The sequence below is a fragment of the Peromyscus leucopus genome, chromosome 9 (genome assembly GCF_004664715.2).
Source record: "Peromyscus leucopus breed LL Stock chromosome 9, UCI_PerLeu_2.1, whole genome shotgun sequence".
NCBI classification, from domain to species: domain Eukaryota; kingdom Metazoa; phylum Chordata; class Mammalia; order Rodentia; family Cricetidae; genus Peromyscus; species Peromyscus leucopus.
The window spans coordinates 61701122-61762069 of NC_051070.1; the positions used below are offsets into that span (position 1 = coordinate 61701122).

Sequence of the window (60948 nt, forward strand, 5' to 3'; positions counted from 1 at the left end):
GATTATTTTTTTTTCTTAATTAAATCATTTGAAGTAAGATGATTTCTAAGCCACTTCTAATCCAGATCTTTGAGGTGGGAAGATCCACCTCTAATCTGGGCCACACCTGTTGGGAGCCTGTAAAGAGGACATGGAAGAAGGAAGCTTGCTTTCTCTTTGCCAGCTTCCTCTCCCTCGCCCTAGCAAGTCAATTCCTTCACTGGCACTAGACCAGCTGAGCCATCCAGCCTCATGGACTGAACAACTACTGGATTTGTGGACCTTCTGTTGGTAAACAGCCATTGTTGGCCCTGCTGGACCACGGCCTGTAAGCCATTCTCTATATACATATATAGAGATTCATTTTGTAAGTTCTGCTCCTCTAGAGAACCCTGACTAACCAGATTTTGGTACCAGAAGTGGTTCTAGAGCAACAGAAGTATAAGATGAATTTGTTTTAAATATCTGGATTAGGCTTTGCAGTTTGCCAACACCTACAGCTACAGAAACCTCTCGTGGAAGCTTGGAGAATGTTGAAAGCGCTTGGCGTGAACTCTGTACAAACTTAAGGAGACAGATGCATTTGATTATCCTGATCCACTGTTTGTGAAAGGCAACCGATTTGGTGAGTCTGTGCACAAAACTTGTGGAAAATAAACAATTTGTGGAAAAATAAGAAAAATGATGATGCTGGTTGGTTGATCATAGCATCTCTGGATAAATTGACAAAGGAAAAGAATGAGCTCTGTGATTAAAAACTAACCATCTTCTAGCTTTCAGAAAATAAGGACAACAATGAACTCAGCAATAAAACCTGACCACACTGGCTAATAGCAACAATATTCTAGCTACTAATAATTAAGAGCTGAGTATGTTCTAACTGTTCATTAAATAGAGTAATGCAAACTCCTTATGTTATTTTTCTTTTACCTTTCTGTGAGTTCAAAATACAATTTGGAGTGTTGGTGGTAGGTGCCTGTGTGTGCCCATGTATGTGGGTGTGGCTCTCAAGAGAATGTTGGGTGTCTTCTGTTGCTCTCTACCTTGATTTGTGAGACAGTCTCTCACTGAACTCGAAGCTGGCCTTTTTGGCAAGGTTGGCTGGCCAGCGAGTTCCCAGACTCTGCTGTCTCCATGTATCAACACGAGGGTTGAGTGGGTTGAGGTGGTGGTGGTGTTAGAGGCAGTGTGCTCACAGCCAGTTTTGACATGGGTCTGGATATTCAGACTCAAGTCCTCTCGCTTGGAGAGCAAACTGAGCCATCTCCCCAGGTCCTACAGTTTGTTTTTTAAAGGAATATTTTTCAGAAATATATATTTCCTCATCATGTGGACAGGGCCTTATGTTAAACATAAGCCTTGATGTGTCCTTTATAAATATGACCAAAAATTCATGGGTAGGGATTTGAAGAGAAACTGAAAGAAATTGCTGAGCATTTAGGAAAATATTTCTGTGCCACAAATGACCTTAGTTGCTACATATTGAAAGTTTTTTTTTTTTTAAAAAAAAAAAGCTGTTATCTGCATGTTTCAAAATTAGAATCACCTTCATGAAAATATCATGTATGATTACAAGATATTTTATCATGTTTGGTTCTTTTCTGTAATTTTAATTTCATTGGTCGTTTGGCTTTGATCTATATTTAAAATTTTGATGTTCTCAACAAATCTTAGCTCCCATATCCTGCTTCCTGAGTACATCACTTCATTTCTGAACTTTATTGACTACTTTTTTCCCAACATAGGCTCACAGGTGCTGTATTTACGGTGTGTGTGTGTGTTTTGCATTTTTTTTTTTTTTTTTGGTTTTTTGAGACAGGGTTTCTCTGTGTAGCTTTGCGCCTTTCCTGGGACTCACTTGGTAGCCCAGGCTGGCCTCGAACTCACAGAGATCCACCTGGCTCTGGCATTTTCTTTTTTATGACATTTTATTTACATGTGTGTTTGTGTGTGCATGTGTTTATGTGTATGTGTTTGCATGTGTGTGTTTTGCATTTTCTTTTTTATGACATTTGCATGTGTGTTTGTGTCTGTGCATGTGTTTATGTATATGTGTTTGCATGTGTTTGTATGTGTGTGTTTTGCATTTTCTTTTTTATGACATTTTATTTGCATGTGTGTTTGTGTCTGTGCGTGTGTGCGCGTGCACACACGCGTGCACGCACTGTGGTGTGCACATGGAGGTCAGAGGACAGCTTGCGGAGGAGTCATTTTTTCTTCCTCCCACCACTCGGGTCCTGGGGATCAACCTGAGATGTCAGGCTTGGCAGCAAGCACCTTTCCTCACAAAACCGTTTCATTAACTCTTGGATGGCAGTTACTGAGATGTGACAGTTTAAGGTTGTACTACCTTTGTAGAAAACTGCAGTTTTGTTTCGGTTTTTTGGTTGGTTTTTTGTTTTGTTTTTTTTTTTTAAACTTTTTGATGACTGTTGCTTAGAGGAAGGGTAAGGTCAGCACGATGTCCTCCTTGGTCATATTGTATGTTCAGCCTGGAGATCTGAAAAGGTTTTTCTCCATGTCTTAGGATCATCTGCTTATCCACAGCTGGGTATGGGAGCACATACCTAGAATCCCCAAATGTACAGGCAGGAGGATCAAGAGATCAAGGTCAACCTCAGCCCGGACCTTATCTCACTCTAACAACAGAAACAGCTTAACCAGGATATGCCTCCAAATTGAAGATTACATGCTCATTTTCCTTGAACATTTTCTGCAGATCTAGTTCTCTCACTAGTTATGCAAAATTCTCTTCTAGCACATCTTAAAGTACAGGTTTTTTTTATTTCATGTATTGCTGTATGTGCTAGGTGAGCAAAACTGTGTTGTGTCGCTTTTTGCGTCACGTGTGTTGTGTCTTCTTGGCAGTTGCTCTGGTCTGTTTGCTTCTTTATGTGTCACAATTCCTGCAGTTCCTGAACGGTACCTGTTTCCTGGGGCTTATGGAGGGCCTGCTCGCTGTGCCAGGCAGCTTTGCCTCGGTAAAGTTCATACTGCCGTGACAAGACAGATGAGTGTGAGGAGGAGTGGCGGGGAGAAGAACCCAGATCAAAAGCTAGAAGGCAGGAGATGCTTCCAGTGGTTCTCAACCTGTGGGTTGTGACCCCCACAGGGTGTGTGTGTGTGTGTGTGTGTGTGTGTGTGTGTGTGTGTGTCCTATATCAGCTGTTTACATTACAGTTCATAACAGTCACAGAATTACAGTTATGAAGGAGTAACAAAATAGTGTTATGGTTGGGGGTCCGCACAACATGGGGAACTGTATTAAAGGGTTGTAGCATTAGGAAGGTTGAGAATGGGTGCTTTAGATAGAGTTGTTAGAAGGCTATAAATAAGAATTTGAGAAGAGAACTGAGTAAAGAGAGGTAGTGAACAAGGCAAAGACGCAGGCAACTTAGATACTGAGAAAAGCGCCCGCAAAGGCCGGAGGGAAAGCCTGGTGTTCAAGATGGGAGGAGGCCAGCGGTAGGGGTAGAGTGCTTGCTTCGCATGTATAAATAAGGTCCTGGGTCCAGTCCTCGTAACAACAGTAATAATTTTTTTAAAAAAGTCAAATGAGTTACAAGGGAAAAGCTGGGAGATGAGACTAGAGAAAGAGGTTTAATCACAAAAATTGTAGGCCATGGAAAAGTTTGAATTTTGCTTCAAAGTGTGAGAAACATGCAGCTGGCTGCTGCTAAATATTTCGAGAGCAGCCACAGAATAGAAAGACTGTGTCTTGCCAGGGGATATTGGCACACGTCTTTAATCCCAGCACCCGGGAAGCAGGGCAGAGGCAGGAGACTATGAAGTCAATCTGGTCTACATAGTGAGTTCCAGGGCCGCATAGTGAGACCCTGTCACAGGGCAGGGAATGGAGGAAGGAGAAGGATTTGGTCCAACAGGTATAGGACTGAAAAAGAAAAACATTTACCAAAGTAATGGAGCAAGCTCTGTTAGCAGTTACTGCCCTTGCTACTGAGAAAATGGGGAGGGAAGGTCACTGGGGAGCTGGGAGGGGCAAGTGCTGACCACTTGCTGCCCCTGGACTTTGGGGAACTGGAAGTGAAGCGGTGCTTATAGGTTCTTTCTCCTCTCCCTGACCCCCCACAGAACCAGAATCTCAAAGGGTTTGTGGCTCAGAGGCCACAGTAAACCAGCACAAAAAGGAATTAATGGTAATTTCAAGTCTGATTGTTTTTTTTTTAAATCTAACCAGTTGATTAAAATTGTGTAACTTATTGACATCTGACATGATACAGAGAAAAATGAATTATAGAAGACACAAGATGTGTTTTTAAATGTCTAGTTCAGAAGTCTTTATTAAATTAGAAGTGGAGTTGTTGGCCAAACCAATGAATTAGAATCCAGAACTCAACAGAAGTATCAGTAACAGGACACAGATTCTAAGACTCCTAAAAGAACATAAACGTGGCAAATGTGGGTGAGATGACCTTGCGGCGAGGATGGATCTCCACAGATAGGAAAAAAGATCTGGATTATGTACCTGGGGTGGGGAGTGAGATCCCAAACATGTGTGAAGAGGAAAATTATTTAGAAAAGAGTTTGTAATGGTTACTTTTCTGTTGCTATGACAAACACTATGACCAAGGCAACTTATAAAACTGTTTAGTTGGGCTTACAGTTCCAGAGGGCCCCTGGAACACACATGGTGCATGAACATCTAAGCAGGCAGAACACCTAAATGTAAAAAAAAAAAAAAAAAAAAAATTCTCCTATTAGCACTTAAGTAACTATTATTGGGCCAGCCAGATGGCTCATGGGGTAAAAACACTTCATTCACCATGCAAGCCTGGTGGATGACCTAAGCTCAGAACCCAAGACAAAAGGAAAGTACCAACTCTTAAAAACTGTGTTCTGACTTCCACACCCAGGCATTAGCGTGTGCTAGCACATAGGTTCTCTCAAACACAATGTTTCTAAATCTTGCAGTTGCTGCCAGGCACCTCCTTAGTGCCAGTTTGGAATCGGAAGGAACATTCAAGTTAAAAATGACTTCCGGCACTGTATGGCTTCCGCCAAGACATCGCAGTCAGCACTCCAGAATGCTAGTGAAGAAAGGGGACTCTGGGGCCACACAATCCAACTGGTTAGAATAGTTGAGAAAAAGAGCCTTATAATTGAGAACAGTGTGCTCCAATTGATCTACCTAGCTATTTGAGTAGAGGAGATCTTAACAATTTCTTGTTATAGACACAAAACCAGTGATGGTCACATAGTAAGCAAATCTAAGAAAAAGACCTGATTTGGGACTTCATTTTACCTTCCTCTTAGAATTTTTTTTAAGACTTAATTTTGTTTTTAAATGGCATTTTATTTTTTTTAAATTGTTTTTATTTAAGTGTATGTGTGGGTGTATTTGGGTACCTGTGGAGGCCAGAAGATGGTGTTAGATTCTCTGAGACTGAAATCACAGGCAATTGTGAGCTGCTCAGTGTGAGTGCTGGGAACAGAATTCTAGTCCTCTGGAAGAACAGTGAGTGTTTAACCACTGAGCCACCTCTCCAGCCTTCCTTTTAGGGTGTTTAGTGAATATCGTTTCACTGTTGTGTTACTGCAAACACACAGTGCCTTTACACCTCTTGGTGTTCGTCCACAATAAAAACCCGTGAACAACGGGAGTCGGTTTGGCTTAGTCGCATCTCACCACTCCTGGAAGGAATGTTTACACATAACCACAGCCTCTAAACTGTGGAAATACATTCACATATGTTACCATCTAAAATGGTACCCACCAAAATTGTGCACATAAGGACACTGCATATGTTTTATATATTAAATTAGGGTAGACTAATCACTGTAATAGATCAACTCAAAAATAAAAAATGCCTCAAATTTGTTTCTTCCTGAAGTAAATGAATAGTTCAGTAGGAGTTTTGGAGGCCTTTCTTCACTTAGATTTTTAGAAATGATTGCTGCAAGACTTCCTTGGGATCTTCTGTTTTCGTATGTTGGAAAGAGAGTTTTGGAGGTTGTTTTGTTGTTTTTTGAGACAGGGCCTCACGTAGCCCAGGCTGGCCTAGAATTTGGTATAAAAAAAATTTTAAGCTGGGTGGTGGTGGCGCAGGCCTTTAATCCCAGCACTTGGGAAGCAGAGCCAGGTGGATCTCTGTGAGTTTGAGGCCATCCTGGGCTATAGAGTGAGTCCCAGGAAAGGCACAAAGCTACACAGAGAAACCCTGTCTCAAAAAAATTTTTTTTTAGATATATTGACTGCCTGCTTAGTATGTGTTCAATGCACTAGACATAGCAATGAACAAAACTGCAGAGGAGGAAGAAGGCAGTTATTTCCCAAGCATTTTGATGGCGCAGATACTAGAAGGAAGGCAGGCACGGCAGCTCACATCTGTAATCCCGACACTCAGAAGACTAATGGAGGCGGAACAAGAGTTCGAGGCTAGCCTGGGCTCTATAATGAGTTGGAGGCCAGCTGGCTGTGTGGCTAGATCCTACCAAAGGCGAAGGAGAGAAGGGGATGGGAAGGGGGAGGGTAATGGACTTATATTTAAAGGCTTGAAGTGTCAGGAAAGGCGTTTGGTAAGTCGAGCTAAGCTGTCGGCTACAGCAGCATGGCTTTCTTCTCCTGGGTGCTTTCCCTTGTCCTAGGAACTTTAAGACTCCCCCCTGCAATACGAAATAAATACTGCCCATGTCAAGAATCCCAGCTGAGGTATGGGGTCAGCAAAAACTTCAATCTTCTGTCTCCTTTTATCACCCCAGTGGCTGAAAGCTTACTGTGTGTGACCGCCCTAGGACCAGCCTCGTGTTCAGCACGTGTCTGTGCTATACCTTAGTGCCCGGAGGGTCTGTGCTTCTGCCTTCCTTCCTGGTGTAGTCACTGAAGGAAAAAGACACTGTCAACCTGCTCACTTTGTCCAGTGACGCAAGTTTTCCTTCTTCGCCCAGTGTCTACAGTCCCCTCGAGTGCCTGGCCAAAGTCCTTTCTGCCTGTACAGGTTGGTGCAGAAAGAGGTATGGGAAGGTAAGGCTCGAGGGTTGGTACTGAGAAGCGAGAGACCGTTAGGAAGCAGTGATCAAAAGAAGGAACAAGTTTAGCAATAGCTTGTCTTTAGCCACGGGAAGGAAAGAAAATAAGGAAACGAACAAAGATTGTAACCTTGAAGGTGTAAAATCTTGTCACCAACAGCTGAAAAATTGGAAGAGATATCTTGATGTAGAGGGAGGAGAGAGAGAGAGAGAGAGAGAGAGAGAGAGAGAGAGAGAGAGAGAACCAGTGAGGGTAAGCTATCAGACCTTTTGATAAATGTGAATTGAAAGTTACTGTGATAGAGAAACTGAAATTCTAGGGATTGAAGAGGGGATGGAATGAACATAAAACGGCTCCATATGAACTTGGATTATAAGGATGAATTATCAGTTTCAGACTAATCGCATGCATACCACACGATTCCCCAATTAAAGAGTTCTAAAACATGCAAAATGACCTATAGTCATAGCTAACCAGTGATTCCCCAAGAAGAGGGGTGGGAGGGGGAAGGATCATAAAGAGGTTGGGAATGCTCGGGGATGATGGATTTCATCAGTTCTATTTCTTTTTCTTGACTGATTGCACTGATACAAATGATACAAAGAGTAGATATCTTTATCATTCCTGATCTTAGAGGGGAAGCATCATTATATATAAGGCTATCTCTAGGCCTTTGTAAACAGACTTTGTAGATGGCTTTGTGTCTGGTTGAAGAAGTACCTGTCTGTGTTAGTCAGCTTTACAACACTGTAACAGAATACCCGAAAACTCCAACTTACAAGGCGTAGGTCCTTTATTTGGCTCATGGTCCAGTCAGTGGTAATTTGACCCTGTCCCTCTGGGGCTACGGTAGCACAGTGCACCATGACAGAAGTGTGTAGTGGAGTCCTGTTCACCTCAGGAAGCAAAGAGAGAGTCAAGAAAGGGCCAGAATCCCCTTTCAGGACATGCCTTCAGTGATGTAACTTCCTCTATCTAGGTCCAAACTCTTAGATGCTCTACTACCTCCCAGTAGTTCCACAGGCTTGAGATCATACCTGTATCACATGGGCCTTTGGAGATGCTATGGGTTCAAATTACAGCACTTTCTATTACTAGTCAGCTGAGAGGTAGTGGTGGTTTAAGGTGTCTTTCTTCCTATTGAGGTAATCAGACTTTTTTTTTTTTTACTATGATGAATTTAATTTTTTTACGGTGTGTGTGTGTGTGTGTGTGTGTGTGTGTGTGTGTGTGTGTGTGTGTGCTTTTTTTGGAACTTTTTTGAAGTTGTGGATCTTAGGGATTGAACTCAGGACATCTAGCTTAGCAATAAGCCCCTACCCAGTGAGCCATCTCAATCTCACCAGCCCTGAATTTGTGAAACAAGCCATGTATTCTTAGGACAAATGTCAGCTAGTAATAATACCATTCCTTTGTAGATATTCCTGAATTTGATTTTGTAACATTTTCTTTGGAATTATCATATCTATGTTCATGAAAGAAACCAGCCTGGAATTCTCTTTTGCAGTGTTCTTATGTGGTTGGGTATCAGGATAATGCTAGCCTCAAAAGAATAAATTAGCAAGCAACCTCTCTCTTTGCCAGTTTTCTAGAAGTTTGTGCATAACTGGTACATTTTAGCCTCAATGTTTGGAAAAAAAAAAATCTATGAATGTCTTTGTGGGAATGTTTTAAACTAAGAATTTAGTTTTCATACAGCTCTTCAGGTTATCTTTGTCTTCTTGAATGAACTTCTGAATAACTATTTCAAGGAATCTAATAATTTATCTAAGTTCTATATCTATCCTAAAATTTCTGTAATCTCCCTTGTCATTTAAATTTCCATATAACCTCTCAATCCTTTTTGTTATTTTGAGAAGGGGGTCTCCTGTAGCCAAGGCTGGCCTCCAGGGCCAGTGTGATTAACTTCCCTCAACTTCCCAAGTGTTGGGATTATAGACATGCCCTACCACACTACCACTCATATTGTTAATGTCTTCTGTCTTGTTTTCTCCTCTTTTTCTCTCTTTTTTGTTTTCCTAATCATGCTTGACTAAAGGTTTATCAATTTTATATCAATTTTTATATAAAATTTAATAAAATTTATTAACTTTTATATCAATTGATATAAAAATCAGTTTTTGTTTCATTGATACAATTAACTGATTTTCCTTTTTCTGTCTTTGTGTGTATGTTTAACTTTTCTGCTTTAATAAGGTAAGAACTGAGATCATTGTCTAATATAAGTATTTTATTTTTAAATGTCACACTTTACATAGTACTGCTTTAGTGGAATGCAGGAAATTTGATGTTTTTATTTTCATTCAGTTCAAAATGCAAAATACCCTTTTCCCCCTCTGAGACAGGGTTTCTCTGTGTACCACTGGCTGTCTTGGAGCTTATTCTGTAGACCAGGCTGGCCTTGAACTCAGAGATCCACCTGCCTCTGCCTCCCAAGTGCTGAGATTAAAGGCGTGTGCCACCACTGCTGAGCCAAAATGCCTTCTAATTTTACCCTGGGTTCCTTTTTTAATCAGTAGGTTATCTAGAAGTATTTTAGTTCAAAACACTGAGATTTTCCATATAACTTTCTGTTACTGATTACTAATTTAATTCCATTGTGGTCAGAGAACATATTTCTCATGACTTGAATTCTTTAAAATTTACAAAGACGTGTTTTATGGCTTAGAATATAGGCTGGTAAATTTTTTCTATAAAAGTTCAATTGGTAAATACTTTAAGTTTTATGGGACACATACAGACTCTGGCATATATTTTCTTTCTTTGTAAAAAAAATATTTGAAACTATTAAGACCATTCTTTGTTCACACCCTATACAAAAACAGGCTAAAGTGGTTACAGTGCCATAGTGTGGTGACGTGCTGTGTGTTTCACATGCCACTTTGAAGACAGTATGTTCTACTGTTGTTACTAGTTTCTCCAGAAAAGTGAAAAGTGCAAGCTGGTTGATAGTGTTACCCTTAACATGTTAAGTTTGTACCTGCTCTAGCAATTATTGAAGGAGATGTCAAAATCTGACGGGGGGGGGGGGCCCACAGGGAGACTTGGGCTCTACAGAGGTTCCACTGGCAAAGTGCTTGCTGCAAGGACAAGGAACTAAGTTGGAATCTCCAGAATTCACATAAAAAGCCCAACGTGGGCTGGAGAAATGGCTCAGTAGTTGAGAGCACTTACTGCTCTTGCAGAGGACCTGGGCTCAATTCCTAGACACCCCCACCCCCACCCCAATCAGGCAGCTCCTAACTGCCAGTAGCTCCAGTCCTAGGGGCTCAAAGGCCTTCTGGCTTCCATGAGCACCTGCACCCACATGGTGTACATAAACTCACCCAGGCACACACACATATACACCAAAAAAAAATTTTTTTTAATTAAAAATTGCTGGGCATGGTGGAAGTGGAACAGGTAGATCCCTGAGGCTTACTGGCCACCAAGATCCCCCAATTGGCAAGTTATAGATTCAGTGAGATACTCTGTCTCAAAAAATAAAGTAGAGAGTGACAGAGGAAGGCACTCAACATAGACATCCTGACCTTCACACACACACACACACACACACACACACACACACACACACACGTACATATACCACACCCTTTTTTTCTTTTTCTCCCCCCCTCTTCCCCTCCCTCTCTCCCTCCTTTCTTCCCTCCCTTCCATTCTTTTTTTGACAGGGTCTCACTAGCTCCTGGAACTCACTATGTAGACCAGGTTGGCCTCATACTCACAGAGAGATCTGCCTGTGCTGGGGTTTAAGGCAAGTGCCACAGTGCCTGGCTGTTCTTTGTCTTTGAGACAAGATTTTGCTGTGTTGTCCAGGCTGGCTTCAAATTCCTCAAGGAACTCTTCTTGGTTCAGCCTCCCAAGTAACTAGGCCTACAGCCATGTGATCCTGTGTCTTTCCACTGTTGTTTTTACTTTCATTCAGTTCAAAATGCAAACGTTCGTCTTTCCACGGTTGTTATTTTCTTAGACATTTGTTTATTTGTATGTATGTGGATGTGAGTATTCTACAGTGCACATGCAGAGGTCAGAGGACAACCCTCGGGAGTCAGTTGTCTCCTTCTACCATGTGGATTCTGGTGGTCAAACTCAGATTATCAGGCTTCTCGGTAAGTGCCTTTATCCTTTGAGCCATCTTGCTGACCCCCTTGTTGGTATTTTTGTTTGTGATTATTTGCCTTAAAGGAGAACCAAATACTAAGAACAACTCTAATATGTCTGTGTCTTAGTTAGGGTTTCTGTTGCTGTGATAAATCACCATAACCATAAACAGCTTGTGGAGGAAAGGGTTATTTCATCTTACAGCTTGTAAGTCCATCACCAAGGGAAGCCATAGCAAGAACTCAAGGCAGGAACTGGAGCAGAAGCCGTGAAGGAGTGCTGCTTACCGGCTTGCTCCTCCTGGCTTAGTCAGTTTGTTTTCTTATATACCCAAGACCACCTGTTCAGGGTGGCACCACCCATAATGGGCTGGGCCCTCCCCACATCAATCAAGAAAATGCTCTACTACAACTTGCCTACAGGCCAATCCTGTGGAGGCATTTTCTTAAGATTCTTTCTTCCCAGGTGACCCTACCTTGTGTCAAGTCGAGACAAAAACTAGCCAGCACAGTCTACCAAAGTAGCGACCCCATTTCTGCTCCTTTGTGTACATGTGTGTAGTTCCACACTGTGTCCTCTTCCTTAGTGTCTATGCCTGTGAAGGCTAGAGGTCTTTCTTCACTGTTCCCCACAGATTTTATTCTTCTGAGACAGTATCTCTCACTGACTCAGTTAGGCTTGCTGGCCAGAGAGCTACAAGGAGCATGCTTGCCTATTTCTCTGCCCCTAACTCCAGTGCTTGAGTTACAGATGTGAGCTACCATACTCGGCTACATGCAGGTTCTCGAGATCTGAACTCAGATCTGTCCTTGACCAGCGGGCACTTAACCAACGAAGCCATCTTCCCAGCTCCCATGTTCCTTACGCCTGAAGGACTTGAACGGTTCTTTACTGTGGCCTACAGAGGAGAGTTGTTTTAACTTGAACATTTCTAAACACACCTTTATTTTGTCTTTGTTTTTAAATATTTCTTTGGCTGAGAATTTTTTTCCTAGCTTTTTTCAAGATTTGATCACTGGTTTTGAACAGTATGGTTATATGTGCTTGGGTGTAGTTTTCTTAATTGTTTTTGAGTGTTTTGAATCTGTGCAATAATAGTTTTCGGCAAATTCAAAGGATTGGGCCAATATTTTTTCAAATTTCTTTTCTACCACTGTGTCTCTTCTCCAATTACATGTATAGGAGACTCCTGAAAATTGGTTTCACAGCTCACTGATTCTCTTGCTATTAGAAATTGACGTCTTCACTCTTTCTTTATGTTTTGTTTGTAACTTTTTATTTTTAATTGGTTGTGGGGGGTGTGGTGACCTTTGATATCAGAAGAGAGTGTTAGATCACCTGGAGCTGGAGGTTTTAGCTGTGAACTGTCCCCCCATGTGGATGCTGGGAACTCAGTACTCAGTACTGACTCTGCACTGCTGAACCATGTCTAGCCCTCAGCTCTTTTCACAGTGAATCGTTTCTGTGGCTAGGTCTTCAAGTTTACTTGTCTTGTGCCATGGCTAACTTGCCCTGAATCACATTTAGTTGAATTTTTTTTTATCTCAGATATTATAGTTTTCATCCCCAAATGTTTTTTTGAAAATATAAATATATGTCCTATATCTCTACTATTCAGACACATATGTCATTATTGTAATACTGTCTTATGTCCCTTTCTGCTAATTTGGGCACACATGTCCATATGAGGTCATTTTCATTTGATTGTTCTCCTCATTATGGGCCATTTTTCTTGCTTCATGTACCCAATAATCTTTAATTAGATGCTAGACATGTTGCTAGACATGCTTATATTTTTATAAGCATGTCTAAGTTTTGTTCAAGGATGCAACTACATTACTTAGAAAAGTTTGATCCTTTAGTCTTAATTTTGTCAGAATTCAGTCTACAGCGCACTGTTCAGAGAGTAATATAATGGCTGAATAAATGCAGCAAGGTAATCTTTTAAGGTTAGGATTTAGATAAGAAAAAGGCTTCCTAACTGACCCTAGAACATATTTAATCCCATTTCTGATTTTAAAAATGAAGATAGATATCATTTCATTAAAAATTATACTCTGAACCAAAATGAACCAAAAAAAAAAGACTCTGAAAAATGAAGTGTGAGAAATTGAGGACACTGAACATTCCAGAAATTCTTTGCAAGTGAAGGTGACTTTGGATTAAGAATTGCTGTATAGCAGTGCATAAATTTGTGAATATAGTGTTAAAAATAAAACACGGACATGTCTGGGAAGCAGAGGCAGGCAGATCTTTGTGAATTTGAGGCCAGCCTAGTCTGCAGAGCTAGTTCCAGAACAGTTAGAGCTGTCACACAGAGGAACCCTGTCTTGAGGGGCAGGAGGAACCCATGGACACAGGGAACAGACTTGACCATACATTGCAACTTAATCCATCTAAGCCTATTTTTGCATCTTGGAAATGTCATGGTCATTTACAAAGTAATCTAGAAAAGAGAAAACTGTTAATCCTACCAAACTAAAATATGCAGAAACCAAGAGAATTATACAGCTGCACCGAATATGATTTCTTTTCCTGACTCCTCACAATTTCCAACTGGTTTAAAAATGAATCACCTAAAGGGGGAAGGGGAAAAGGGTAGGTGATATAATTCTATTTTAATTAAAAATGTATAAAAATAAAAAAGGAAGCTGGGCCGGGTGGTGGTGGCGCACGCCTTTAATCCCAGCCCTCGGGAGGCAGAGGCAGGCGGATCTCTGTGAGTTCGAGGCCAGCCTGGACTACCAAGTGAGTCCCAGGAAAGGCGCAAAGCTACACAGAGAAACCCTGTCTTGAAAAACCAAAAAAAAAAAAAAGGAAGCTGGGCATGGTGGAACACGCCTTTAATCCCAGCCCTCAGGAGGCAGAGACGGACAGATCTCTGAGTTTGAGGCCAGCCTGGTTTACAAAGCAAGTTCTAGGACAGCCGGAGTTACACAGAGAAACCCTGTTTCAAAAATAATTAATTAACTAATTAATTAATTAAAAAATGAAAAAGGAAGAAAATGAATCTGATCAGAAACAGTCACAACTTAGGGAGACTATCTTGCTGAATTCCATCTGCATGTGTAAGCTTATTGATACCAGATTCTAGAATTCTGTTGTTTTTAATTAAAGATTAAGAATAATGCTATCCCAAACAGATTCCAGTACTACAATTAAATTCTACCTAACTCTTTCATGTGCACACAAGAGACCATTGGACAGGCACAAGCCAACAAGACTTATTCTTAAACCAATAGCTGACGGCACATCCTAATGTTCTCTAGACAGATCAGGTCTAATCTGCTCCTTTCCTGAAGGCTTAGCTTTTATGGTGCTGTCCTTGTCAAGAAGGGGACACAAACGTTGTATGAAGCTCTTTTGTTTTATTGAATCAAACATTTATCACAGAGGAGCAATCTCTGTTTGACCTACCAGCTGAAACTGAATCTCCCTTACAGAATAAAACAGGGTGATGAGATTTCACCCTTTAACTCTTTAGATTTTCCTTTTAGAAATAATAAAACCCTTGAGTATTTTAGAGTATTCCTAGATATGAATCCTAGGAATCAGAAAAACTCTGATAAATGGTCCTGTGACCTTAGTCTTCGTCTTTCTTCTACCAACGTAAGAGTCATTTAAAAATATTTTTATTCTAGCCTTCACATGTCCAGTACTACGTTTATGCCTCTTATTTTTTTTCTAAAATTATCCTGATAAGAGCTCTATGCCTGGTGTGCTGAGCTTCAAAGACAAGAAAATTCTCATGCTTTGTTTCTTGGGAAGCACCCCATTTTGTCTGTGTGCCTTCCTATAGTAATATGTCCAATGTGAGGGCTACCCTCTTAACAAGCTCTTAAGTATACTGAAATGTTCTTGATGTATTAATTCTGAGAATTGGGGTACTTAAGAGTTATACTCCCCCAAAAAGAAGGAAAAAGAAAGGGAAGCCAAAAGGGAAGGGAAAAGCTGGGAGGGAGAGAGAAGAGCTGGGAGGGGGAAGGAAGAGCTGGGGGAGGGAAGGAAGAGCTGGGGGAGGGAAGGAAGAGCTGGGGGAGGGAAGGAAGAGCTGGGGGAGGGAAGGAAGAGCTGGGGGAGGGAAGGAAGAGCTGGGGGAGGGAAGAGCTGGGGGAGGGAAGAGCCTGGTCACTCATCGGATGGTGTGAGAGGTTTCATGAGGGTACAAAGAGCTCGGTCTCTTATTATACATGGAGCTTGTATCCACACCTTACTTACAGTGTTACCATCATTTGTTGGCATGGGCCACAGTCCCCTGATGTTACAGTTGGACATTACAGCCAGACAGTTTGCAAAGCAAGGCTGAGTGGTACATGCCTGTAATCCCAGCAGTTAGGAAGCTGAGGCAGGGGGTTCATGATTTAGGGGCCAGCCTCAGCTATAGGGTGAGACCCTGTGTCAAAAAATAAAAAGTCCTTATTCATAGCTGGAAAAAAAAAAATCACTACTCGTTGGAAGATGGGGTATTGCCCTAGCTATAAAATTAAATCACTCTATTTGCACTGTAAGACTGTTTTGTGCACTTGTAATGATGACGTGTGAGAAATACAAAGGGATGCTTCTGAACATTCATTCTGAATTCTCAGTTTCTGTGACACACTCATGTTCAAGGGAGATAAGCATCAATTAGTCTATCCATAGCCTTCTATAAATAGCCTTAGCTAAGCCGTAAAGGAAACTAAAAGGGATATGTTATACAAGCACAAAATGGCCTAGAAGCTTGCCTCTAAGAGTCCAGCTTGGAACACTGCAGGGGTGGGGGGTGGGACCATTTCTGTGTGCCTGGAGGATTAAAGGCCACTGGGGTAGAAAACACATGGGGGCTCCTCCTAAAATACCATGTTTACACTCAGACTTTGAAAAACCTGCCTAATCGTTATATTTAAGCCAGTGGAGCATTTGTACTAAATTGAGGTCAAAACATGAAGCTAAAGAAAATCTAGTTTGGAGCCCAGCTTTTAAGGCACTTGTTCATTCTTCTAGTAACCATACGTTTATTTAAAAAAAAAAAAGTAGCCTTAATGACTATTCAAAACTTTGCTAGATGGAGATGGATAGCAATGATGGTTATTCACATTATGAATATATTTAATACCACCAAACTACATTTAAAATACGTTGGACACATTTTATGTTATAACTATTACATAAAGTCTTGTTTCCTGTCAGATTTACCTCATTTTTTAGTTTCTTTAAAATTAGGTGTACCATCTGTATCTATTTTCCTGACTTTACAGGGACTTAAAAGTTAATGGGCGTCAAATAATTAAACTTCAACAGCAAAAATTTAAGGGATAAATTAACATGGGGCTCTTATGACAAAAAGTATTCCCATAAAAGCTACAAACTCACCTGTTTGAATAAGTTTCTTTATAGCTGCCTTTAACAGTGACCTATTCAGCAGTATGCATTCTGATACATTTTATCTTATTCCTCACAGATTGTTCTAACAAACCTTACACGTTGATGATAGAGATGTAGCATTCAACTCAGCTGTCCTAAAGAACTGACCACATATTCTCAGTCACAGAACCCAGAAACCATAATTCCAATTTCATTTCTCTTTATTAAAAATAAATAAGTCAAGCTCACAGACTCCTGATTTCCTGTCCTCTCCAACTTCCAGGACCAGATGCATCCCAAATCACTGAAATCTGTCATCAGATGTAATCTGAAGTTTTCTACTCAACATAAAGTTTTATTCCCCAGATAAATTTTTTTTTACATTCATTTATTTTGTGTACATGTGTGCACAGTATGGGAGAAGGCGTCTGGAGATTAAGCTCAGAGCATCTGGTTTGGCAACAAGCACCTTTATACCGTCCACTTTTTTAAATTTTCTTTTTGCAAAAGTAGCAAGATAACTTTATTCAAAGCAACAGGATAGTACAGATTAAAACAGAGATGTCAACAAGATTGACAGTGGGCCATATGAGTGAGAGTACTCAAGGGCCTCAATTGTTTTTTTAATAAACTGTCAAGAACCGATTCATTTTTATTAATTATGAGTCTCTTTTATCATCAAAATTTACTTTCCAAAATACAGGAATTCGAATAGATGGAACAAAAAGTGAATGCCAACTATTAGTAAATATTTCAGAACATATGAACTTCTGGCTGTCACTGTTTGAGAGGGGTCCTGTCCTGTTAACTTAGTCTAAACAGAAGAAGGCCTAGGCTGTGAAGGGTTAAATCATAAAACTACTCAGGAAGCATTAAAGAGCCCATTAAGGCTGCTTAGCAAGTGGGGACTCAATTGTCATCAAGACTGAAAGTAATAATGGTCATATTTACAGAGCTGTTACAAGTAAGCGGGACAAATTTGTTCTTATAGCTTCAGGGGTATTTGGACAATAGATGCAGTAAGAAAGAGGTAGGTTTTAACTCCGGGATTCTGTGGCTCCAAACCTGAGTGGGCTCAGTTCCTTTTAATAAGTCCTCAAGGAGTTTTCAGTGGAGAGGTTACAGCAGTGTTTCTGAGCACTGTTGACTGCTTCATCCAAAGTCAACATCTTCACATCAACTTTAGGAAGTAGCTGGCTGAAACAAAGGAATTTATCCCCTTTTTAGTTATCTTTATTGGTGGAGAGTAGAAAAGTTAATTAGCCCTCAAATCTTAATTATTAATTGTGAATGAATTTTGCTACAGTCCGTGGTGGTTTGTGGTGAAGAACATGAAGGCAAATGATGCCCACAGGAAGAGAGAAGTAAAAAACTCTTAGCCATGGACACTGAGCAGAGTTGGAAATGTTGTACAAATGAATTTGTGCTTCTAGAAACTGGGGTTATACACAATGCAAGGTTAATTTCCCCAGACAGAAATATACTTCCTGGCACATATGTAAATACCTCTCCACACAACACCATGTAACTGAGTCCCATCCCCTTTAGGAGTCACATGACAAAAGGTAAAGTGTGCGCATTGATCTTTCATGAAACAAATCTATCCAACTTGTACAATAAATCTACACCTAAACAATATGTTCTCTTAATCTGATCATTGATGAGAGCGTATAGTTCTAAGTCTACAGAGATAGCTCAGTTGGTAAAGTACTTGCCTTGAAGGCCTGAGGGCATGAGTTCAAGACCCAGAACCCATATTAAAAATAAATAAATAATGCCAGGCATGGTAGTGTGCAGTTGTAATCCAACACTTGGGAAGTAGGGAGGGATAGGTAGAGATACCTGGGGCTAGTTTCAGGCTCAGAAAACAAAACAAACAAACAAAATGGTGGACAGGGCCCAAAGAATGGCAGCCAGTGTTGCCCTTCGGCCTCCACAGGCCTGTCCACACACTTGCATCTGACCCCAGCACAGGACAAAACATAGAGTCCCCTACCATACTCTCTAAGAAGGATTTCCTTGATGGCTCAGTGGTTAAGAACACTGATGTTCCAGAGGAACTGGGTTCAATTCCCAGGCCATCTGGGGTCCAGTCACTCCAGGATTAAAAAAAAAAGAAGAAGAAACAAGAAGGATTTCTTTCCTAGTATCCATTAGCTACAGAGAAAAAAATATTTAACTTATTTGAACAAAAAAAAAATTAACCTAAAATAAATCTCAGATTTGGGTAGACTACGTAAATGAATTGATTCACAGGAGAAGCTCTCCACATTCCTACTGGCAAATTACTATGTGAGCTCTAGGTATATAATTTCCGTGGTAGGCTAGATGCTCTATTTAATTATGTAGTTGTTCATCTTGAGATCTGATACTTTATAGACCTTGAAAAAAAATTAAAAAATACCCTATGAATTTCTTTAAACAAAGAAATACAGCAAAATACTTAATATTAAAGTATATGTTTTTATTTATTTATTTATATTTTATTTATATTTTAAATACGACCACAGTCACACAGCACATGGAAAATAGTGGTTTGCTGGCCAACAGGGTGGCTTAGTAGGTAAAGACAATTGCTGATGACCAAGGCTGATGACCTTTACTTTGACCCCCAGCACCCACATGCTTTAGGGAGAGAACCAACTTCTCTACCTTGCCTTTTGACCTCCATGAGCATTTGACACACATGAATTCCCCCTTTCCACAACACATATTCACATAGATAAATGTTAAAAAACAAAACAAAACAAAACCAAAAGACAGTGGTTATTTACATGTTTCCTATTGCTGCACGATTGCACAATTATAAAGTTAATGGCTGAAAACAACAAAAATTTAGTACCTTATAGTTCTGAAGGTCTGAAATCCAAAGTGAGTCTCTGTACCACGAAACCAGGATGAAGGCGGGGCTGTGGTCCCTCTGGGGGCTCTTGGAAATCCTTTTCAGCTTCTAGAGCTCTCAAGCTATTCCTTGGCTCCAAGCCTCCCCGTCTTTAAACTAGCAAACCCTGGTTGAGCCTTTCTGACATGTCATCAGTACCACCTCTCTCGGGCTTCCTTCTGCCACACTTAATAGACCCTAGAATGATGGGGGGGGGCAGTCTACAAAGATAATCTAGGATAATCAAGTTTTAGACCTCATAGTGGTCTTAATTGCAATCACAACTTGAATTCCCTCTTGACTTACATTATGTGTTCAGATTCCAGAGGTGAAGACACGGCCACCCTTGGACGTTCTGGTAGGCTGTTATTTAGCTTACCATATGTACAGTTAATATTTCCTATGCTTTTCTTCAGAACCTCCATGGCGGTCATCCATCTCTGAGACTCTGTAGACTGGTACATTCGTCTAGAGACTGTCTGTGTCTTGCAAAGTTTAGGAATCATGGAATCTGCTCCCACAACACCCAGTTTCTTCACCGCATGCTATGGCAATGTCAACAGTGCACAGCTTTAGATTGGCTTTCTAATACATATTTTAAAGTATAACCATACAACCCTTGATTTGAGTTGAAAGTTTTTCTTATAATTTTCTGTTTTTATAAGTAGTTGTAGTCATCTGAATTATATGTCATACTTGGATTTGTAAACACTTTTCAGTAATAACAGACATCGTTTTTGATGATGCTAAAAAAACCCAGTAGATTTTCCTCTCAATTTACTAAAAAACAAAAACCAAAACCAACTTACTATTAGATATTTCATCAACTCCCACCCCCACTTTTGCTAATATATTTAATACTGAATAAAAATACTCCTGGGTGACTTCTGCACAGATCCTTTCCCCTGTACAAGATTTCCAAAATTTGAAATTTTACCAGGAAATGGTACCAGCAGCCACTTGGTTGCCCACACCAAAACCCTAGGAGTCCCTCTTGTGCACTTCCTGCTTCTACTTTCCATATCCAAAGACCCCTAAGCCTCTGTAGTCTTACCCCTTGCTTCCTCACAGATGGACACTAAATCACACCGGTCTTCCTGCTCAGGACAATACACATTTTCTCTTTCTTTGCCTGCAGGGTTCTTCTTCCCTTTTGGCCCAGCTAATTTCTATTTCTCCCTGAAGTCTCTGCTCCATCTTAGGAAGAACTTATTTCGATCTCCACCGTTCAGCCAGAGAGAGAACTCAGTGGGTAAAGTGCCGGGCCAAGCCCAAGTTCACTCCCCCAAACCACATGGTAGAAAAAGAGAACTGAGGTCCTCTGGCCTCCAAAGTTACACTCTCTATGGCACTCTCAGCCCTTCCCCCCAACCCCAATCTCTGGTGCTAGCTCCCCCACCCCATAGTATAAGATTTTCACAGCACCCTGTCCTTTCCTGTACCTGGTGAGAGTTGTAATTTGTAAGATCATTAATACCTGTTTTTTCTCATTCGATTAGAACATGACAACAGGAAAATGTGGTGATTTTGTTCTCCCTTAACATACTCAACAACTAACAAAAACACACAATGCACACAGCACAGAATAAGTGCTAGTTACCTAGGAATATTATTTACCTGTAAACTAACAAGTAATTCCTTTGTCTCTTATGCCTCATTTCCTTCTCATTGTCTTTTCCCCCCATGCTCAAGTGCTGGTTAGTTCTTGCCTGGATACGATTGTCTCGAAAGGGGTTTCTGCAACACGTCTCTAGTATCCTCATTAGGAAAATTCTTTGGTTTTTTTAAAAATTCATTTTCATTTTAAATTATGTGTATGTATTTGTATGTCTATATGAATGTGAATGTAATGCTGAGCTGGAATGATAGGCAGTTGTGAGCTGCCAGCCATGGATACTGGGGGAACTGAACTCAGTTCCTCTTTAAGAGCAGTATGTACTCTTAACCTCTGAGTCACTTCTCCAGCCCTCCCTTAAGTCAATTTCTAAAATACAAATCTCATATTAATTGGTTTAAGATTTTCCAGTTGCATCAATATAAAAGTGGCACATAAAGCCGGGCGGTGGTGGCACACGCCTCTAATCCCAGCACTCGGGCGGCAGCCCAGCCTGGGCTACAGAGCGATATCCAGGACAGGAACCAAAACTACACAGAGAAACCATCTCCAAAACCAAAAACCAAAAACAACAACAAAAAAAGTGGCGCATAAAGCCATTCAGGGTCTAAGTTCTGTCCAGTTGAGCAGGCTGAGCATTCTCATTGTTTTCAAAGATACCCGAGCTACAGATTACAACAAACTATCCAGCGATCTGAAATGCCAGGTTCTTCCCAACTGTTCCACTTTCTTACACTCTAATGATTCTACTCAAAATGCTTTCTATGGCTCATTTCTTCTTTCCCTACACCAGCATAACTCCGTCCAGTCCCAGTCTGGGTAAGTTTCTGCCAAGGTGTCTTGAAACACACAGCATAATTTCCACCTCCTTTAAAAGCTTCCGAGTCATCCTTTCCCATGGATTACATGGTCTTCCTCTCTATATTTTTCATACTATACTTGTTTGGAAATTTTATCTTTCACTCTATATTCAACTGTCTACTAAAATAAATTACTGTTTTTTATCTCTGTCTCAGATTCTAATTTGAATTCTGGTAAATGAAACGTTTGTTTCATTCTGTGTGAGAACATATATTAAAACCCACAATAAGAAGTCACATTTCTACTTCTACAAAATCTTCCAATCAATTGATAAAACATTAAATTAGAAGGGGCATATGTATAAAAATGTTCACTTTAGAATCATAGTAGAAAAAAACTAGAAATAAGCTAAATGTTCAGGAATAGAAAATTCTAATGATATATTTCAGAGCAGTTTAAAAATGAAGATTGTGAAAATTATATAGTAACTCATATGTTCATGATATGTTAAGTGAAAAAGGATTAAGAGACCTGTAATTTTATATATAGACAATAACTCAGAGGGAACATGGAAACTATATGAACTGTTGATGTGGCTATGACTTCTTCTTCTTCTTTTTTTTTTTTTTTTTTTTTTTTGGTTTTTCAAGACAGGGTTTCTTTGTGTAACAGTCCTGCCTGTCCTGGACTTGTAGACCAGGCTGACCTCGAATTTACTAAGATCTGCCTCTGCCTCCCAAGCACTGGGATTAGAGGTGTGCACCACCACCACCACCACCACCACCACCACCACCACCACCACCACCCAGCAACTCCCTTTTTTTTAAATCTAGAACTTTATAAATGTCACTATAGTAGTCTATCTGTTATATTTAAGATAATCTATATCCTCTACACATAAGATTTATGTATAGATATTTGTGATCACACACACACACACACACACATACACACATATATACATGCATATATTTCTCAGCTCTGTCTCCTACAAGCTCCAAGAAGCAGATAATCCAGTAGCAATAAACATACTGAACCTTGGTTCCTAATATCCTTTTCCACTAACATGGAAACAGGCCTTTTAAGAAGGAATTGGGTTCCTTAAAAAAAAAAAAAAAAAGCCTTATTTCAGGGCTCAAGGAAGGTAAGTATGAGATACACATGTACCACCACTTCACTATACAAGTAAGGGAGTACTTGAAGTAATGTTTACAGAGGCCATGAGAGGAAGTGCTTCTACTAGCTACACATAAGACAGTTTGACTGTCAAAATAGTTAAATACATAGTTGAACATTAGAGGTGAAAGGCAATGTGATGTATGTAACTTAACCTAAGTGACTCAGAAAAACAGTACACAAATACACAAACAAAATACAGGGGAGGAACTGGAGAGATGGTACGGCAGTTAAGAACACTTGCTGCCCTTGCGAAGGACCTTGGTGTGGTTTCCAACAACCACAGGGCGACTCACAACCATCTGTAACTCCAGTTCTAGGGGATCTGATGCTATCTTCTGACCTCTAAAGGCACCAGACACACATGGTGTACATACATACACAACATACACATAGGCAAAACACTCATAACAAAAAATCTAAATTTTAAAAATATGTGTTGCACATGCCTTTAATCCAACACTTGGGAGGCAGAAGCGGGTGGAGCTCTGATTTTGAGGCCAGCCTGGTCCACAGAGTGAGTCTCAGGGCAGGTTACACAGAGAAACCCTGTCTCAAAAAAATGTGTGTGTGTGTGTGTGTGTGTGTGTGTGTGTGTGTGTGTGTGTGTGTGTGTATTGTAGAGGGAAGTCATAAATGAGAATAAGCAAATACAGAAATGGGAGGACAGGAATTCAAATCTACTCATGTAGATAATGAATAGGTAAGTAGGGAAGACAGAAGGGCTTTGTTTACAGGAGAATGCTCTGGGCTGGAAATGTGGAGAGGCTGATAGATTTGCTCAGTCATTTCACATCCATCATGTAAAGTGTATCAGCAGTTATGAATGTTGAACATGAAGGAAACTTCTGATGAGTAGGATATAATGTCAAACGGCTCTGCACAAATTGCGTTCTATTTCCAGAAAGGAAAAACAAAAACACAGTAACTACACAGTGGAAAGTTTGGGCCACACACTGACAAGGTGATCAAAGTTTCAACCATCCAGTGAATAGATGGATATAATGTATGTTCTAGATGTGCTACTCTGAGACACAGGCAACAGAATCTGTGTAGTTGTCAGCTAAATATGCAAAATCTCCACCTATTTGTGAGCAAACATCAAACACAGAATGAATCGTCTCCTAAAAAACTGGGGTAGCTCCCTTCAAATACAGCTTGAACCTATATCCTTCAAATACATCAAGGACTTAAAAGACAAAGACTGGAAGTTTTCCGATGCTTAAAAATAGGACAACTAAGTGCATTAACTACTCCAAGACAGGCAGGCCCCTGTAAGGGAGGGAGGAACACTATAAAGGGCCAGCCTCAAAAATTGTAACATGATGGTAAAAATATGTCAAGTGTAAGTTTAGTTTATCAAGCTGTCAGGAAATGCCCTCCCAGGAATACAGAAGTGAAGAGTCAGGACCCATGTTGCCTGAGAAAAGTTCAGGAAAAGGGGAGGGAGATGGCTAAAAATGTGTGTATTTGGGGAAAAAGAGAACGCCTCCTCCCACAAGAGGCACTAAATGGCATGGATGATCTCTTTTTTGTAAATTTGAAATTATTTCTGATTGGATGTCTTTTTTTTCTTTTAGTTTGTTTTAAAGCAACAACAGAAACAAAGGGGTCTTAAAAACTGTTAAATAAACTGGGCACAGTGTGCACCCGGGAGGCAGAAGCAGATAGACCTCTGTGAATTCCAGGCCAGCCTGGTCTACACAGTGAATCCCAGGACAGCCAGAACTACACAGTGAGAGCCTATCTGGGGGCGTGGAGGGGAGGAGATGAAAAGAAAGAAAACTGCAAACTGCTAAATAGTTTTTAAACAATTTGTTTGTGTGTTCTGCTTTCAAGTTACTCTTCAAAATGCTTTCTGATTCTGATGTCTGTTTTTTGAATGATGATGCTTTTACAGTTTTAACTAAATAAGTTAATCTGTTGACGCCAGCATTCCATCAGTTGTAGCTTACTCATTAGAAACAGTATTGGAGGGAGTGGGGGAGGAGGCACTGAGATTTCAAGACCTGTTTCCCAAAATATCCATTTACCATTAATTTGCTGGTAATTGCATTTCAGTTTACAAAAGTAAAAGCCTCAGATTTTAAATATGACTTAGGCTCTCCTCTATGACGAGTATACAGAGCTAAACTGAGTGGGTGGAAGTGCGTAGGACAGAGATGGTAACGCCTTTCTAGAAGACAGCTGGGAATTTACATCCTGGTACCCAAATACTAAGTGCTCCCTAATAGTGGAACTCTTTAGTAAGGTGTAGCATGTTTTGGAGTTGCAAAGTTCAAACTGAATATTCTTCCAAGGTTTTTATTCATGAGTGTGAAGATCTGATATAAAATCACTTTTTTTCCCTTTGAAATTTAGCCCAGGAATTTGCACCCTCTTGTGGTGGAAATACAATTTTTCCCTATTGGCTTTCTGTTCAGGCACAAGAACTCTGACTAGATTTTGGTTTCTCCCATTTTAGTGACTCAGTAAGGATTTATGGTTTGTTAGATAAGATTTTAAACAAGACTTAAATATTCTAAAAGAGATCTTCACATAAATTTTAGTCTGAGCAAAATGCAGATAACGGAGAACTACTTGGCCATGTCACGTCTTGGTCTGATTGCTAAAATCCACTTCTCTTCCAGTTGTAGTCAGTAATGCCAATCATGGTAGCCTTCTCCAATTCCCATACTCCTTAGTACTTAAGGAAGTCTCATCTGCTCTTTTAACACTTATAGTAACACTTCTTCGGAGTGTGTTGGCACCAGCCTGTAATCCCAGCACTCCAGAGACAAGCAGCAGTGTTACAGTGTGGGCTACAAAGTTGAGTTCTAGGCCAGCCTCAACTCCATAAAAAGATATATTTTTTTAAGTTATGATTCATCACAAGTTGTTTTATAATAAAAACTAGAGCAAACATAACTAATATTCCTGGTTTTTAAACAGTTGGGATCTTTTTTAAAACAAATCATTTGATAGGGCCGGAGAGATGGCTCAGCAGTAAGAGCACTTGTTGATTTTGCAGGGAATAGGCTTGGTTTCAACACCCATATTGTGGATCAGAACCATCTCTAACTCCAGTTCCATGGGATACACATACACACGTGTAGGCAAAACACTCATACAAAGAAAGCAAGTTTTAAAAATCCACGAGAATTAAGGAAAATGTAACCAAACATAACCCTAAACTGTAGTTACCTAGGAGCAATGACAGTTTTTCTTTTTAAAAATTTCATCTTATTTAGCCTAGTGACAGGAAGGATGTCTTGCAAGCAAATAATCTTACAAAAAATACTTTTGTAAGAAAAGTGTTAAAATAGTGACTTGTATTTTGTCCTGCCACAGAGCCGTTTTTAAAAGGCAGTTTGCCTGGCTCCTGTGCTCTCTCACCAGCCGTTAAGAAAGGAGAATTTCAAATCTGAACATCAGGTATCATGTGTAAAGCAAAAATAATACCTACTTCCACAGAGGTAGTGTGAGAGTGAAAATGTCTAATCCCCTTGGTACATTAAGCACTACATTATCAGTACCCTGTGGCTGTTAAAAACTTTCTCAGGGCTTCATACAACGGAAACCTATCTTTGTGGATCCATAATTTACTACACCATTAAAAATAATTTTTTTTAAAGCACCGTAATGACGTTCAAAAGATTGTCCATCTCCGCCTCCAAACCAGAACCGAAAGAACCGAAAGCTCGGGTGAAAGGCTCTGGACCGTGGGCGGGTCGCGCGCCTCCGGGTCTGGCGGGAGGAGGGAGGCGGCGGCGGGGTGCTCCGGGGTGTGACAGCTGCGCACTGGTCGTCGGACTGAACCACGAAGTTCCTACTTCGTCCAGTGGTTCGAGGCTTAGATGTGACACAGATCAGTCGGGCGCTGGCTCGACACCCGCGCGCTCAAAAGTTCCCGGGTAGCCCTGCAAAGCCTCCGAGGCACCCGCGGTGGTTAGGAGTCAAGTGAAAGGCGGGGTTTGTGCGTGTTTTGTTTTACGAGACGCTTAAGATGGACCCTAATGTGCTTCCTTCCCAAGGCAGAGAACTTGTGTGTCACCGGGGTGGCGTCTGAAAGGCGAACATCTCCACTACGGCACAAGAGCGACGCTGGCACACACACACGCACACCCGCGAAAGACACCCGGGGACTGGAACCGAGGAAGTGGAGTCCTGCGCCACGACGACTCTGCGCATGTGCTGGAGCGTGGGGGGAGGGGAGAGGTAGAAGTTTTCCGCATGCGCAACAGGGTGCGGGTGTGGGGAGGGCTGAGGGGGGGGACGGCGGAGACAGCTGTGGAGACAGCCCGCGTTCCCGGCATGCCCCGGGGCGGCGGGGTTGGCTCTAACGAATTTGAATGAGGAGCCTCGGCGCTTTCGGCGCCATTTTCGAGTGATGCCTCATCTCATCCATCTAGCGGGACGGAAGGGCTAACCTGTCCGAGCGTGGCGCGACGCGGGGATCGCGCCGGAAAATCCCCCAAAAATCAGCAAAAAAAAAAAATATAGAGATAACGGAAACCACGGGGCAGTCGGCGGAGCTCCGCCGGACTTGGCGCGGACGGTAAGAGCTGGAAGTAGCCAGAGCGGGTCTCCGGAGGTGGCAGCGGTGGGGACCGGCGGACCGTGAGGGGCGCAGGGACGGACCCCTGGAGCTGCCCTCACTTTGGTCGCGGAGACTTTCCTCTCCTTCCCCCCGAGATCGGGCCGGGGTCACTTGGGTGTCCGCGGGTGGGCGGCGTCTGGCTGACTGTGGCGGGAGCGCCGAGCGGCGGCGCTGGGGGAGGGGAGGCGCAGTTTGAGCGGGACGCGGCCCGAGCCGCCGCCGCCGCCGCGGCCGCCGCCCGCCCGCCCGACCTGTCAGCGCGACGGACCGGCCGGCCGGAGCGCTAGGCCCCTGACAGGCGCGCCCCTCCCCAGGGCCGTCGCCCCACGGGGAACTTGGGTCGCGGGAGCGGGGAGGGGGGGGGTTAGCTGCCCGCGGTACCCGGTGTGCACGGCGGAGCGCGGGGTTCGGGAGAGGCGGCCCCGGCCGGCCCGGGGTCGGATGCTGGGCACTGGCGTCTAGCCCGGTCATTTTGTCGTTGCTCTCCCGGCGGTGCCCCCCCTCCTCTCTCTCTTTCGGGAGGGGTGTGGGGGGAAGATGGGGCTTCGAGCTTGCGAGTCCCCCTTCGGTCGCGCTCGCCGAAGACTTTTCCTTCTCCAGCCCTTGAAAATGCGCGACTCAAGGAAAAGTGGTGTGAAAGTTGGTGTTTCCTGCCGACGAGCCCTTGCCCCGGCCACTTCACGGCAGTTTTGCAGTTCTCACCTTTTTTTTTTTTTTTTTTCCTTGGGAACTCTTGACGCTGAGGCGGAAGAAAGCGGGGTTGTCTTTCCCTTTCGGGGTTTCTTTTTTTCCTTAGCTGTTGGCTTCTTGTCAAACCCAGAGACGACCACTCCTGAAGCCCGTGACAGCTTCGACTTTAGGTACTCTCCAGGTCCTAGTCTTTGTGAAGAGTCCACATTAGCCCCCTGTGAGATCTTGAATCCCTTCCCTCCCCCAGAGCACCCCGAGATTAACCCTTTGCTGGTGTGCTAATGTGACGTTCCGCGGGAGGGTCGCACGGATCGGGGTCACGAAGGCTCTGGAGATGCTTCTGCAGTAGCTCCCCAGTTATTCGCAGGGAGGAAGGAGGCTTCCTGGGAACCTCGGTGACCTACTGTTCCGGGCAGGCCCCCTCCAGAGCTTCCTCCCTGTGGAATTTTCTCAAAACCGTGGACTTGGTGTATGTCTGTGAAGACGAGGGACCCGCCCTCATTTAGATCCTTTCCAGGAGAGGAAAAGCGCAATGTGGTGTTTTTCAAATCGTGTTTAACGGAGCTCCCCAGCGCCGGACTTCTTCCCCCCTGATTGGCTGGAAGGAAGCGGGCCTGGGGGGTTTGAATGTTGAACGCCGAGCTGATAATCCTCCACCTACGGGAAAACTGTGTTTAGTCAGAGAACTACTCAAATAGATCCAGAAAAGTCCAAACGGAGATTTTTTTAAAAATTGGATGTCTAATAGAGTTGTTTCTTCTGTAAAAGCCTTGCAGATGCTTCTGAAATGTGTATTGAAAAGTAAAACTAAAGAAGCAATTTTCAGAAAACTGTATTTCTGCTGTTGCAGTTAACAAGACATACTTCTCTCTGTTCTTCATTGGTTGAAAACTGCGTCCAAGGATCTACGCTGTTTTGTTTTTTCCTTTGGTAGAAATTTTTCGTCTTCGCCTTCATGTATTTGTTGGATGCAGATTATGGGAAAAGTGTTTCTTTGATTTTGATGAAAGTAAACTTTAAATTATCTGTTACACATTTTTCATAAAAATTGAATATATTCATAAAACTTTGCAAATCTATTTTAAATGTTTTTTCTAATTCAGCCATTCATTGCAGTGGTTAAAATTTTTAATTTACAAGACATTTATGTTTCTTAGTTGCTAATATAACAGGTAAGTAAGTATACACAGGTGAGCTTATATAATACATTATTACAGTTCTCTGACAAATTCATTATGAAGAAGTGTGTTGTATACAGCAGTGCACATGTGTTGCTTTATTTGATTGGTTTCAGTTAGTTTTTGTTTAGTGTTGCTTGAAACAACCGTCAATATTTATTACCCTGCTTGTCATTCCTTTTAGTTGCATCTTGATAACAGACGGTGTGGTTTGGAAAGAGTAGATGATTTTGAAAGAAATTTTTATATTTTATAAGTAATTGAAACTTTGAGACATGATTTCTAGTTTCACTTTAACACATATATATATGTTAGAAATATCCAAATGAAAACATTTTGATTTCTATTAATAAACACATTCTGTTTTGTATTACTTTCACAATAATTATTACTGAATCCACAGTTTTTTCCTGAATGTGTTTATTTTGGATTTTTCATAAAATTATCTATAAAATTTGATTTAATAAAATTACTGTCGAAGATCTCATTTCTATTCTACTTGTAATTATATCTCAAGTGCCAGTGCTAATGAGTTTTGCTTTTTACTGTTGGTTTGGTTTTGAATTTTAATTTTTATTCAAATTATGTGGCTGGGAGAGAATTACGGGAGTGGGGGAAAGCTTTAAATTCCCTCAAACCATACTTTTTGGCACTTTGGTTTATGGGGTTTGTTTTGTTTTGAGGGTGATGAATGAAGGCCTTTTTTTTTCCTTCTGTTTGTTTGTTTTACCAACTTTTTGAAATAAGTAATGGATCCTTTATTTAAACTAATTCACTTAAAGCTTTAGAATACACTAGCAGCTAAATAAATCCCACAACATTCCAAATATTTCTGTCTTTTATGTAATGCCAGATAGGAGGGAGAATTCTAGTAGGTATATACCCACTTATTTAAATGTTTATATGCAGTTATCTGTTTTACTATAGAAACTGATTTTTCTAATTTTCTATTCTGTTGTGAAGGCTGCAAAAGCCATTTATTACCACAGGAAAACAGCACTGGAGAATTCTGCTGCTGTAATAGTTCTCCTGGCGTTACATTTACATACTGTAGGGGAGAGGGAACAAAAGTACCAGTTTCCCTGGTAGCATTGATTTTCATTTGTTTGTTCTTTAAACTATTTCAAATTAAAAGTCTAATTTTAGATGATTTTAAAAAACTGTTGTCTTCATTGTACATTTACAAAATACAGCCTCGGGTTTCGTATCTGATTAGACTGGTATATGTTTTAATGTTTATCAGGAACCACAGCTAAGGATAAAAATTTCAAAGTAGTGTTCACATTCTGGATTCCATGTTTCCTCTTTTGTGTGCTGTTTTTTAATTTTGATTTCATAAAATCTGTGTACAGTTCTGTTTCTGTTATTCATGTATTTATTTATTTGTATGTAGTAACTATTAAGAATGTTGAAGAAACCTTCGGTATAGAAATACTGGTCAGTTAACTGAGTTTACAGAAAGAAAAAAATTAATATTTCTCAAATAAGCTTTCAACATTTATATTATAAAGTTACAGGTATGGAAATTTCATAAAAATCTCAAATCTTAAAATGTTTCTGACCTTAAAGAGACTTTTGTCTTTTTATTTTCTTTTGTTTAAATGACCCTTAATCCCTACATTGATTTTTTTAACCCCTTTTATGAGAAAGATAATTAGCATATTACAATTAGAACAACACATTTTCAAAGAATTGTAAGACTATACATAGTTTGTCCTTTTTATTTTTTAATTGCACAAATTTAGAAACACTGTATGCTTTGCAATTAATCTTGGCATATAATTAGATTTCAAACTAGGACTTGCTGTAACTTTGTGGTCTTAAATCTCATAAAACCAAAGGAAATCAGTAATAAAATAACACTTTATTTCAACTAAGTGTTGAAAATGAGATTAAGAATTTTAAGAGGTTACACTATTAGAACTTTAAAACTAATAGTTTGTATTAAGCGTGATATCTATTTTAAAATGTTACTAATATATAATACCTGATTGTTAGTGTGTACAAATGCTCACAAATTATATAAATATATACTTTCTGATACGTAACTTTTTTGCTTATTTTTCTTGCCTGAATAAAAAGATGCTTTAAAGGATTTTTCTGTGAGACAGGTTTCAAGTAATGGAGTTAACAGTAAATATGTACGTGTGTGTGTGTGTGTGTGTGTGTGTGTGTGTGTGTGTGTGTGTGTGTTTGAAACTTTTTTTGAAGTTGTGAGCTTTGTGTGCTTTTATTTAAACCCATCTTAGTTCACCAAAGAAAGGTTACACAGGAAAGTATAAAGAGTAAACTGTGATAGATTTGAGTTTTACTTTTGGAGAATTTTCTTTTAGTCATATACATTAGATTTTATATCCAAACTTCTCTTGCATCTTATTTTTACACTGCTTCAAAACATATAATACTATATTAAAATTTAACATTTAATTTTCTATTGTTTTCTTTGTTATTTTAAATTTGTGATCCTATATTTCAAGTCATTCAAGTGTTAAAAAAAAACTTTCTTTTGAAAAATATTAGGCAAAAAATTCTTTAATTTTTCGAGATAAGATATATTTGAATTGGTGTTTCTTAGACATAAGATGATGTGGGGCTTTTATTTTATTTTTCTCATTAAACAACCAAATATTTAGCAACAGAAGAATAAAGGAGCTTTTGGTTTTCATTCTTGATTTCTTTCTTCAGCCATTCTTAAGTAAAAGTAGGAAACTCCTACAAAGCATTCTGGTTCATATGTAGTACATTTATCCCTTTGGTAATTTAATAATTTGCTATTTTAATGTACTTGTCATTTAAGTCTTTCAGATCCAGAAAGGTGAACCCAATGGGGAAAAAAAAAAAAAGAAATGAAGTTGCATTTCACCTCTGTTTGAAAGCATTAAGAGACTAGTCTAGTATGGTCCATTTATTTTAAAAATTTAAAATTGGTTAGAACTGTAATATTAAAATATTTGGAAATGTTCACTCACATATAGCAAGACTGAAGTTGAGAATAATGGTAATTTGTCATCATTGATACATTTGGTAATTTTAGAGCAAAGTTAGTCAAATTTTATCTCTATCCCTGGTATAATTTTTAAACTCTATGGGTTTTAGAAACACAAAGAATATTTTTTATAATCTTCCTTAGTCTTTTCAGAGCTACCTACCTATGCATATTTATCTTTGCTCCTTTGAAAATGAATGTCATAAAGAGAAATGAAAGCAGAAACTTATCTGATTTGTTTGAAGAGGCTTGGGGTGATAATGCATATCACAGGTGTTCTTAACTTATTTTCTGTTCGAAAAATATTTTCATAGTAGAGATTCTTTCTTTAAGCATTGCAATATTTTCAAGATTTGACTGTTCAGAGATCAGCTAGAACTACAAGAGATATATCTGTTGAGTGTCTTTATATAATAATACATGACATTTTTATTGCAGATTTTAACCTTTAGAAGAGAACCAATTCTGGAAAACAGCCTAACTTTCTTTGACTGAATACTGACATCATGAATTGGAACGTGATAGAGGATTAAGGTATACTAGTGTTTTTTTGTTTGTTTTTGTAAGACAAGGTCTTAACTCTACAGCCCAGCCTGAACTTACTGTGTCTCCTAAGCTGGCCTGGAACTTCTGGTTTTCCTGCTCTACCCTCCTCCTTAGTGCAGGAATTGTAACTATGTGTCATTGTTTCTGCTCTGTACTAATGAATTTTCAAAACCTATATGTCTTGGTAATATAATTGGACTTGATAGTAATGCTGAAACGTTTAAGTGATCTAAAATAAATACAGAATAAATAGAAATCTTGTAAATTGGCTGAATCTAAGTGTCTTGCTTGTTAAAATTCCAGATTTTTAAGAATATAATCGATATTTTTATAGTGCTATAGTAGATCCACCTGAATTTATCCCCTCCCCCGCAAAAGCATACGTGATGTTTTATTTTTGTTTTTTGTCTCTTTTTCCTAAGGGTGTTACTACAGTTGCTATGAAAGGTATTTAATTATGTAGTCAACTTTGTTCTTACAAAATGAAGTGTTTTAAGTCAAGTGGAATTTAGTACTTGGCTGTTTGACAAGTGGAGAAATAGGTAGAGCCTAAAAATTAGATAAGATTACTGAAAATATTTTAAGAAAATTTGAAGTATTCCAAGTATTGTTCTAACCAAAAGTCCCAATTTGGTTGAAACTGAAAAACCTACTTTCTTAAGCAGAAACAGATATCTTATCTTACTCATAGATACTCAATACATTGTTAATATCAAAAGTTACACCACTCTAATGATAAAATTATAGAAAGCTTAAACTTCTGGTGACTATTATCTTAACCTCCAAAATACTTATCATAGTCCATTTTTCTAATGTTTATTTTACTTGATTTTTATAGTTTTAGTTGAGCATTTCAGATAGTATTCAGCTTAAACAATTTTTGTTTCCTAGATGGTAATCTAGTATAATAAAAATGAATTTACTGAGCGTTATTAATAAATATTACTTGGTTAGTTTTTTTCTAGTGAAATGTTAACCATAAGTTTTAATAATATTTGCTAAATAAAATAAGAGTTGCTAAAATATAACTGTAATTTTCTTTAGAATCTTTTAACTAAAAATATGTAAGTAACAAATAGAAAATCCCAAAGGCTTGTTTTCACAAGAATGTAATTTAATATTAAGAGTAAATTATAATTTTCCTGCTCATAAAATTACTTTTAACTTTAAACAGTGTAAACATTTTAGAACAAATTTTCAGGTGTGTTTAAGAATGCTAGAATATCGAGATAAATTACTCAAAAGCTAGAATTTGATAGTTTTATATTATGAGATAGAAAATCCAGAAATGCATATCTGTTAATAGTTGAGGTGAAATAGAAATGTTGAAACTAAATAGAAATCAGAGTTTAAATAAGGGTGAATTTCTGGTACTTTGTTACATCGATGTCAAATTATATGGTGATAGTTTCAGATAAATACAGAGTATAGAATGTCTTTATAATTTTGATCTTAAATATTCTGTCAAAACAGTTTTAATGGGTGAAAATTTAATAAAAACTCTTCCCCTCTATCTTAACCAGTTATTCCAGGTTAGAGAGTATTAACATGAAAATGGAGTGTCTGAAAAAAAAAAAATAGGTTTAATTTATCACTTTTAATCCAGATAGTTGACAGAACTTTAATGCGTTAAATGAGGGAGAAAGCAATATATGAGTTTATAGTGTAGATAAAGATAAAATGAACAGTTGTTCCGAATGTAGATTTCAAGATTTATGATAACCTGAGGTTTTCAGAATTTACTATTTGAACACAAATATTTGACATTATCATGTTATTCTCTTTACAGTTATAAAACAAAACTGGCTTATGATCATAGGAATTTAGCTTGTTAAATAATTTAGTATCTAAAAACAGTATAGATATTAAAAGTTTTCTTATGGTTGGTTACTTTTGATAGAGTAAGAACCTTTAACTTGGCTAATTATAAAAGCTGTTACAGTTAAGTATGATTAGGTGTCATTTAACCACCTTTTAAAGGATATATAAATACTTCAAATTTGCTAATCGATCCAATTCTCTCTTAATACATAGTTTATTACAGAAAGAGATTTATTGTGTTGATTTAAATTTTTTAATTAAAATTTTTCCCCAATGTTAGAGTTACATCTCGAGTACAACATTTATACTTTCAGTTAAAGGCATTATCAGGGTTTCAGGAAAAATAATTGCCCTTAAAATACAGTTGTACTATCATTGTGTCTCTCTTACAGAAGTATTTACCTTAGGGTAAAAAAAACAAACAAAAAAAAAATTTTAATAATCTAGAATGGGGCTAATTTAACATCTGTTGAAGGGTCTTAAATTATTAACTATGATTATATAATGCTAGTTTATAAACATGACTTACAGTTAAGCTGTTTGTAAGTGAATTCAAGTTTTCTTTGCTAGAGATTTTAAAGTATTGCAAAGATTTGCTAAATAATAGACACAATTAACTTAAACATTTTAAATGTTTATTTGAAGCAGTTTCCTACATGTATATATTTTATGGTTTTCCAAAAATAACAAATATTACCAATTTATTTGTATTGGTTTTCAAGTAAGGCCTAATGCATCAGAACTGATACTTTCTCATCGACATTTTTCAGTAGGCAATATTCAATTAATTTTAAGGCTTTAAACTTCTTAAAAATATGGTTTTGAAGTAGAATTTCTGTTCTCAGCACTTTGAACCACACTGGATAGATAGTTAATATTACTTTGCTATTTTGATAGAATCATTTGAAAGAATGGCATGTTTCAAATGTGATTTCTGCAGTTGATCAATCTATTACTATTTCTATATGTCTAAGTTTCATAAATTAAATTTTAAATTCCTTTCATATTAAATATATTCAAAATTACCTTGTTAATCCTGTGAGGTTTTTTATATATTTTATTTCTAAATTTCTTCATTGACAACTAAATGGAAAAGTTTTTTTTATTACTTTTGGTAAAAGATTGTAGTTTTTTCTTGTTTGTTCTTGCAAAATACCTAAATTTACTATATTGCTACTATTTCATACTAGTGTTCAAGACTAGGTATTATTTAAATTTAATATCTAGTTCTAATCTGTTACTTTTTTGTTTTTTAATAATAATTCAAACTTTTATGTTTTACTATATTTCTGAAGCAGTGCTTACAGTGGTTGAAAGATGACTTGCACTAAAGTTGTAGATCTGTAGACAGCATTTTATTATAGTTAAAGCATTTTAACAATAAACATTTCTGTTTCTCTTACAAATTGATATTATGGGCTTAACTAAGGCTTTACCTCTGTAATACACATAATATACATTTAAGATAGATTATACTTGACATTTTTTGATTAGTTGTGATTTTTAAAATTTTATTTTATTACTGTGTATATGATGAGGTGGTGTATGCACAGAATTCAGAGAACAGCCTTCTGTCAAGTCTCTTCTTCCACCTCAGTGTGTTCCAGGAATGAAATTCATATATTGTCAGGCCTGCATTGCAGGCACTGCTACCCACTGAGCCATATTGCCAGCCTCAGTTGTGGTTTTTGTTAACTTTTAGGCTAGGTCTAGGAAGTATTATAGCTTGGTGGTAGAGCACTAGGCTAGCATGCCATGGACTCAGAAAAATTCATGAACTACCAAAGGGGGGAAAAATCATTGGCTGAACTCTTAATGCTTTGTTTATTATTTACCATTCTAGAGATTGAACCAAAGGTCTTGTGCTAGCATACTCTCTACCACTGAGCTATTTACCCTTGGATCCTCAGGGGCTAGGGGGCGTTGTTCTTCTTGTTTTTCTAAATAATATCTGAAGTCAGCATATGATAGTGATTCAGTACATGGTGCTTAGGAGGGAACTAGGGATATTTTGTGAGCAAAAGTACAATTTTCTTGATTAGAATTTGTACAACTAACGAAGTTATTCTCAGCGTTCACTCTTGACAAATGGTTAAAACTTTTCAGAGAGTTTTGGTAATTGAATAGTTAAATGTAGCCTTAGAAGCTGAAATTGCTATGTTATTAGCTTTTTTAGAAACATTGTAGGTTCCCTCTCTAACCAAAAATATAAATTTTGTCTTTTTTTTCTCTCCACCTTAACCTTTTTAAATTTCTTCTTAAATAATAATGCAAGTGGACCTGGCAAGTGAATTGTACTGAAGTACTTTTTTTTCTTGGAGTTAGTTTCCTATGCTTTTCTTGAGTGGTGCTTTTTAAACAGTAGGAGCATCAGTGGTGAAGAAGTAAGTGTCACCACCATAGCAGTTGTTCTTGTCCCTTGTAAGAACTGGAGTTAGGGAGTCACTGCTGCTTGTCAGCTGGCTCTTGTGCAGAGTACTGTCAGTGTGTGATAATAGTGGCCAAAGAAGTTTGCACCCAAGTGGAAAGTTTTCCATGTGTGGTTTGCAGAACAGTCTCTTTGAAAGATACTTTCTTCCCAGTGCACCTTTAAGAGGATAGTAAATATTTGTGGTTCTTGGACCTTTTTTTTTTTAACTGTTTATTCAGTGGTGTTGTCTTTAATTTTTATTCAGGAAATTTCATCTGTTAGAGTTGAAAAATTCCTGAAATATGTGTGCCATACTTCTTAATTTTAAGCTAATAGAATAGGAAAACTTATTAAAGTAATTAGGTTGCTGATGCCATAAATTCAGATATATATTTGAGAAAGAAAACTTATGGTCATAGCAGGAGTATTTCTTTCACTTTGAGGACATATTATCTTCCTTTTATAGCCTCATGAAGAAGGCTGAGTTTTTGTTAGTTTCATTATAATAAAACATTCTATATTTCATGTTGTCAGTAATTAGAACCAACATAGACCATAGGTGAAAACCCTTAAACTATTTTATATTCTAGTCATGCTTTGATGAGTTCTTAAAAAGATACTATGTCATATTCTACATCTTTTAGAAATCATTTTGTAATTTCAAGTAATAAAGTTTTGTAGAGTCATATACTTCTATTTGTACAAATTTTGCATAACCCACATATGTTTTTCTCCCTTTGTATAATTACAGTTCTAGATAAGTGAATATTGGATCTCTGTTAAAGTTCTTGTTTCATTTATAAGACTTTGCTAGAAAACTACAAGTGACGTTTAGTTTTGTGTTAGTACCCTAATTTAAAGTCTGATATTTGCAGTTGTATTTCTAAAAGATAATCATTGTTGCTCCTTGGTTATTGTCATTAAAATCACTTTTGATTCATCCCTATGCTTAATGTTTGCTTTACCAGTTAGTAAACTCAGAATATTATTTCTTTGGTATTACTAACAAAAATGGCTTTTGTCATATTGTATGTTTATTTATCTGAATTAATAATTGAGACCACAGTCTATTCTGGCATTGTGAAATTAAGCATATTCAATTGTAAATTGAAATTGCTTTTTTAGGTTGCTACTGTTTTTAATATGTTGATGTAGTTTGACATATAGACATATTGATATTGCGCATGTTTAACCTATAAGTTAGCTGCATAGTCCTCTGTTGAAAATATCCTCCACTCTGATTGACTCCTGCTGAATGTCTGTGGACTGACTACTAGAATGAGCTAAAGTAAAGCATTTTTCCTGATCTGCTTAATCAGAATTTCTTGTCCTAGACATCCACAATGTATACTTTTTACAAACTCTAAAGGATTCCCTCCCTCCCCCTTTCTCTTTTTTTTTTTTTTTCGGGGCAGTGGCAGGGGTGGGAAGGATTGTTCATACCAAACCATTTACATCTGGCCCATCCATCATCTCCGAGCTATTGCTTATCTTGGATCTAACAAAGTTCAGTATCTAATTAGGAATCTTATTTCTACAACACTTCTGAGTGTTGGTATTTCCTCAGTCATATAAAGAACAATCTGTTTTCAGAACTTTTGTTTTTGTGAAACTGTTTTGGGACAAATTTTGTCCCTATGTTAGATACATACTTGAGAGCAGAAGAGATGAATCACTTGAGAACTGTTGGCTGGAGAGATGGCTCAGCTGCTTAGAGAGAGCACTTACTACTCCTGCAGAGAACCCAGGTTCGGTTCCCTGAACTCACATGGCAGCTCACAGCCCTAGTTCTAAGGAATCTGACATCTGGCCTCTGTGGGCACCAGCCATGCAAACCGTGGACAGACATACATGCAGGCAGAGCACCCATACACATAATAGATGTCAAGAATAAGATAAAATAAAAACTCAACATTAAAAGGTGTTCATTTTTACACAGAAGTAGATACTTTTCTTAAATGTATGTTCAAGTGTTGGGGAAAATACAAAAATTTCTGTCTAGTTTGTGGAGCACTTGGTAGTGTCATACTACAGTTGAACTTATAGTAGACTCCCATTATACAATGTGACATAGTCCTATATACTGCATACCCATTAAAATAAGAGTTGTGTATATTATTCTGAATACCTGTATTTAGCAAAAAAATAAACATTTGAGGAAAATATGTATGTGTATAACAGTTAAATTTGTAGTTAGAGTAAAAAGCATGCATGAGAAATAAATACCAAATTCAAGATTGTCATTACATCTTAAGAATGGAATGAGATTAGAAGTTGGCACATCAGGATATTTATGTATAATTGGGATATTGTTTAGAGTTCAGTAGAGCTGCATTTGGGGTGGAGATTCATGTCAGGGATAGATTCATATTGGCATTATTGGAAAGGGGATTGGTGGATTTTGAAATATATTATTTTGAAATAAAAAGAAATGCTGACCCTTTTGCAATAAATATGCACTTAGAATGTGCTAGTAAAAGCATAAAGATTTTATGTATTCTTTGTATGCTATATCATGTAATAAGTACTTGTATATAGTTTGTTGGCATATTCCAGTAATCCTAGCACTTGGGAAGATTAGGCAAAAGGATCCCAAGTTCAAGGCCAGGCTGGGCCATATTAACAAGACTGTCTCAAAAAAATAGAAGCACAGTGTATAATGTTTCACAGAAGTAAAACATTGTGACCAATTGAAGTTACTAGGATGTTTTAAAAGCTAGGCTGTAGTATTTTCCTGCTATGCTTCAAGGGCTCTGAATCCTTTCTCTTAAAAGTAAAGTACAGCCATGAAAACAATTTCTTTATCACTGCTTTCATTTATAGTTTTTCTAATTTTTTCACTTACATTTTACTTCAGACAATTTCTGAACATTATTTTCTTTTGTTGTGGTTATAGCATAATGTTTTATTTCCACTGTTTTTTTTTCAATGCATTTTAAACTCTGTGGTTTGCTACATTGTATTAGAGTTCTTATAATAGGGAAGTGTGTAAACTTTTGTGTGTGTAGTGGGGGTACTGTGAGTGGAGCAAAGAAGCAAGGAAAGTATCTTGGGATGTGATCTTGAATTAATGTAAAATACCTGGAATTTTATGATGTTCTCAGAAGCTCAGCATACTCCAAGTTAGACACTTAAAGCAGCAGTGTTTAGCTACACTTGACATACTTGAGTTTTAAATATTCAGAAGATAGTTTTAGTGGGAAAGCACATTTTACAGACTTAATGACAGTGCACTGGATTGAAATTGAAAACAACTGCTGCTGGCAAGTTCTAATCTGTGATTATTGTGTAATGTATAAGAATCAAAAAACAGAGCCGGCAGTGGTGGCGCACGCCTTTAATCCCACCACTTGGGAGGCAGAGCGAGGCAGATCTCTGTGAGTTCGAGGCCAGCCTGGTCTACAGAGCAAGATCCAGGACAGGCACCAAAACTACACAGAGAAACCCTGTCTTGGGGGGGAAAAAACAACAGGGGAAAAAAAAAAAAGAATCAAAAAACAGTGATTGTTGACATTTGTTGAAAATGTTTTTGCTTATGTAATAAGCTCAAATTTTAAAGTCTAAACTCTTTTTTCCTAGGTTTAACAATGATAAATGAAGATATTACTAAAACAGCCTGCTTAGTAGCTCAACAATTATTTTGTAAGTATTAGCTCCCAGCTCCCTCCTCAGTGACCTACCACCATTACTACAAAAACTGTTTGCTATCATGTTTCCAATCATTTCTGTTTATTTTTCTATCTATCATAGAATAACTTAAATCTCTCCTTAGCTCTCTATTCACTGAAGTTTGATATTAATTTATTTTAGAACAAGAATGGCTTCATTGCCTTAGGCAACTTTACTAGTGTGTGAAGTATTTTATAGAAAGGCCCTGTTATCTCCTAGTCTGAGAATCATAATATTAAATCGTTTCTCTAAAGTTTACAAATAAGTAAAGATCTTTTTTTAAGGCTTAAATATTTTTATTTTATGTGTGTGTTTGGCTGCATGTGTATATATGTACTGTGCCTGGTGCCAATGGAGGCCAGAAAAGGGCATTGGATCCTTTGGAACTAGAATTATAGGATATTGGTTGTGAGCCACCATATGGGTGCTGGGAACCCTGGTATCTACAAGAGCAAGAAGTACTTAACCAAGGAGCCATCTCTCTAGCCCCAGTAATGGTATATTTTATTTTTATCATTATTCAAGTTTATTGATCTTAAAGCTTTATAGCTTGAAAGTAGCCTCTTGAGAAATATTTTTTTTTGCATTAACTTGAGACTTCTTTGTAGATGTAACCAATCGTCTTATTAAAATAAGAAACACAGAACCAATGTAAAAGAGAAAGCCGAGAGGTCAGAGCTCAGAGCTAAAATCTTACCTCCTGCAGTGCTCCTAGCTTCCCTGAGAGAGAGCTTCTTCCTATTTGTCTGTCTTTAAATAGTCTTTCTGTTCTGCCTTCTCATTGGTTGTAAACCCAACCACATGACTGCCTCGTCACTGCCTGTAAGTACCGCCCTCCAGGTCTTAAAGGCGTATGTCTCCAATACTGGCTGTATCCCTGAACACACAGAAATCTATCTAGCTCTTCTAACCACCACGCTCTTGCTATGGCTCTAATAGCTCTGACCCCAGGGCAACTTTATTTATTAACATACAATTAAAATCACATTTCAGTACAAATAAAATATCACCATACTTCTTTGTGAGAAGCTTTTTACATTTAGCTTTTAAAACTTCAGGAGATAGGGAAAACAGCAAAGGCAATCCCTTTTCTGACTGCACACACACACATACACACATTTGCACACATTGAAATTCTTCCTGACTCTTTTTGAAAAGTTTATAAATTACAACAGAATAATTCTAATAATTCAGTTTAGCTGAAATTAATATATCTCTAGAAAAACTGGCATATTAAGTCATGTTAAATGCACACAGATAATTATTTCTGTGGAAGTATTCAAGACTCTAAAATTAACAAAAAATTTATTTCCATCTACTTGAGCTAATTTTGCATCTCTCAAAAAAACTCAGACTCACATTTCTGTTCCTAATGATGCTAAGGGTTAAGTGACCCATTTAGATGAAAGTTAGTGCTTCAGATGCTTCCCTTTCATCCTTTCACACATGGCATTAGTAATCCAAAACCTGTGTATGTTAGATGATCAGCCATTCAACTCAAGTAGTGAGAATGGGTTTTTTCGGGAGGAGGGAGGTACATAGGAGAGGTAAGATAAATAAATACTGTAAACTTTGTTTACTAATAGCAAAATGCCACAGGGTTTTTTTTTCTTGTAAAATTTTCCCTTTCATATTTTTATCAGTATGAAAATATTTGCAAATCCCTAAAGAATCCTATACAACCTGGGCTTGGGTTCCTTAATTGATCCTTTGGAATCCAGCTTCAGCCTCTCTTCCACTTAAGTTACTAAAACAGGTTTTCTAGTTGAACTATACTCCTACTGTAGACTCCTACTGTGACCTACTTTACGTGACATTGTGTGGTTTTGTGTGCCTGTGCCCACCTTTCTCTTTTAGTGTTGGTTTAATACCATGGTTTCTTCTAACATAGTAATTTCTTTTAAGCTATTCCTTTATGGAGTGTGTGTAAGAGAAGGGTGTTTTTTTTGTTGTTGTTGTTGATAGTGATGGTTTCTTTCTTTTCTTTTTTTTTTTTTTTTTTTTTTTTTTTTTCTGTTTTCTTGCAGTGCTAGAGATGGAGCCCAGGGCCTTCCAGGAACCAAGGCAAGCACTTTACCTCCCTAGCTCTTTATCTGTGGAATATGGATGTCCTAGAAGTGGCATAATGGTGTTAATATGTTAGGTGCTCTCAACTGAATAATGGTAGTATTTTGCATTCATTTTTTTAAGTTGCATAAAGAGTTTTCTTTCCAGTTTAAAGTTCTAGTAGAAAATTTTTGTTGCTTAAGAAATTCAAAAAGTCATTGATTTCTCTTTTTCTCATTGCTTTTTCTTTTTGTAAATGCTTTTATTTCCCACATTGCATTTTTAGCTACATAAACTTAAATTATCTATTTATATAATGCAAATTTAAAATATATTATTTGAGGGGCTGGTGAGATCGCTTTGGTTAAGAGGGCCCATGTTTGGTTCCCAGAGCCTACATCAGGCAGCTCATAACAAACTCCAGGGAACCAGCACTCGCTTTTCTGCAGGCACCCACATACTTGTGGCGTACTTCACATACACATTCACATAAAAATTCATTTAAAAATACATATCATTGATAGTTTAAAATCTTGGACTGCATGCTGTCCACATTTAAGAATATTATGCTAGGTGAAGGTGGTGCACACCTTTAATCCCAACACCCAGGAGGCAGAGGCAGATGAATCTCTGTGAGTTCAAGGCCATCCTGGTCTACAAAGCAAGATCCAGGACAACCAGGGCAAACTACAGAAACCCTGTCTTGAAGAACAAAAAACAAACAAAAAGAATATTACAACTATCTTTTTAACATAAAACAGTAGAAATACTAAGATATTGACCTAATAAACAAAATATGAAGAAAAATTCACATTCAGTCCTGTCAGTATTGATAATCTTGTAATCTAAGACAGAAACCAATTACTTCTTAATTCAGGAAACCTCCTCAGTTTGACTACTCTCAGACACTATGCTTGTAAAAATAAAAAGGTAGAACAACTTCCCATGTAGAAAATACGTCAGACTAACAATAAAATAGCAGTGATACACAATCATAATCAGTTTTAAAAGTATTGTCAGTTGTTGAATTAATAATAGAGAGAGAAAATATATATAGAGAGAAAAGGAATATTTTCATTATTGGAATTAGAATCAATGATATGGCAAGTGATGAAATTTTTATTTTCAGTAAAAAATTAATTTTGTAATGATTTATAATAGATGGGCTGAAAATCTTATTATTTTTAATTGTGATGTAAATTTTTTGTATAAACTGCTGTTTGTCATGCCACTTAGGAGGAAATTTTACCTATCTTAAGTAGTTTCTTTAAAAGGAACTGTTTCTTAGGAGTGTATGCCAAAAGTGAAAAACATAGTTGCATATTTTGGAGTTGAATTAGTGGTGAAAGATGGCAGATACTATCATAATTGAGGGTAGAAAAGGATGCCTTATATACCTACTGATAAAATACCTCACTATTAATTTAGTAAGAATGTAAAATCTAGATTCTGGAAGTTATATATTGCTTTAAATTCATGGGCATAGGAAAAATTCACAGTGTTCTCTAATTTTTTTTTAGTTGTTGAAAAGTATTAGTTTTGAGAATTAGAAAAGTTTTAACTCAATGCCAGATATTCTTTGTCCTCCAAGCCTTTAATATTTGATGTATAAGTATTTAAAACAATGATTATTTTAAATCTTGACCTTTTTACTTGATGATATTTCTGTTCTCAACAAAATGGCAACCTTGAAATTTAAGTTTTAATACAAATTATGGGCTCACTTTTTCCCACTCTGAACAACTTTTCAGCTTGTACAAAGTTTCAGATAATAGAATTTATTCATGAGGTTACTTTGGATATTAGAAAGGTTAAAATGGGGTCTGGAAGTGTAGCTCACTTGGTAGAGTACTTACCTAGAGCATGACACTCTGCATTTGATATCTACACCAAGTAAACTGGGTAGAGTGGTGCACACCTATAATCCCAGCAGTAGGTGGAGGAGGGCAGGAGAAACAGAAATTAAGATCATCCTTGACACTTAGTAAAATTGAGGACAGCCTTAGTTACATGATACCTTGTCTGGAGGGAGGGAAGTAGGGGCGTTTAAGATACACCACAGGTTTGAATTTTAGTGGTGTATGTGTTTCCTCCAAGTTCTTACTTAAAAACAACTTCATAGTATGTAGAACCTTATTCTTAGGCCCTCGATCAGTGTCCCAAAACAGTTTTTACATCTTTTCTGAAGGCTGAACATACCCAGGTCTGTTCATGGATTCTTATAGCATCAGTTGTGAGCTATAAATATCATGGGTACTCTACTTTGATCCTGCTCCATTTTATAGCAGCCTTTTAAAACCATTTGTAGAAGTAGAGCCAGTATAGTCAATGTAGCCAAGGTACAAGATCTTTTATAAATATGGTACTTTTAGAGCAGGCAACAACACTAACTCTGTTATTAACTGTGTTAGTGTAACATTGAATTTGTCAGAAGTGCATACCTTACTGAGAATTTAGGTTGAACAGGCATCTAATGAACATCTAGTCACTACTAAATGTGCTCATATAAGTTTAAGGGATACAATTTAAATGAGGTAAGCATTTGCCACATTTTACCCAAGAAGTACCAAAACAGGGTCAGTGTACTGACTAACTTAGCCATGATAAAGACTCCTAAAAGAAAGAATGCCAGGGTTCTGCCCTCACAGTCTGTATTCTGTCATTATGCTCTAAGACATTATGTTGCTTATTATATTAATAATTTTTAAAAAAATTCAATAACTGACCCATTATTCTGGTTCAGTCAACATGCCTAAAATCTCTTAAATATGTTGTGAAGTGCTATGCTTTGTGGAAACGATGAATTAATATTAGAAGTCTTATAAGGTAAAAAAAAGTAAATATTTTTAAACAAAAATATTAATGGAAAATAGAGTTGAAGGGAAAAATTGGACAATTTGTGGTTTGCTCTGTCTTTCTAAATTTTTTTTTTAAATTTATTATGTATATAGTATTCTGCTTGCATATATGCCTGCACACCAGAAGAGGGCACCAGATCTCATTACAGGTGGTTGTGAGCCACCATGTAGTTGCTAGGAATTGAACTCAGGACCTCTGGAAGAGCAGCCAATGCTCTTAACCTCTGAGACATCTCCCCAGACCCTGCTGTTCTTTTTTCTTATAAAAAGAACATTAATTTTGGGTATTTAAAGATTCTCATATATTCATATGTATAGTTAAGTTGGCTTCTTAAGCAGGACATTTAATTTACCTATTTTATCTTACCTTTCAGAGTGACTTAGTTTTTCTTCTAAGAACGTAAGTAAAATGTTGAACTATATCAAAAACCAACAAAATTAGGAGTCCTTAGGCCAGAATATAAACCACTGAATTTGAAATTATAACCATTGAATAAAGGTAAAGAACAAAATCTTTTTTTCAGTAACTTTTACCTTTAACCTAATGTAATAATTTTTATACCTTTTCTTTTAGCTGGCACACTTGAAAACAAAGATTTAAGGACTTAAGGATAGTATGATATTTCAAGTGACCTAAGGTATAGAAATGGAGAAATGGAATGGGACATACTATGATTGCTACCCAGCTAGTCCAGTTTGATGGAAAATTTGGTATGAAATGAAATAGTAAAAATAGTTATTTGTCACGAGATGGAGTAAGATCCTCATTAAAAGGGAAAGACAGCCTTTTAATAGTGTTGGGGAAACTAGGTAATCACACAAAATAGAATGAAGTTAGACCTTATTACCATGCATAAAAATTCATTCCAAATAAGTCAAAGACTAAACAAAAAGTCTAAAATTAAAATTCCCTTAAGATAACTTAATGTTGCTGGCCGGTGTTGGCATAAGCCTTTTATCTCAGAGGCATGAGGAGGCAGAAGTGGGCAGATCTCTGTGAGTTCAAGGCCAGTCTGATCTACAGAGTGAGTTCCAGCACAGCCAGGGCTACACAGAGATCCTGTCTGAAGAATGAATGAATGAATGAATGAATGAATGAATGAATAGAAAAGTAAGAGCACCATCTCCCACAAGACATACTTTAACTTCCATACATGGATATGGTGGTGACATTCACACCCACACACAAATAAATGTAGTTTACACACACACACACATACACACAGGAAACTGAGGCATAGAGAAATATGGTCCCCAGAGATGGTGTCTCATGCATGTAGTGCCAAGTTGCGGGGGCAAGGCTGAGGCAGGAGGATTGCAAGTTTCAGGCCACCCTGGGTTACTGAGTAGGATCCTGTTTCAAAAGAACAAATTAACAAGAAAAATTACATAAAGCTTCAAAATGAGAATAAAATTGGAGACTGAAGAAAGTACTCAGTGTATAAAATGCTTGCTGCGCAGAGGACCTGAGTTTCGATCCCCAGAACCCACATAAGCCAGATGCAGTAGTGCATGCTAACATCAAACAAGAGAGAAGGGGAGGGAGGACAGATACCTGAGGTTGTCTTCTGACTTCCACTTGTCTACAGTGGTGCACACATACATACATCACAAATGACACTTAAAAAAAATTGCTTAGACATTTAGAGCATTTTCTGTACTTGCGGAAGACCCAGCTTTCCTTCCCAAAACACATCAGGTGGCTCACAACCTCCTATAACCATAGTTCCAAAGGATTAGGCATCTTATTCTAACCTCAGGCTCTGCCCCTACATGGCACATAAACAGACAAACATGCACACATATGTAAATAAAGCTGGAGAATAATAAAGCATTTATTGTATAAGCAAGAAGACCTCAGTTCAGTCTCCAGCCCTAGGTAGAGCATGGTAAGTTGGTTATGGTAACATACGTCTTTACACCCAGGAATTATAAAATAAGATTCTAGTACATGCTTTAGAATAAATCTTTTAAAATTTGCATAAGTGAAGCAACTCAAGTATAAATTACTCTTGACATTAATTGTAGGATGTGGCAAATTTAGGAGACAGAAAAGTTAATTTCTTTGGACTAAGACATAGGAATGGACAGTTGGTGTTTAATGAGTAAGGTACATCAGTTGGAGGTGAAAAATTTAATAGGGTTGACAGTGTTTGGAGTATGAATGTACTTAATCCCACAAAACTGAAATCCTTAAAATGTATAAACTGCTAAATTTTGTTATACATATTTGACTAGTTTTTAGAAATAAAGGGCATTTCTTGCTGTGAATTTTTTTAATTTATAAAACATAAGCATGAATGTGAATACTCATATTTTGTTTCAAGTTTGACTGTCTTAGCTTAAAAATAGATTTTACACACAAAAGATGGACTTGACATTGGAATAATCATTTAATGTTTATATGTAATGTACAGGGACAAAGAACAATATATGGAGGGAGGTTGATATATGTTTGTAACAGTGTCTCACATAGCTCAGGATGCCCTCGGGCTTAGTAACCAAGGATGACCTTGACATCTTGATCCTCACTTTTTTTTTTTGTGCTTGTGGCTCGTTATACTTTTGAGACAAGGTCTCACTATGCAGATAAGGCTGGCCTTGAACTCCCGATCCTCCTTGTCTCTACCTACCTGATCCTCACTCTTTTATCTCCCAAGTGTTGGGATTATAAGGATGAGTTACCATGTCTTAAATCAATATATGGCTTTGAACACATTTAGTTCATGATGTTGTCTTATAATTTAGGTCATTCTAAATCTTTTCTAAAGAGAAACTGTGTTTTATACAGTATTGTACCAACTGCAGTGTAACAAATGGGATAGTGGTAACATAGAGTAAGGTGTTCAATAAAATAAGTGAAAAATAGCCATATATGTTTAAAATTTAACAAGATAGTAGGTTTGAGAAGAACCTAAAATTTCTTGGAACTGATTGTGCTGATTAATTTGGCAACTTACAAATAGACATCTAGAAAGGGGGAATCTCAGTTGAGGAATTGCCTTCATCAGATTGTCCTGTGGACATGTCTAGTGAGCGTTTTCTTGATTAATGCTTGATGTTTGAGGACTCAACTCCTGTGGGCAGCATCACCCCTGGGCAGATGGTCCTGGGTGGTATAAGAAAGAAAACAGTGCAAGCCAGTATGTAGCATACCTCTATGGCCTTTGCCTTCATTTCCTGCCTCCTGGTTCCTGATTTGAGTTCTTGCCCTTCATGATGGACATTAGGTTGTAAGATGAAATAATCCCTTTCCTTCCCAAGTTATTTTTGATCGTGGTGGTTTTCACAACAATGAAAAGCAAACTAAGACTGAAAAACTGACGTATGTGTTGATATGTCTTAAGTAGATATTAAAAATTGTGTTAATACTTCAGGCAATAATAGAGAAATGGGTGAAACAATAGTTGCTTATACACAAAATGATCGATCTATATACATTTTAATAGTAGAGGAAATATAAAGTTTAATGGAATATGGCTGTGTGTAGCAGGAATCTTAAAAGTTCTTATTAATAAAATCAAACCCGAGGTGAGTTATTGGGGTCCATGCTGGTAGATCAGAGAGACAGAACAAGCCACAGCTATCTCATCTTGCTGGATCCTCAGCTGGTCTTGTCTCCTCAGACTGGAGGCCTCTGAGTCCTCATCCGGAATGGGTCTCAGCTGAATTACTGCTCAAAAGCCTGAAGCTTAACCAGGCCAAATGCTTAACCAGCCAAATGCTTCTAGTTTCTGGTCCTCACGCCTTATATATCTTTCTGCTTTCTACCACCACTCCCTGGGATTAAAGGCTGGCTTTCTGGGATTAAAGGCATGTGTCACCATGCTTGGCTGTTTCCAATGTGGCCTTGAACTCACAGAGATCCAGAGGGATTTCTATCTCTGGAATGCTAGGATTAAAGGTGTGAGTGCCACCATTTTCTAGCCTTTGTATCTAGTGGCTGTCTGTTCTCTGACCCCCAGATAAATTTATTAGAGTACAAAACATTTTGGGGAACACAATACCACCACAGCTGTGCTTCTAAACAATTAGAATGAATGGAATATTACTTTCCTGTAAACAGAATAGAGATGAAAATTTCATGGTTTGTTTGTACAAATTTGTCCTATAATAGAAAACAGTGTGCCTTGAAAGGAATAGCCATTTTAATGAGAAACAAACAAATGGTCACTTATGCTTGAGCTACAGGATTTCTGTTCTACATTCTTTTAGGAAACCAATTTGATATGCTATCCTAACACGTTATTCTGGGCAATATATATTCAACGACACTGAATTTACAATAACCATTCCAATATGATGACAAATCTTGAGTGTTTGTGTATGGATTGGGGGGCTATATAATATATTTTGAGAATACACACACACACACACACACACACACACACACACACACACACACACACACACACAATTGCATTTAGTATGAAAATACTTCCAAGTCACTTTTAGTCTTTTTCTAAGTATTTGGTTGCTATAAATTTCTTAAAACTGAGTTCTTGTGTGTTTCATGTTTTTCCTTACACATAAAGCCTTATCCTATCTTTGAAAGGTGTGCTGCTCTTAATAAGGTGAAAACCAACTTTTATAACCATTTCATTTGTTAAATACATTCAAAAGTTTGGTTAGTTAATAAATCATATTCTTGTTTTTTTTGTTTTTTGTTTCGAGACAGGGTTTCTCTGTGTAGCTTTGCGCCTTTCCTGGAACTCACTCTGTTCTGGCTGACCTCGAACTCAAAGAGATCCGCCTGGCTCCGCTTCCCGAGTGCTGGTATTAAAGGCGTGCGCCACCACCGCCCGGCATAAATCATATTCTTATGAAGTTGGCGCAGAAAAATGGTTTGCTTTTCTTGTTTTTATTAGTACTATAAATTACAGCACTGTATTAAGTATACAGTAGGCTTTTATGAAATTTATTATATGGACATAAATTTTACTCTACTCAAATCTTATAAAATTATGCATTTACCATTGTTAGGTTTTTCAAACATGGATTTTATGTATTCTGTTTCTTCCTAAAAAGACTTTTTGTAAATTACTATTTAGGTGCTGTTGTGTTTTCAAAAACAAAAACCTTGGAGTAAAGTAGCAGCACATAATGGTTTGTGGATTTTGAAAAGTGCAGGCCATATTGTGCTGCCTCAAAATACAAGGGTCTGATCTTCTGAAGAAAGCACATGTTTTTATTCATAGCGCCTCTGATAGCAATGTCAGCAGTGCCTTAGCAGCACGTAAATATTGGCGTTAAGATTCTGAAATTATCTCCAGTATTAACTGTGCTGCTGAAGTAAGGTTGGCCATACTCTACAGCTGTAATTTAATGCATATTGATGTTACTGGTGTGTTTTCAAGTTTTTCTGATTGCATTTTCTATATTAGTGATTTTGTTTAGTATATTTCTGTAATAATGTTAGTAATAAGCTTTCCACATGTATCTGTTAAAATACTGTGTAATTGGGAGATGGAAATGTAGCTCAGTTGGTAGAGTGCTTCTGCCTAGCATGCACAAAGCCATGGGTTTCAGCCTCACCACTGCATACCAGGTGCACATCTGTAATCCCAGCACTCGGGAAGTAGAAACAGAAGAATCAAAAATTTGAGGTCATCCTCAGCTACCAAGCAAGTCTAAGAACCTACATGAGAATCTGTCTGGGGAAAAAAAAGCATATAATTATTTCTTTGTCCATGAGGAATTGATTCTAGGACTTCTATGGATGCTCAGATTTGCAAATGTTTGACTGCCCAATGTTAAAAAAAAAAAGGTATAATGTCTGCTTGTGACCAATGCATGTCCCCCTATACTGAAACTTATCTCTAATTGCTTTTAATGTATAATGCAATTTTATGTTACACAGATAAGTTGTATTATTTAGCCTATTCTTGTAATGACAAGAAAAAGCTGGACAAATACAGCCCCCACCCCAAAATATTTTGTTTAGTTGGTTTGATGTTTTGAGACAGGGTCTCACTATGTAGACAAGACTGGCTTGGAACTCATAGAGATCCACCTGCCACTCAAATGTTTTGAATCTGTGGTTAGTTGAATCCACAGATGGAACACTGACTATAACTGTGATTTTAATAATGTATGATAATTGTTGAATGCCTTCAAGAGTCTCTTAACTATAGTGGTAGAGTATATACCTAGTACAGATGAGTCCTGGGATCTCACCCCATCATTTCCATTAAAAGTTTCTTGAAAGAATTTAGAAGCACCATAGAATTTATTTTAATTTGTTTTTATATTCTATGTGAATTTGAATTCAGATTATTACTTAAGATAGAAAGAGAAATACCAGTTTTCCTCTTGAAGTTTTATTTATCTTAGATACTAAATATAAAATGTTACAGATTTTGAACAGAATTTAGAAGATAATCTTTAATATAATGTGCCTAAATATTTCATTTAAAAAAGGAGGGGGGCTGGGCGGTGGTGGCGCATGCCTTTAATCCCAGCACTCAGGAGGCGGAGGCAGGTAGATCTCTGTGAGTTCGAGGCCAGCCTGGACTACCAAGTGAGTTTCAGGAAAGGCGCAAAGCTACACAGAGAAACCCTGTCTCAAAAAAAAAAAAAAAAAAAAAAAAAACCAAAAAAAAAAAAAAAGGAAAAACATTAAAATATGTGTTGATCTCTAAGCTTTAAATGTAGGAAAATCCTTAGATGACCAACCAACCTTTCTATTGGGTAACTGAGGAAACAACGTAAAATTTAATTTGCAACAGATGACATATTAGGATCTTAATCCTGTGTCTTCTAACTTTATAATAAAATGTTTTTCTTACTTTTACTAAAATATTTTAAGTTCTTACCAGAAGATTTTTAGCAAGTCAAAGTATAAAGGGCTTCTGTAGCTTATTAATATTTATCTTCTGATTAAGCCAGCTTGTGGTTTAGTTATTAATTTTGTAAATGTAAATATAGTAAGAATATTTTAATTATATCTCAAAGGAAATGTTCTTTTTACTATCCTGTATTCCTTATTTGGAGTGTTTAAGTCATTCTTTAACATGTTATCTGTCATTGCTTCCTACAAGGAGGATCTTACCTTTTCAGATTAAAGGTGATTTTTCGAGACAGGGTTTCTCACTCTGGAGACCAGGACAGCCTCAAACTCACAGAGATCCACCTGCCTCTGCCTCCCGAGATTAAAGGCATGTGCCACCACTGCACAGCAGATTTAATTATAAGACCTATATTTAAGAGCAATCAATTTTTTCTTGTGGGGCTGTCCGTAACTAAAGTAGTAAGAAATCATACATGTTGTGGCTAGAATTTAAATACTACTTTTTACACGCGAATGATGTTTGTTTTTTGTTGTTTGTTTGTTTGTTTGTTTGTTTTTCCAAATCATTGTCGGCCATTGAGATAAGCATTTGCTGCACAAGCATGGCAACTCGTGTTTGATCCTTGGAATTGACATAAAGGCGAAATGAGAGGACCAACTCTACAAAATTATTCTCTGATCTCTGTAGAAATCATAATAAAGTTTTGTTTTAATAACTGAACTCAACTTTTTTTATTTTAACCATTATATGAAAAACAATTATGAAATAATTACCAATACATAATTTGTTCTATTAAAACATGCTTAGAAGTATTTATTGAATGGATTTATAGTTTGTCCAATTTTTTCCACAACAATCCTAAAATTTGATTTCTTTTGTATATGTATAATCCTAAAAGTAGCTGAAGTTAGGGTTTCTTCTAAATGGCAAGAAAAAGAACCCTGCATTTTGCATTTGCCAGTACATGTTTATATCTATATATTTCAGATGTAAAGAATGTACTGTTTGTGGCTAGTATATTTATACTAAATTTTTAATTCTTGTTTTCAGTTCTAAAAATGGTTAAAGAAAATTTCAAATAATATGGCTAGAAAGAAAATAGAGTGACACATCCCTATGACACCAGCACTTGGGAAGTGGAGGTGAGAGGACCATCAGGAATTGAAAGTCATCCTCAGCTCCAACCCAGCCTAAGCAACAAACTACAAGAACCAAATGTTCACATAATCAGACTAGATTGTAACTTGGTGATGAAACGTGCTATTTGATCCTTCATGTGGGGGCGGGGTTTGGAGGGAGACTTGTGGTTTGAATGAGAATGGCCGCCATAGACTCAGGAGTTTGAATATTTGATCGAACTCTTTGGAAGGATGGAAGGTATGGCATAGGAGGAGGTGTGTCACTGGGGGCCTGGCTTTGAAGTTTCAAACAGCACTTACTGGTTAGCCTCCTCTGGCTGCTGCTTGCAGATAAGAATGTAAGTGAGTTCCATGCCTGTTTGCTGCCTTGATGGTCATGAACTCTCTAACCCTCTGAAATTATAAGCCCAAATTAAACACTTGTGGTATAAGTTTGTCTTGGTCATGGTGTCTCTTCATAGCAATAGAAAAGTCACTAAACATTAATTTACATAACTTCTTTTCATAGAGAAAAAATAGCCAGTATATACTGAAATATACATTTAAGTGCATATTTCAAATATATTTTCACTGGCTTGGGAATCGAGTTAATTCTATCTTTGTGACTAATTTTGAAGCTAAATAGCTAGTAGCTATATTAAAGTTATACCTATTTACATTAATAATAATTAATCATCTTTCAGAGAGGAAATGATTACATATGGTTGTTCTTTTGTGTTCTTAAGGTTGTACACATACAAGTTAACATTCTAATTAAAATTGTTTTGTCTGTTTTTTGGGTTGTTTTAGTTTTCTCCCCCTTTAGCAGAGGAATATTCCCCATTCATGAAAAACATTTTTCCCTGAATTTTGTTTCTCATTAAATACTATTGAAAAGGAGAAGAAGTAATGTCCTAATTCTTTAGGTAGATTTGGCTCCAGTAAATATTTAGGCATGCTACTTGTATCTTGGAGAAGAAAGAAAGACCATCATCAATACATTCCATATAATAAAGGGTTAGAGGATAGCTTAGAAAGTGTTTATTTCTAATACCTTGAACCCATTAATACACAGATTGTTTCTCCATCGGAAACCTAAGGAATTGTGTTCTTACCTTGTGTATTTATAAAATATATCCCAGGCATTTCATTTTTCTCTGTTCCTTTTTCACTTACTTTCTTTTTTCCTTTTTTCTTGTTTGTTTGTTTTAGTGCTTGGGAGTTGAACTCAGGACCTCCAAAAGGGCTCTACTACTAAAACATCCTAATACCAAAACCGAAAACTGTTGAAGCCATTTGTGTGCTAAATATTCCTCATTCTTAAATTATTAATGTATCCTGTGGATCATTCTTTAATGAGGTTACTTCCTGCTCTCCCATTTGCCTTTGGTGATTCTATTAAATAATGTGTTTGGAAAATGGCAGTTTTTCTTATTTCTTCATTTAGTCTTATATATAAGAGTGCTTATGTAAAATTTCCATATGCAAAGTTTAAAGTGTCATTTTAGTGTGAATCAATGAAATTAGTATCGTGCTAAAATATAAAGTTTAAATTATTCCTTTAGGGAGTTTGTGAATTTTAATAATTGTAGGTTTTTATATCAATTTTTTATATTTTCATTTCCGGTATGAAAATGTTAAATATTTGTCAAATAGCACTAAAAATATGTTTGAAGCCAGATATCCCCACATGTAATCCCAGCCCTGTCTCGTTAAGCCAGAAAAGAACAAAAATAGCCAGACATTTTGTTACCACACCTTTAATCTTGCCTCTCAAGGCAGAACAAGCAGATCTCTATGAGTTCAAGTACAGTCTATGAGGCAGAGTGAGATTTGTACCATTTATGTACTGAGAGAAGTTTATCCTATTTCAATACTGAAGATCATCACAAAACCAAACAAAGTCCTTTGCTTTCATAGAGTTCACAGTACTGGTGGATAGTTGATGAATATTGGGATGAAGAAAAAAATGGTAGTTTTATGTTCTGTGAAAAAAATGAAGTAGGAAAGATAAAAGTGGTAGAGTTACTGTCATTTGGAAGTATGTTTTCAAATATACTTTTTAAAGTATGTTTGGTGGGTATCTTCTGCAGGTGACATTTGAAGAGTAAAACCATATAAGGTATCTAGGAAAAGAGCCTCGATGAGTAGTTGAAATAGCAAATGTAAAGATTTTGAAATCAACACATTGGTGGTGTGTACAGGAATAGCAGAGTATGTGTATGAGACAAAATGGAGACTATTTAAACATTTTAGAAGTTGGGACTGGTGAGATGGGTCTGCTAGTAAAGGTTCCTGCAAGCCAAGCCTGATGCTCTGAGTGAATTCAGTCCCTAGGACCTACCTACATGGTAGAAAAAGAACAAACAAAAGTTAACTGTGGCCACAGTCAAGCTGTGGCCTGCATGTGCACCCACCACATAAACCCAAAATAAAACTTGTAATATAGTTTAAAGTCTGGTGTCACAGTACCGGGAGTTTTTAGCTTAATGTAAAATTCTGTTTTTAGTACTTTAAGATAACCCAGACAATTGTGTATGTATGTCTCAGCCTACTGCAGGCCGCAGGAATATAACATAAGAACTCAGCTGGTTATGGCAGTCACTACCTGGAGGGATCAGGGAATTCCCCCAGAGGAAGCCAAATTCCAAGGCACTTTTGGTGTATTTGGCTTGTTATATATCAGCTCTATTCTGTTATGAAAGTCATGTGTGCCTTCATAGTTTCCCCAATTGACTTTTCCCTAAGAAGGGCTAACTGTGGACTGGTCACTCTCTGGACACACACATTCCAGGTGTTTGGAGAACTGCCTTAGGAAGGCTTTCTCTGGAATCAGTTATCTCCCTTGGTCACTTTCAAGGACTAGCAGTAATAACAGTTCACATGCAAATCTTCTGATTCAAGGTAAATTCCACAAGGAGATACCACCTAGGTCAGGTGGACATTAAGTAATAGCTTTACACGATTTAGTTCAGACCCTTTCTGTAAGCCTTACTAACTTTATAGACCGCTAATTCCTTACCTAACCACTTCTAGGAATATTTAGATAACCTGCACTGACAGCTATGTTCAGCCAGAACCCCAGTTCAAGCCTCCCTGTAATTATCATCATTGGCAGCATCTGGCCAGGTCCATCCTCAGATGGAGGAAAGTACCTTATCAGATAGCTCTGTACTCTCTAAGAACAGACTTAACCATCCAGGCTACCTGTTTGAGAAGGCCTGGCGGATGTGCCAGTTAAGCTTTACTTCCTCCTTTCCCAAAACTTACCTCTAGTTCCAGATCTCCCTTTAACCATCACCAGAGGAATCTAGCTGTACGCAGGTTGCCTAGCGACTGAGCACACTTTCCCCCACCCTGCAAAAAAAAATGGCAGATAGCTTGGACAGATATGAGCCACAAGAAAAAAGACAGTTTTATTTTCTCCCATTTACCTAGCAACTTACAGATTCTTAACATTTTCTACTAATCACGTTTAAGACTATAGTTGAACCGGGCAGTGGTGGCACATGCCTTTAATCCCAGCACTCGGGAGGCAGAGGCAAGTGTGTTTTTGTGAGTTGGAGACCAGTCTGGTCTACAGAGCGAGATCCAGGAAAGGAGTAAAGCTACACAGAGAAACCCTGTCTTGAAAAATGGGGGGGGGGGGGACACGACTCTAGTGGAGCACATAAGATCCCACTTCTTAGATATTACCCAAATTTAGCCTTTAGTTAATTCATTTCCCCACTGGTCACCTCCCTTTGGGGTTGCAAATGATAACGGCTATTGCCTCTCTATGTGATTCTTATCACCCCTCCGTTTAATCCTGGAAGCCTGGCTTTACACTGTGAAGGGAATACTGCTTGTAAGTGTATATATACCAGGACTTCCAGGGCACTGGGAGACAGAAGAGAAAAAAGAATGAAAGAACTCAAGAGGAACAAACTGAGATGGGGAAGAACTAGATTGAAGGGCTAGAAGAGAGAACTAAAGGAATGAGATGGGAGATTAGGAAGAGCCAGATAAGAGAGAAGGAGATGGGAGAGAAGCTGATAGGGGAAAGAACTAGATGGATGAGAACCTAGAAGGGACAGAACTAGATGAAGGAATTAAGATAGAACCTAGAGGGGACAGTAGATAAATACAGAGAAATCAGGCAAGAAAGGAGCTAGACATGAGAGCAGAATAGAAGCTGTGTAGAGAGAAAAGTATCACAACAATAAAGTGTATGAACTAAGGAGTTTCGTGTACATAAATTCATTTCTTTTCATCAATGATTAATTATCAGCTGGTTGTAGATTCTTCCCGGACCCTGGGAGGGGACTCTCAAGGGGCTGGACCCCCATAGTCCCCAATATCTCCTGTTTGTATTTTGCAGATGGAAGAGAATGTTTTTTTGTTTTGTTCTGTTTTATATATTTATTTTATGTACTTTTGGTGTTTTGCTTGCTTGCATGTATGTGTGTGTGAGGGTGTCATATCCTCTGGAACTGGAGTTACAGACAGTTAGCTGCCATGTGGGTGTTGGGAATTGAACCCAGGTCCCCTGGAAGAGCAGTCAGTGCTCTTAACTGCTGAGCCAGAAGACAATGTATTTCTTACTTAAGAGCCTCCATCTGAGACCATTAAGAGAAGGGGGTTGGTATTTAAATGGGTGATTAGCCAGGTTTTAATTAGTAGTACTTTGTAGGCTCTCAAATTGTTTTCCTTTTCATCAGTTTAGCAACAGTCAAAGGAAATAGTTACAAGAAACATTAAATTTGTTCATGTTTACCCAGCACTCAGGAGGCAGAGGCAGGTGGATCTCTGTGAGTTCGAGATCATCCTGGTCTACAGAGTGAATTCCAGGACAGCCAGGGATGTTACACAGAGAGACCCTATCTCAAAATAAAATAAAATAAATTTTTGTTCGTTTGTCTCCAGCCCAAATAGTCACAGTCACCTTTGATTCCTCCAGTGTTGGAATTGTTGCTGTAGTTAAGTGCCTGGTTATTTCTCACCCCCTTTTCAGCAGCATCTCAACCAAGTATTTCTTTGCATCTGTTTTAATCTAAGAAATTTATCATCTGTAATATATACCACTGATTGAATTTTCTAGAACACTGTTCTGTTCTACAGAATGAAATTCAGTCTATAATTGGTACATCATGATCTTGCATCAGCCTAAGTTACATTTTTTTTTCTTCAGATGATTCCTCCCCCACCCAACTTCCTCTAGGCATTATTTGGACATTTAAACTACAACATCTATGCAGACATCAGGGCACAAACCTTGTGCCATCAGTTCTCTCCTTCAGTGTTGAGCTCCAGGGATCAAATTCAGGACACCAAGGTTATACAGCAAGTACCTTGACTAGACAGGCCATCTTGCTAGTCTCCTGTCTCTGGTACATTTTTAAATTTAAGACAACTTTCTCTTGTGTGCCAAGTACTTTACCATGCTGTTAACTATTCCTCCCATGGACTCAACAAATTGGTATCTGTATGTGTGGTGGCTTTGGTTTGGTTTTGAAATTGGTTTTTGCTCTATTGGCCAAATAGCTCTCTAAATTGCAGTCCTCCAGACTCAGGAATCATTGGAAAGTGCTGCCATGCTAACTTTATATAGTTCTTAAACCTTTTTCATTACCTTAATGCATCTGAGAGTTACTAACATTTCTGTCAATATTTGTGCTTCCTTACATGTATTAATCTTTTAGACACTAGCAATATAAATATTTTAACGTTGAGGTACAAAATTAATACATCTAGAACTGCAAAACGCTAGCCTAAACATTAAATCTTAACCAAATATATTTTAACAAGTGAGATAGCTAATATTTCTCAGATGTCAACCAGCTACAGTAGTATAGTTTTAGAATTTTAGCTTATTAAATAAACTCCCTTAAGTGATTCCTATGTGTTATTGTTTTTTTTTCCATTCCATAGATTTTTGGGGTTTTTTTTTCATATATTAAATTTTTTAAATTTATTTTACATACCAACCAGTTTGCTCTCCTCTTGTTCCCTCCCCCCATTTCCCTTCTCTCCCCTTCCCCCATCCACTCCAAAGAAAGGGTAAGACCTCCCATGGGATTTAAGGCAGGCCCAAGCTTTCCCCACACACACACACACACACACCCCACATCAAGGCTGAGTGAGGCATCCCACCATAGGGAATGGGTTTCAAAAAGCCAGTAAGTGCACCAGAGACAGATCCTGGTCCCATGACTAGGGTTCCCACAAACAGACCTAGCTACACAACTGTTAACCATATGCAGAGGGCCTAGGTCAGTCCCATGCAGACTCCTTAGCTGTAGGTCTAGAGTCTGAGCTCCCAAGAGCTTAGGTCAGCTGTTTGTGGGTTTCCCCTTCATGATCTTGACACACACACACCCCTTGCTTATATAATCCTTCCTCCCTCTCTTCAGCTGGACTCCCAGTGCTTGGCTGTGGATCGCTGCATCTGCTTCCATCAGTTACTAGATGAGGCTTCTATGATGATAATTAGGGTAATCATCAATCTGATTACAGGAGATGGTGAGGTCAGGCACCCTCTCCACTATTGATAGGAGTCTTAGCGGGGATCATCTTTGTGGAGTCCTGGGAGTTTTCCTGGCACCATGTTTTTTCCTAACCCCATAATAGCCCCCTGTGTGTTGTGTTTATAATGGAACAATTGGAAGCTCTTGTAAGGTGTTTATATTAAAAGTTAATTAACATACTCTGCACCTGTTTAAAGCAAAGGTGAATAAGTGAACAAATTATTTGTAAGTAAATTGAGGTTATGAAATAATACAAATAGATTCATTAGGTTTATCACTGGTTTACTATGGGTAATAGAATTTTATTAGGAATGAAAAGGGTCTTTTTGTTGTTTTGTTTTGTTTTTTAGAGACAGGGTTTCTCTGTGTATTTTTGGTGCCTGTCCTGGATCTCACTCTGTAGATCATACTGGCCTTGATTTCAGAGATCTGCCTGGCTCTGCCTCCCAAGTGCTGGTATTAAAAGGCATGCGCCACCACCGCCTGGCAAAAGGGTCTTTTTATTATAAGTAGTATACGTTTAGTTTTTGAAAGGAAGAGAGAAATTCTTGAAACTTAAAATCATTTGAAGTAGTCTTGTTACCACACAGTCATCTCCTTTGGAAATTTATAGAAAGGGATGATACTGTGGGAGAATTTTAAGAGTGATAATTAAGAATTAACTATCAGAACTAGACAACTTCAGAATTAAGTTTCACGGGTTTTTTTTGTTTGTTTGTTTTTGCTATAAGTTCTCAAAGCAAAATTGAAAAGAACTTCAAGAATTGTTATTTAAATTTGTGTATGTACATGTGTGTGCATACACAGCATATAAGCTAGAGGCATTAGATCCCCTGGAGCTGGAGTTACGGGCATTATGAGCTGCC

The 60948-nt window shown here is 37.9% G+C and overlaps 2 long non-coding RNA genes across 2 annotated transcripts; both read left to right on the forward strand.

Annotated features, from left to right (window-relative positions):
- Positions 1-31838: 31838 nt before the first annotated feature.
- Positions 31839-42983, forward strand: LOC114693813. Its single transcript, XR_003734609.2, has 3 exons — positions 31839-32851; positions 40674-40736; positions 42791-42983. It is a non-coding gene; the product is annotated as an uncharacterized LOC114693813 (long non-coding RNA).
- Positions 42984-52227: 9244 nt separating this feature from the next.
- LOC119088519 lies at positions 52228-54995 on the forward strand. The gene is made up of 2 exons (XR_005092174.1): positions 52228-53600; positions 54789-54995. It is a non-coding gene; the product is annotated as an uncharacterized LOC119088519 (long non-coding RNA).
- The last annotated feature ends 5953 nt before the right edge of the window (positions 54996-60948 follow it).